Source organism: Moschus berezovskii, chromosome 27 (assembly GCF_049115385.1).
Source record: "Moschus berezovskii isolate FMDL1 chromosome 27, NW_MosBer_1.0, whole genome shotgun sequence".
Taxonomy (NCBI): Eukaryota; Metazoa; Chordata; class Mammalia; order Artiodactyla; family Moschidae; genus Moschus; species Moschus berezovskii.
In genome coordinates this window covers 32,021,133-32,082,080 of record NC_142486.1, presented here as the reverse complement: position 1 = coordinate 32,082,080, position 60,948 = coordinate 32,021,133, and the positions used below count along the sequence as shown (strand labels likewise).

The 60,948-nt window shown below is 47.5% G+C and overlaps 1 protein-coding gene and 1 long non-coding RNA gene across 5 annotated transcripts in view; one reads left to right on the top strand and one right to left on the bottom strand.

Moving 5' to 3' along the window:
• Nucleotides 1–16,005: 16,005 nt before the first annotated feature.
• LITAF (lipopolysaccharide induced TNF factor) lies at nt 16,006–52,388 on the bottom strand. Of its 4 annotated transcripts, none has more exons than XM_055409504.2 (4): nt 52,238–52,388; nt 24,630–24,854; nt 21,363–21,519; nt 16,006–17,600 (listed from the first exon to the last, which is right to left on the bottom strand). In XM_055409504.2, exons 2-4 carry the CDS (start codon nt 24,847–24,849, stop codon nt 17,492–17,494), a joined length of 486 nt encoding a protein of 161 aa, XP_055265479.1. In that variant the 5' UTR covers nt 24,850–24,854; nt 52,238–52,388; the 3' UTR covers nt 16,006–17,491. The 4 variants fall into 4 exon arrangements, with proteins under 4 accessions (XP_055265479.1, XP_055265480.1, XP_055265481.1 ...); XM_055409505.2 differs by having other exon boundaries at nt 52,229–52,333; XM_055409506.2 differs by lacking the exon at nt 52,238–52,388 and adding an exon at nt 37,784–37,970.
• Nucleotides 52,389–58,232: 5,844 nt separating this feature from the next.
• The window catches only part of LOC148773687 (uncharacterized), a 3,151-nt gene continuing 435 nt past the window's right edge, over nt 58,233–60,948 (top strand). The window contains exons 1-2 of the long non-coding RNA XR_016036606.1: nt 58,233–58,361; nt 58,556–58,669. This is a non-coding gene — a long non-coding RNA (uncharacterized LOC148773687). The remainder of the gene's footprint in view (nt 58,362–58,555; nt 58,670–60,948) is intronic.

Genomic DNA, 60,948 nt, shown 5'->3' with positions numbered 1-60,948 from the left:
GGAAGATCCCACTTGCCTCGGAGCAACTGAGACCATGCACCACGGCTACTGAGGCCTATGTGCCCTAGAGGGTGGGCTCCACAACAAGAGAAGCCACCCCCATGAGAAGCCCTCATGCTGCACCCAGAGAACAGCCTGAGCAGCAACGAACACCCCAGCACAGCCAAAAATAAATTAAAAAGAAAAAAGAAAGAAACACTTAACCCCAGTCAGGTAAATGCACCTGGTTTACTTTAACCTTTCAGATGTGCAATAATTTGTACAATGGTTTATTCCCAGGTATGCCTTAAGCAGAACAATTTTTTTTCCTATATAGTTCTTTGTCTGAAAACAAATATGTAAGTTAAATTTAAGCAAACTTCTATTTTGTATATTAGTAAACTACAAAGTAAAAAAATGAACATTTTGTGGTGTTTGTATTTTGCATACTCAAGGTGAGAACTGTTTTAAATAAACCTATAGTATTTTATCTGAAAAAAGTAAACAAATAAAAATAACCAAAACTAAATAAATATAAACACAAATAAATAAAAATAACCACTTACAGTTATTTAACCACCTAGCGCCTGGGAACAGTGAGTGGCCTCTGCCCCAGCCACAGGCCAGGAATCATACAGGAGCTCACCATCTATCTCCTGCTCGCTGTGACCTGGGGTAGAGGACTGTCCTTCCCCCGGGAGAAATGGAATATTTCCTGCCATATCAGTAAACAGTGGATGTCACAGTCGTCAGTGATTGCAGCCACCACCAACGGTGACCCCTGAGAAGACAGGGAAAGAATGCCCACCATCTAACAGCCATCAGACTGCAGCCAGTCGCTACCGTGAGTCCTAAGGAAACCCAGGATGTGAAAACAGGATACTGGCCCCAGATCCGAGATGTATACCAAAGGGATGATTTCAGTGAGCCCAGACTCCTGCATAGAAAAACTCTTAAGTTCCTTAAAACACCTGGTTTTCCTTTAACTAGCAATAATCTTTTGACATTCAGATTACCTGCCTTTTGTTGCAAAACTTCTTTTTTTTACTTCCCTGGGTTGTTTTTTTTTCAATTTATTTTTTAATTGAATGTTGCAAATCTTCTCTATAACCTGGCTCCCCTGCCACTTTGTCTCTCGGAGCACTTCTCTCAGGGTTACTTGAGATGCGGCCTTCCAGGCTTGGAGACCTAAAAATTCCTGCCAAATAAAACATAACTCTCAACTTTTAGCTCATGAATATTTTTTAAGTTGACACCCAGCTGATTGCAAAGCAGCCTGCCTCCAGTGTTTCTGCAAATAATACATTTGTGACTTTACTTCATTTGTGCAAATGTATGGAAACTGTACCTTTAATCAAAACAACCCTGGGTTTTCTCCCCAGAGTGGGAGCTTGGGCCTATTTCAGACAGTCATAATCTGCATATTCTAAATTTAATACACCAGCTCCACCCCTCCCCACCCCCAGACACCATTTCACAATCAAAGATCCAATCCCCCTTCCAGCTGATGTCAGGAGCCCAGCTTCAGCTGGGAGCGAGCGAGCTAGGCTGCCTGGTCAAGCAACCAGCCAGCCCCAAATGAAAGGAGTTAAAGTGCATCGCTTCCTACAGCCAGTAAAGCACTAACTTGCCCCCTGGGAAGCAGCACCCCGGGAGAGATCAGCCCAGATGTGAGGCTTTTCTCACTTACTGAGGGAGCCCCCAAAAAAAGTCTATGGCAGTTTATGGACCCTGAGCTGGAGGGGGTTGGGGGGAGTGGAGGCTCTGAGTCCAGTGGGGTCACAGCAGGGGCACCCAAGGCAGACCCCTGCCCTTGACCCCAGATAAAGAGGAGGAATGCAGGCTTGCCGAGCAGCCTGGGGGCCTAGGCCCTGGTCTGCAGTGCCCCTCAGAGACTGCAATTCATTGGCTGTCACCAAACACGCCAGGGAACACAGTTTCTCTCCGTTCTCCCCCAGGGATGGGGTTGGGGTGCTGTCAGGTAGGGACTTTGTCTTTACTTGACCAGGCCTGAAAAAATTTACACTTGGGCTTCTCGAGGACCCAGAGTCCTCAGCCCAGGGTCAGCTGAAGAACAGCGCTCAGCATTCTCACTTGGCCCCGGAACAAAAGCATCACCCCTTCGGTTTGCCCAGCACAGCCCCGCTTCACAACCGTTGCCTGGTATAATCATAAACAACAGCCCCTTTCACCCTCCAAAGTTCCAACCTCGGCTTGCCACCATAATAAATAAAAGACTTTTCACTGACAAATGGCGCCCAGCTAATTCTTTCTTGAACAGCCACTACAATGAGAACAAACAAGTTCTTAGTCATTTTAGATCCATGAATTCCTTAGAAAATGGAAGGAATCACAGAAGAACGGATAAACGAGACGTGGTATATCCACACAACGGAAGATTATCTGACCATCCAAGGGAACGCAGTACCAGCACGTGCCACAAGGATAAACCTCAGAAATGTGCTAAGAGAAAAGCCAGATGCAAAAACCCACATACTATACAATTCTACCGACTCAATGGACATGAGTTTGAGCAAACTCCGGGAGATAGTGAAGCACAGGGAAGCCTGGCATGCTGCAGTCCATGGGGTCGCAAAGAGTCGGACACAACTGAGCAAGTACAAGTATACATGTGCACAATTCCAAGCATAAGAAAAGTCCAGAATGGGCCAGTCTGTAGAGACAACATAGCTTAGTGGTTGGTTAGGTCTAGGAGTGGGTGACTGTCTTTTGGGGGTAAAAGAATGTTAAGACAGATTGTGGTGATATTTGCAAAAGTCTGTGAATATACTAAAAAAAACAAAACAAAACTGAATTGTACACTTTAAGAGGGTGGATAACATGATATGTAAATTACATCTCAATAAAGCTGTTACCAAAAGCAAACAAACAAGTTCTTACCCAGGAGCCCCTCATCAGTGGCTGTTTGCAGAGAACACTCTACAATGGTGTCTGAGTACATCTCTGTATTTGGCAGACTGGTCCTCCCAGAACCTTCTCCCCCACCACCTGCTACTCAGAGACCCATCAGCCACTGCGCCAGCGTCTCAGCTTTCTATTAACCTGGTCCCAACCTCCATCTCCTCCAAACAGACACACCTGCCCGGTATTCCATTCACAACAGCTGCGAGCTAATAAGGGAGCTCACGTGAGGACCATCACCCATGCCCAAGCATTTATTTGTTTCTACTTTCAGGGGATGGGTTCCATTAATCATGACCCAAGGAAGACATGGTTTGCCTCGGGTCAGTGAACGTAAAAGAGTCACTGTAAAGGTGGCATTCATGGGTCAGGCAGGGAGGGAGGCGACCCCCATTGCCCACCTGTGAAAGGAATGTGACTGCAGAGGTGGCTCCATCCTCATGTAAGCCGAGTGGGCTGACACAGACCATGCCTGGCAGCAGATGGCTGGGAGCCACTTCTTGTGGTTTAGTCCAGCAGTCCCCAACCTCCAGGATCTAATACCCGAGGCTCTGAGGTGGCACTGATATAATAATACTAGAAATAAAGTGCACAATGGCTTCCTTGGTGGCTCAGATGGTAAAGAATCTGACTGCAATGCAGGAGACTCAGATTCAATATCTGGGTCAGGAAGATCCCCTGGAGAAGGGAATGACAACCCACTCCAGTCTTCTTCCTGGAGAATTCCATGGACAGAGGAGGCTGGCAGGCTACAGTCCTTGGGGTGGCAAAGAATCTAATACACCTGAGCAACACACACGAAATGCACAATAAAGGTGATGCTCTTGAATCATCCTGAAACCACCCTCCCCACTCCCCGGTCAGTGGGAAACTGTCTTCCACAAAACTTGTCCCTAGTACCAAAAAGTTTGGGACTGTTGGTTTAGCCTACCTGCTCGGTTATTCTGACCCTGTTTATCAAAGCTGGAAACTGCCTGGTCCTGAGACTTCTGTGCTAGGGGAAACACAGGCTGAAACCACTCATTCTGGCCAGGCACCATAGTATTATAACTATTTGCATGAGTCACTTTACGACAGGAGAGCCTAGTAAGGAACAAGGAACTAATGAGCCACCACCAACCGGAAGAGACCCGGAAAGGACAAAAGGAGACACCACGTGTTTTACCACCTCCTTCTCGCTGGCATCCATCTTGGTTGAGCAATGCGCACCCTACCAGGAAGGACCCTGAGTCAGAGTGATTGACCAAAGACAACCGGAGAACTAATTCCATTACCATAAAATCCAAGACTGCAAGCCACATGGCAGAGCAGTTCTCCTGGGTTCCCACACCCCCTCCTGATCTCTGCCTGGGCGCCTCTTCCCAATAAAGTCTCTTGCTTTATCAGCACGTGTGTCTCCTCAGACAACTTATGTCAGAATATTAGACAAGAGCCCACTCTTAGGCCCTGGAAGGGGTCCCCCTTCCTGCAACACTTGAACGCCAAACCTGTGTCCTGAAGGATTTCCTAGCTCACCCTGGAGCTTGCCTCTGATACCCTAAGAGAGTCAGCCTGTAGAAGGTTCCAGCATGTTCTGGAATGTTCCAGAGCCTTCCCTTGAATCTGTGCATTTCCCAGCACAGACTTTTAGAGCTGGAAGGATCAGCCTGCCTCTTTTTAAAGAAGAGAGGAACTCAGCCCAGGAAGTTGAAATGACAACCTCAGCCATACAGCAGGGTGCACGTGGCTCAGTCACAGTTCTTGATGGAGCTGCTTTCAGTTCTTCTGCTTCTCAAATTCAACAGGCTCATATGGCATACTTACTGTAACCCAGCACTGTACCAGTTCCAAAGACAGCAGTTCTGAGGTTCAGCCCTCAAATTCTATCCTTGCTTTTAAAATATTACTTAATTACATGTTATGTTTCTTATTACACTGAATGGTCATGACCTCATTTACAGATCCAGTTTATGCTGCATTCACGATTCAGTCCAGTCCTTTCCTACCAACTATCACTTTATACAAATTGGCACTTTAAAAAAAAAAACTGAGATGAAACCCTTCTAACATAAAATTACCTATTGTAAGCCAGTGGGAGTTTGCTGTATGACTCAGGGAACCCAAAATGGGTGCTCTGTGAAAAACAAGAGGGACGGGAGGCAGGGACAAGAGGGAGGGGGCATGTGTATACACATGGCCAATTCATGTTGATGTATGGCTAACACTGTAACTATCCCACAATTAAAAATAAAATATAAATTAAAAAAATTAGCTGTTGTAAAGTGAACGAGTCAGTGGCATTTAGTACATTTCATGATGTACAACCACCCCCTCTATCTAGTTCCAGAGTATTTTCATCACTCCCAAAGGAGGCCCCATGCCCATTAAGCACTCTGCCTCCTCACTTGCTTCTCGGCAACCAATCTGTGCTCAGTCTCGACGGACGAAGTTATCTATTCTGGACATTTCATATCAATGGAATCGTATAGGACACGGCCCTTGTGACTGGCTTCTTTCACTGAGTGCCATGTTGTCAAGGTTCATCCACAGGGTAGCAGGAGTCTGTGCTCCACTCCTTTTGATGGAAATGTTTTTTTTTTTAATTTTTTTAATGTGATTATTTATTTGGCTGCACCAAGTCTCAGTTGTGACACGTGAGATCTTTTCTGTTGTGGCAGGAACACTCTTAGTTGTGGCGTGTGGGATCTAGTTCCCGGATGAGGGATCGAACCCCAGCCCCCTGCATTAGGAGTACGGAGTCTTGGAAATGGGCATATTTTATGTTTTAAAGACAGGTGCAACCCACTCCAGTATTCTTGCCTGAAAAATCCCAAGGACAGAGCCTGGTGGGCTACAGCCCAAGAGAGTCAGACACGACTGAGCGACTGAGCGCTCACATGGGCAGCGAAGGACACCCCAACTCCCAGACACAGGAAACGCTGGATTCAGCCCATGCACTTAGCCCAGGGGTGTCTCAATGGGGCGATTCTGTCCCCGTGGGAACACTGAGCAACATCTGGAGAGTCCATGTGCTTCTGGTATCTGGTGAGTAGGGGTCAGGGATGCTCCTCAACCTCCAACAAGGCACAGGACAGCCCCCACCCAAGAAAAGATCTGGACCCAGATGCCAACAGTGCCAAGAGTGGGGCCCCTCCCTTGGGCTGACTGCAGTTCCCTCTTGATCTGGCCCCAGGCCATATGGAGCAGCGTTTCTTAAACTCACCTACCCTTAGGAACCAGTTGGGTGCTTTTATATAACAATATATATTCCCAGGGCCCTTCCCAGGCCTTCTGAATCCAAATCTCCGAGCAAAAGCCCCAGAAATCTGTATTTAATAAGACCAAGGTATATTTTATTAATAGGATCAGAAGTCCTCACTGAGCTGTGGGTCACTCGACCGCTTATTCTGTATCTCTGTTATTATTTTATCTGTAAAATGGTGAAGATGTTTTTTCTTTTCCATCTGGAAGAGTTCGTGTCTTGGCAAAGGCTGTAGAAGTATTCTACACAAGATAACTTTATCATAACATGCAAAACAATCCTAAAATGATGAAAGGAAAGTCAAGTCCTCAATCGTGTCCGACTCTTTGAGACCCCATGTACTGTAGCCCACCAGGCTCCTCTGTCCATGGGATTTTCCAGGCAAGAATACTGAAGTGGGTTGCCATTGCCTTCTCTAGGAAATCTTCTCAACCCAGGGATTGAACCCAGGTCTCCTGCATTGTAGGCAGATGCTTACCGTCTGAGCCTCCAGGGAAGTCCAAATGATGAAGTTCTTACTTAAATTCCCCAAGACCAAGGAGGCTGTCTGCTTGTACATTGTTGCTGTTATTCAGCGGCTAAGTCGTGTTTGACTCTTTTGCAACCCTGAGAACCATAGCCCATCAGGCTCCTCTGTCCATCGGATTTCCCAAGCAAGAATACTGGAGTGGGTTGCCATCTCCTTCTCCAAGGGACCCTTCCCGAACCAAGGATCCAACCCAAGTCTCCTGCATTGGCAGGCTAATTATTTACCAGTGAACCCCCTGGGAAGACCTCCCTGCACATTACACGCTCAGTAAACCTTTACTGAAAGAAGGGAGGCAAGATTGACTCTATCCCATAAACAGTAGACCAGGGCCTTTGACTTGTATCCACGTGTAGACTTCCCGGGGCCCCTCTGTCCTTAAAACTATTCCTATATTGAAAGGTATATTTTAAGGCTGCATTGATAGGAAGAGCAATATAGTCCAGGTTAGAGTCATTATTATATGTTTATTATTACTTTATTCAGGATTTTCCCTCCTATTAAAAAATTTTAGGGCTTCCCTGGTGGCTAAAGAATCTGCATGCCAATTCAGGAGATAACAGGTTTGATTTCTGGTCCAGGAAGATCCCAAACGCTACAGAGCAACTAAACTCATGAACCTGTGCTCTGGATCCCGGAGCTCTGCCCACGCCCAGAAACTACTGAAGTCTGTAAACCCTAGAGCCTGTGCTCCGCGACGAGAGAGGCCACCTCAATGAGTAGCCCCTCCCCGCTCTCTGCAACTAGAGAAAAGCCCACACAGCAAAAAACACCCAGCATGGCCAAAAATAAATAAATACAATTTTTAAAATATTTTAAAAATCATACATTTCCCCAAGCCCCTAAAAATATCAAATGCCCCAGGTGTCCAATAGAGAAGTCGGCCCCACCCTGGGAGGTTCTGATCCAGTTGATCTGGAGTGTGGCCAGACTGCACAAGTTTGTAAAGGCTCCCCCAGCCCAGGCTGAGTGCAATGGGCAGGCCTGGTCCTGCAGTGGAGGGTTCAGTAAGAGCCTTTCTCAAGCGGAGTCACCTGTCTACCATGGGGACTGACTAAGGTCGGGGAGGCCAGGCGTGTCCATGCCCGTGCCATATTTCAAGTAGCTTACGTGTAGGAAGCAGAAAAACCACTGTTCTCACCTTCTCAGTCCCTGAGATCAGCAAGGTGACAGCCATTCCCCTGATGGGTTGGTTGGCCTGAAGTCCTTGGAGGCCTCTCAAGCTTGGGGACTGAAGGGAAACTTGGAGGGAATGCAGCTCTGAGTAACTCTGTCATTTCTCTTTCCCCTGCATGTGCGCGCGCACACACACACACACACAGAACCACTCATGGTGACTACAGAGAAACACACATCACAGACACCTAGAACCCCTCCCCAAGCATCCAACAACACACCCACATACAGACACAAGCCCAGACCCCCACACACCCTCACAGAGACTACACACGCGCGCACACACACACGTGTGCACACACATGCACTCTGATGAAGCCCAGAGCTCATCTACGACTTTAGGACAGAGGGCAGGAAGAAGATGAAATGAGGAAGCAGATACCTAGTTAGAAAAACCACAAAGCAGGAAAAAGTAAACCAATACAACCACAACTTCTGTGTGGAATCTATAAAGTAAACAAAAGAATGTAACAAAAGGGAAACACTCACAGAGAACAAACTAAAGGTTAGCAGTATGGAGAAGGGAGTGGGTAGGGACAAGGTGGGGTAGGGGACTAAGAGGGACCAACTTCTAAGTATAAAACAAACAAGCTACAAGGATACGCTGGACAGCACAGGAATATAACCCATGTTTTATAATAACGTAATTTATTGAATCCCTGTTACACAACTGAAACTATAAATCAACTATATGTGTGTGCATTCAGCCAGTTGTGTCTGACTCTTTGCAACCCCACGGACTGTAGCCCACCAGGCTCTTCTGTCCAGGGCATTTTCCAGGCAAGAATACTGGAGTGGGTTGCCATTTCCTACTCCAGGGGATCTCTTGGACCCAGGGATTGAACGCACGTCTCTTATGTCTCCTGCATTGGCAAGCAGATTCTTTATCACTAGAACCACCTGGGAAGCCCAAATTCACTATACTTCCTTTAAAAAAAAAAAAAAGGCCCTCAGTAAAACTAGAGAAAGTGTCTCTAAATCACATCATTGCAGGCAGCAGTGACCAGATTCCACTGATGAAGCCGATGAGTTCAGAGCCCCCACCCCTATCCCACCCCCAACACCCCTCCCTGACACCCACCCCCAGCTGCTGGGAGCTCCCTGCTGTGTAAGGGTTTCAAGTTCAAGCATGTGCAGAAAGGGAAGACCTCAACCCACCACCCTTCCATCAAGCTTATGATAAGGGTTTTTATTTTCCTCCCACTTTAATTTTAGACATGAACAAGAAATGCAGATTATGGTTTAGAAAACAACCTTAAAGAGTTGTTAGGGTTCTTACCTTTCCGGCTCTCTCTGCTGAGACAGCTCCCACCCCTCCCACGCCCAGAACAAAGCAAAAGAAACATCCCCACTGAAAGCAAAAAAGTAGTGAAAGTGTTAAGTCACTCAGTCACGTCTGACTCTTTGCAACCCTATGGCCTGTAGCCCTCCAGGCTCCTCTGTCCATGGCATTCCACAGGCAAGAATACTGGAGTGGGTAACCATTCCCTTCTCCAAGGGATCTTAATCCAGCAATCAAACCCCAATCTCCTGAAGTGCAGGTGGATTCTTAACCATCTGAGCCACCAGGGGAACCCTAAGAACTGATTGTCAAATGTTTCTCACTTTCCCTTTTCTCCACCAAGCTCTAATTGAGGATACTCGGTTCGAGGGGACTGTGGGCAGGCGCAAGGGAGAACCCTGTGGCCCTCTGGGCCAATGGGATATTTTCTACTGACCACACTTGGCCAGAATCCACCCACTTACTCGAAGCCAGCCTTGCCCTTCCTGGGATCAAGGGGAAATCCGGAGACAGGAGCTAGAGAAAAGGGTTAGGTTTCATTCTTCCAAAGAAAATGGAAGGCATCCAGTGATTCTACCCAGAGAGGGAGACAGAGCAAATGAAATCACGCAAAGACACTGAACAGAAATGAACTTTCCTAACACAGCTCTCACACTCCTCTGGCGTTGAAACATAAAGGCTGCCCCCTGGGCAGAAGAAAACATCAGAATGACTGGATAATTTGAGAGGATGAGGTGCCCTTCCACCACAAGTAAGATCACTACAATCGGAGATTTTCCTCCACTTTTCCCTCCTGGTTTGTAGCAGGTTGGAAATGTTAGGTTTCCTTATATGATGTCTCTCTCTCCCCCTCTATCATCAATCCCACGAGGCAGAGGACCCAGCTCCCACCCACGCCCTTTACTGTTTCCCGTGCTGGGCGCACAGGTAAACAAAGGACCAACAGCTGACCCTTTTAGAGAGGCCACATAGAGAAGCTGAGGTGCACCGTCCACCCCTCCTCATTTTCTAGACTCAGTGGGAGCAAGGCAGGTGGTAGATGGATCCCCCCAGGGTAAAACAATGGAGATTCATCCCCTGTGTTCCAAAACTCCAAGATGAGACTAGATGGACAATTACGGGAGAAGGCTAGGCCCTGTCCAGATCACACAAGTCTCTTTCCTGACGTCAGGAGACCTCCCCAACCACACATACACAGAAAGGCTCCTTGGAGACCAAAGGGGAGTTATGTCAAGGGACATTCCACCCAGAGGCCTTTTTGGTAGGATCCATCTTGGCTAAGGGAGAAGGCACTGGCACCCCACTCCAATACTCTTGCCTGGAAAATCCCATGGGCGGAGGAGCCTGATAGGCTGCAGTACATGGGGTCGGTAAGAGTCAGACACGACTGAGCGACTTCACTTTCACTTTCATGCATTGGAGAAGGAAATGGCAACCCACTCCAGTGTTCTTGCCTGGAGAATCCCAGGGACGGGGGAGCCTGGTGGGCTGCCATCTATGGGGTCGCACAGAGTCGGACACGACTGAAGCGACTTAGCAGCAGCAGCATCTTGGCTAAGAGATGTGTGTGCACACATGGGAGGATCCTGAGATATACAAAATATGGAGAGTGAACCAGGGAAATTAAAATGATTGACTAAAGGAAACCCGGAAGAAATGCCCCATAAAAGTGATCCAAGCTGCCACAAGGGCACGACTCTCTCTCCGCAAGTCCGCTCGTGTTCCATCTACATGAACTGCACTTGTTTTTCCCCTCTTAATAAATACTTTGCTTTGTTCAATACTTCCCGTCTTTTCTGCAGGAGCCAAAGGGCCAGGGCCCTTATCACTGACCACCAACCAGGTGCTTTCACCACAGCAACCTGGCCTCAACCTCTGGCTGGGAAGCCAAGCCTCGCTGCAAGCCGAGGCCACCCTAGATGAGTAGTGCCAGAGGACTGAGTGGGGTTCAGATCAGCTGAGGATCCGGGGAAGACCAGCCCAGGGCACAGGTCTTCTTGCTCCAAGTCCAGCTCTGTTGCCACCAGGCTGCTTCAAACAGTTCACGCTGCAGGACAGAGCAGAGTTCTCCACGCCAAAGCAGTTCCAAGTGGTAGTCTAAGCCAGAAGCGGCTTTATGAAGCCATTGGTGGAATTCCCCAGTGGGCCAATGGCTAAGACTTTGTGCTCCCAATGCAGGAGACCTGGGTTCGATCCCTGGTCAGGGAACTAGATCCCATATGCTGCAACTAAGAGTTCACACGCCACAAGCAAAGATCCTGAGTGCTGCAACTAAGACTCTGATGCAGCCAAATAAGTAAATATTAAAAAAAAAAAACTTAAAAAAGAAGAAGCTATCAGGCAGTTGCTCAAAAAGTTAAACTGAACTACCATGTGACCCAGCAATTCCAACTCAAAGAGAACTGAAAGCATACACCCACATAGAAAACGGTCAATAAATGTGCACAGCAGACTTATTCACAATCACCAAAATGTGGAAATGACTCACATGGGCCCCCATGGATAAAGAGACAAACAAAACGCAGCATACCCCTGCAGTGGAGTATTATTCAGCCACTGAAAGGAATGAAGCCCTGAGTGGATGTGGATCCACCATGTGGATGAACTTTGAAAACATGATGTTCTGTTAAAGAAAGCAGATGCGAATGGTCATGGAGGATGATTATGTCTATATGAAGTATCCAGAAGAGGTAATTCCAGAGAAACAGAAGCAAATGGGTGGTTGCCAAGTGCTGGGGCAGAAGGAATGACAAGTCACTGCTTAATGGACACAGAGTTTTATGTTGGGCGATAGAAATGCTTTGGAACTCGATACAAAGGTGGTGGGCTGCCCAACACTGCACGCACCAGGTGTCACTTTAATGTTACATGACTGAGGTTTCGATTAACATATACACACTACTATACATAAAATAGATCGTCAGCAAACCCACTGTATAGTATAGGGAGCTCTACTCAACACTCTGTAAGAGCCTGTGGGAAAAGGCTCTAATTCTTTTTCAGATCAGATATATGCATATGTATAGCTGAATCACTTTGCTGTATGCTGGAAACTGACACAACTATTGTTGTAACACAACAATATACACAACTATACTGTGTTTGTACACAACTATTGTAACACAACTAACTGTAAAGCAACTATTCTCCAGTGTAAAGTTTTAAAAACATGTTACATGAATTTTAGCTTAAAGGAAACAATAAAGAACCTATTTGCAGGGCAGGAATAGAGACACAGACACAGAGAAGAGATGTGTGGACACAGCGTGGGCGGGGCGGGGGAAGGAGCAGGTGAGACGAATTGAGAGTCACATGGACATGTGTACACCACCACGGGTAAAACAGAGAGCTATCAGGAAGCGACTGCATAGCTCAGGGATCTCAGCTCGGTGCTCTGAGATGTCCCAGAGGGGTGGGATGCAGGCTGGGAGAGAGGCTCAAGAGGGAGGGGATACGTGGATACTTAGCGCTGGTTCAAGCTACTGCCCACAGCAACCAGCACAACACTGTAAAGCAATATCCTCCCATGAAACATAAATTTAAAACAACAGCAACAAAAAGCCACGGAAGTGCTGGCAGGCAGGGCAGTGCTGGGTCAATGCTCACACTTTCCAGGCAGGGCTATCTGGCATCAAAGCTGTACAATACCCTGGATACAGCAGAAGTCAACCGGTGACACATGTATATGTACGGCTGAGTCACTTTGCTGTTCACCTGAAACTGTCACAACTTTGTTAACTGGCTCTACCACCAATACAAAACAGTTTTTTAAAAAATGATACATGAAAACCACAGGTGTGCTAGACTAGAGGTTCCCAGATGTTGCCCTTGGCACTCAATTTGCACTGTGACTCCTCCCCTGTAACAGAGCATCTTCCCAGGACAGACCGCTCCACGTCCTCTGCCTGCCTCTTGTCTGTAGAGAAACTTTAGCCAAAGAATAAATTTAATCAGAGAAGTGAGAAAATGCACACACGAAGGAAGAGTCGAGCAAGACAAAATAGCAATAGTGAAGCCATTAAAGTCAAGGGCCTTTAGTTTCTCAAGGGCTATCAGTAATATTCAGAGCCATACCCTTTGAGCTGTTTTGCAGACCCTAAAACCCCCATCGGGTGAAAGAAGCTAACTGCAGGATGACGAGACAGCAGCAATGACATAAGCTGCTCCAGATTACAAAATTCTGAGAACTGGCCTCAAGCAAACGCTAGCAAACTGATCCTGGAATTTTGTACCGAAAGCAGTCAAGACGATGTTTTTCAGGCCACGGCACCACTAGTTTGAAGGTGGTTGTGGGAGTGGACCACTGTTCTGCATATAGCTCCACCCCCTACCTGTGCGTCCCTGAAACTCCCCTTTCAAACTTCTTCCCCGATCAACAGCAGGGAGTTGGGTTCTTCTTGAGCAACAAGCAGCTAAACCTAAACCTAGTAACACTCTCACACAGGCACAGCTATATAGACACAGGTTTTACAACCCTGTGCTCTCTGAAGACACCCATACAGCACACACGAGCCACACTGAGTTTGCCCACTTGAGAGCCCAGGTACGAGGGGATCACCAAGACAGGGGAGTAAGAATAGTGTTAAGTGCCGGGACTTCCTCGGGTAAATGACCCAGTGGTTAAGGTTCCATGCTTCCATTGCTAGGAGCCAGGGTTCCATCCCTGATCGGGGAAGTAGGACCCTACAGGCTGAGAGGCACGGCCCCAAAATCCAACCAAACAAACAGCAACAACAACAAATCAAGGGATATTATCTGAATAATAAAGAAATGAGCTGCCAAGCTTTGGAAAGACATAGAGAACCTGAAAGGCATATTCTTCAGTGAAAAAAGCCACTCTGAGAAGGCTGATTCCCGTGTGTTTCCAGCTCTAAGACAGTCTGGGAGAGGCAAAGCTATAGAGCCAGTAAGAATAGTGGCTAGGGGCTCGGGGAGGCAGGCAGGAACAGGAAACAGCTACAAAATCACTCTGTATGACACTGAGATGGTGGATGCATGTCATCCTACATTTGTCCAAACACACAGGGCGTACAACAGCAAGAGTGAACCCTGATGCCTGCTACGGACACCAGATGACGACCACGTTATCAGTGTAGGTTCATCAATTGTAATAAACGTGGGGGATGCTGAGAATGGGGGAGGCTATGCATGGGGCAGGGAGTAGCTGAGAAATCTCTTTATCTTCAGCTCAATTTTGCTACGAACCTAAAAGTGCTCTAAAAAATAACCTGAAAGGGTAAAAAAAAAGGTATTTAAATGTGTGAACACTTCTCCTCAAACTGCAGAGAACAGTCACAAAACAGTTAAATGCACTCAACCGTACACTTGGCCATGAACTTTTTTCTTTTTTTTTTCCAGTCTTTCCAAGCCTCAGATTCTTGTTTCTTTAACATTCTTAAGACTTAAAAAAAAAAAAAAGAAACCTACGGGTTTCTCTCTTTCATCGCCCTTGCTGGATCTACTTTCAATTCACTCGTGAGCCCATGAAAAACAGACGACTCATTGTAAACATCTGAGTCATAAATACAGGAGGTAACTTTAATAGGATCCAAAATGCAAATCAGAATTTTCTAAGTAAAATTCCAACGTCTACTCTTACTCCTACACAGAGATCTTGGAGTCCAGAAAGTCAAAGCAGGATTTTAATATCCCAAACATGAAAGGCTGTCGCTGGGGAGAAAACCGAAGCCAAGTTTGTGTGTGAGTGTATGAAGCCACATTTTATAAATAGTTCAGGGCCCCATAGAAGTGTTCTCGGTAGCAACTGCGGAGCCAGTTGTCCCAGAGAAAACATTTTCATGGGTAATGCTGTGGTCAGCCAGGAATGAGTCACGTGCTCTAAGCTGGCTAAAACAGATGCAATAACTGATTTCTTTTTGTTAACAGGACACAAACCCAAACTTGCATGTACAAGGCCTAGATGGACTCACAGTATACAAACAAGATATACAGCCATTCGGGGTTTGAAATTCATACAAATTCTTCTTTGAGGTCCAGGTAGATATAAAATAAAGCTCTTGCAATAATAGAATGTGATGCAGTGTTTCCAACATACTCCCAAGTCCCCAACAAACAGGGCAGAACAAAATAGTCTTTTAATTCGTAAACAATATACGGATAAGCCTGTATGTGAAAAATAAAATGGAATGTCTACTGAACACTCCAAGCGCCAGGCATCCGATGTTATTTTTCAAGTTCTGAAGACTATGTATGTTACGGTCCTTGAAATAGGGCTCTTGTTTTGAAGATTTTGAAGACTCTGCATATGTAATGGATAACAGTTTGAGACAATTTATATGCCACCATCTGAGCAAAACTGCTAAATATGCATGGCCTTCGATTTTGTCAAGAGAAAGAAAAATACACGCTTGTGATTGGGGTGAGTGGCAATTTTTCAAAACCAGAAGTTAGGGTTTAAATTGACAAAGTCGCACAGCGATGACATGATTTACCGTCACCTTCCAAAACGAAGTTTTATCACCAGGTAGGAAAAGAGGGGATGACATTCATAGTCCTGGCGAGTTACAATGCCCTCCTTCTAGCATCTCACATCTACCCCGATCAATTAACAAAGCATGTTTTGTTCGGAGCATGAATGAGAACAGCTTCCTTCTGTGCATCTTATTAAAACTTGAAAGCTACGGCTTGCTGCCACTGATGACGTTTACTGGGTTCCAACAGCCTCATGTTCAAATCTGACTCACTAGCCATCCACCCAACTCGCCATCGGTCATGTTGACATCGCAGGATATTCAGCCAGTCTGAAGTTTTCTATCATGAAGGACTTTCTACTGTTACGGAACAAATAAAGGCTCTTTGTAACAACAGCTGGAAACACAACATAAGACCTTTCTTCACATGGCAAGAATTGATAAATAGTTCACGGAGTGAACCAAAGACTTTATTTTTGAAAAGCAGAGAACAAAGTACTATGAGTATATCTATAGTCACTGCAAAAATAATTACTGGAAGTTTCAAAACATTAAATGAACAAGCTGAATCGATGGGTTATGACTATAATTTTCACCCAATATACAGATTTTTGATCAACGTCTAGGCTTTGATTTCTACACAGTATTATTCACACGCATTCCTTGTGCCTATTCATTATCAAAATGAGGACTCTTGAAAGTCGAGCCCGGCTTTGTCTTGATTTCAAAGATGACACAGCACCGGACTGAGAACTCTAGCTTGCTGCTTCAGTCCTAGGAATCATGTCTTCTGATGTTATACAAACAAACTGTATTTCTGAAAAATAAAATCCAGACTTCGGATGCCTTTGAAACAGTCGGGTCCCCATGCTTTTCAGCACCATGGTACCCAGACGTGCTCAAACGTGCTTTGTCTTTCCAAACATCCACTAGGAACCCCAAAAGGGCCCCACTTTAATGAGTTCCATTATAGAGGTTTCTAGGAACCACACTAAACCCAAGAAAAGGCAGTGGATGAAATTATCCATTACTTTTCCTGTTAAGGCAAAAAAAAAAAGTGAGTGTGCACTGGCAGATAGGAAAATGATACCCCTCATATGGTTATGGAAAATGGTTCTACAAATCCCTTCTTTCAAAATTATGCTCAAAGGCATTTAAGACCAAAAGAAGGTCACAAAAAGTGTTAATATAAAAAACAATTGCTCTACCAGAAAAAAGCCCTTCGTGGAAAGTGGCTGAGGATCTGGTCCCAAGAAGGCAGGTCAGTGATAAGATCCAGCCTTCTATTTCTAGCCTGCATTTATGACCTCATGGCTATGTGGGTGTGAATAACCCCTGTTTGTACTTAGAGACAAATAAAGAAATTAAAGTGAATTCGTGTGCTATTTAAAAGCCTGCAGCTACAGAAACTGAGAGCCAAGCCCTTAGTCTATAAGGTTTTTGTCATCAGAAGTGGAAACAGATGGCTATGGTGGTAGGCACTAAAGGTTGGCTCAGCCATACTGGGGCCAGAACAATTCCAAAAATAAGGCAGTCTGGGGCTTCTGATTTGGAGACCACTGAAAGAAAGGCCCACTGAGGCAAGAAAAGAAGCCAGCCAGTGGCAAATCACCAGAAGATACTCAGACGGGACAACGATCACAGTAAGATGGAATGACCTGGGGTCACAGTCAGGGGGAGGAGGGAGACAGAAAACCCTGGACCCAGCACTCAAGGAGAACGTCTTTGCATGTCTGTGCACGACTCCAAGCAGCCATTTCTGGGGTTTGGAGGGTGTGTGATTTTTGCGGTATGTCCCCCCCAAAAGAAGACACGAAGGTGGAGCCCCTGGAGACACGAGACCACCAAGGTAGAGCCTTCACCAGGAGCAGGGGCTGGGTGAAGTCGGAGAGGCCTTCCTGTAGCACACGGCTCCCTTCAGGTCTGGCCGAGTCCTACAAACGCTTGTAGGTGCCCAGGAGGGCTTTGCAGTTGGGACAGTGGTGGTCCACGTCCTGCAGGGCGTCCACACAGAACGGGATGAAGCAGCAGCCTGCGATGCACCTGGAACAAAACAGGCCACACACACGGCGTGTTACTGTGATCATCTGGACGGCAGCCATCAAAAAGATACATGCATGCGTGCTCAAGCTGTGTCCGACTCTGCGACCCCATAGACTGTAGCCCACCAGGCTTCTCTGGCCATGGGATTCTCCAGGTAAGAATATTGGAGCGAGTTGCCATGCCCTCCTCCAGGGGATCTTGCCGATTCAGGGATCAAACCCACATCTCCTGGGTCCCTTGCATTGACAGGGGGATTCCTTCCCACTGAACCCCCTGGGAAGATATGTCAGAGTCCTAACCCCTGGAACATATGAATGTGATCTTATTTGGAAAATGGGTCTTTGCAGACGTAATTAAGGATCTCAAGATAGGATCTTCCTCAGTTATGTGGGGTGGGCTCCTTAAACTCAAAGACTGGGGTCCTGATAAGAGAAGAGGACACACAGAAATACAGAGAGGTGAGACTTCCCTGGTGGTGCAGTGGATAAGCATCTGCCTGCCAACGCAGGGGACACGGGTTCCATCCCTGGTCAGTCCATATGCCGTGGGGCGACTAAGCCCAAGCGCCCAGAGCCAGTGCTCCGCAAAGAGAAGCCTGAGAGTCACAACCAAGTAGCATCCCCCGCTCACCGCAACTAGGGAAAGCCTGGGTGCAGCAACAAAGACCCAGTGAAGCCAAAAATAAAATTAATTAATAAGAAAACTCTATCATACTAAATATTCAAAAGAAGAAAGAAACACAGAGAGACGAAGCCCATGGAAAGACAGAGGCAGAGACGAGAGAGATACAGCCACAGCCAACAACACCTGGACTTCCAGAAGCTGGAAGAGGCAAGGACAGATTCTGCCCTTAGAGCCTTCCGAAGGAGCATGGAGTCTTGATTTTGGACTTCTGGCTTCCAGAACACTAAGTCCCTTCAGTCGGGTCTGACTGTATGAGACCCTAAGGACTGTAGCCTACCAGGCTCCTCTGTCCGTGGAATTCTCCAGGCAAGAATACTGGAGTGGGTTGCCATGCCCTCCTCTAGGGGATCTTCCCAATCCAGGGGTCAAGCCCATGTCTCTTACATCTCTGGCATTGGCGGATGGGTTCTTTACCACTAGCGCTACCTGGGAACCTTCCAGAATGGTGAGAGAAAACAATTCCTTTCATTTGAAGCCATCAAGTTTATGGTAATTTGTTATGGCAGCTCCCTCTCGCCAAGGCTGTCACCACTGACAGACTGTCCTGGGCGTATTATCAACTCTTCGGTCATTAGGGCATCTTTCAAAGTCTTAGATTGCAATCGGCGAACTTCTCTTATAAAGGGCCAGGGAGTACATGTTTCAGGCTACACGGGTCTTATTCTGTTGCTGGAGCGTGAAAGTGGCCACAGATAATCTGTTCATAAAGGGCATGACATGTTCCAATAAAACTTACAAGGGGTTGGATTTGGCCCCTGGGCTGTAGTTTGGCGACTCCTGTCTTGGACTGATCGCTTTTCCATACGGAGAAGTTTCTTCTCACAGCAGCAACCAAATAAAGTCCCACAAATTATGTCCTTTAACCTACATAAGCCATCAAGGGCACACACAGGAAGGACCTCTCGGCAGGCAGGACCTCCCTACAGCCTGAGGTGTAAGAAGAGATATTCTGTCTTTGTCTCTGGTTCCTGGCACAGAGCTCCAAGACTCTTGGAATTTCCTGAGTGACAGAGCTGCATCTCCATATTCACAAGGGATCGCTTTCCATCACAACTGAGTGTATGCTAGGAGGGCGTCTGGGGTGGGTCCCTAGACAGGCTCGGGATGGGCTGGTCACCAGAAAGACCAAGTCACTAGAGGCTTAAAACTCTCAGCCCCAACCACAGACCTCTGGGGTGGAATGGGGGGATGAGGGGTGAGGGGCTGAGGACTGGGTTATAAAAGCTCTTGAACAACTGTGTTTGGAGAGCTTCTGGGTCGGTGGACACATTTATGTCCCCAGAAGGTGGCTGCATCCCAGCTCCACAAGGACAGAGCCCTCAGGACCCATCTGGACCTCGCCCTGTTACCCCCTCATCTGGATGTCCGTTTGTCTCCTGTATAATAAACCAGTAAATGCAGGTAAAGTGCCATTCTGAGTTCTGTGAGCCATTCTAGCGTATTATCAAATATGCTAGCAACTAGCAGGACCCCTGATTGGTCCGAAGGACTGGGGATCCAGGACTTCTGACGCATCTGAAGTGGGGGGACAGCTGTGGGACTGAGCCTTTAAGATGTGGGGGTCTGTACTGACTCCAGGTCATTAGTGTCTGAACTGAATGGAATCACTGGACACCCAACCTGGTGCTGGAGCATTGGATGGTGTCAGAAGACACCCCACAGCCTTATAACCAAAGCTGGCCAAAAACACAGTTAAAAAAAAAAAATCAGCATTTTACAGGAAGGCACTGATTTACATTAAGCAGGATCCGGAAATAACCCGATGAGGAAACAATCTCATGAATGGAATTTCCTATTGCCTAAACTTACCTAGGTTCATATAAGGGCAGCGTTTAGAGATGAGCCTAACCTCTGGCTCCAAGGGGCAATGCACACACATTCACCAACTTTATCCTCAACAAATCCCGCCATCCCCAAGGGAGGCATTAGCACTCCCAGTTTACAGATGAGGAAACCGGAACACATGAAGTCACCTGCCCACAGCCACACAGCAGTGAGAAGCAGGATCTGAGAACACGCTACTGCATGGAAGGAAGAAAAAGCAGGAAGGGACAGGAAAAGCTGCCTCCATTCGAAAGCCAGGGGCCAATATGTGATAAACTTTTCCATTTTGTCCGTCACTGATTTCAAAGATAAAGTTAGTTTCAACAGGAATGTCCAAAAGATGACGAACTTCTATGCCACATTTTCAGTATCCTTTCTTCCCCACTCTATGCAAGTCCTCAAGGAAGCCAGTTAAGCTCTTAGGGGCTTTGAGCCTCTCTTTGAAATTAAGAAGAGAACTATCACTTCTTCTCTTTTTAGGTCACAAGAAGAAAATGAGGAAACAGCCAAGCAAGGCTTCTGAAAAGAAACACGCAAACCCCACTTCCTTCAAGGAAGAAAACGGAGTGCCTGAGGTTTTCCGAGTGACTCACACAACCAGGAATACGGAGGCTGCCTGCCTTTGTGTGAGGGGGAAAAAAAAAAAAATTAAGTGGTGCTTCCTCAAATTTCTCCCAGGACAGAATGTATTATCTCTTTCAAAATAATACTCTCGGTTCAGACATAAATATTTACTCACACCCCTTGTGGAGACAACAGAAAACTATTGGGGGTCATAAAAGGATAAGAAGTTTTGAAGAGACGACTATAAATTATTTTAATGTACAGATTGTTTAAAGCTTCTCTTCGAATCAAACAAACATTATTACTTAGGTCATGAAATTCTAGAAGAAAAAGAAATCCCCAAGGGTATCATCCTATACAGATGCACCCGGCTGCCTCACTTGTCCCGACACGCAGGGAGTGGTCTGAGAACAAATGACGGCTGAGCAGCCTCCAGGCGCTGATGTGATCGAGGGCAGGGGTCCTCAACTGGGCACAATTTCTGGGTTGTAACAATGGGGGCACAGGAGCTACTGGCATCCAGCGGGGAGAGACCAGAAATGCGAGCTCAACATTCTACAGGGCACACCCCGCAACAGAGAAGCATGTAAAAAAAAAAAAAAAAAAACAGAGAAGCATGTGCTGTGGCTGAGAAATCCTGGAGGAGAGGAATTCGGGAGAGCTCGGGGTCTGAGCGGACCCCAGACTTACCCCAGCAGGCACAGGCTCCCACAGGAGAGCCAGGTGAGGGCGCCTGCATTATATGACAGCTGCGTCACAATCATCTTGTTGCAGGAAGGACAACACATCTGGACCGGGCGGTCGTAAAAGGAGATGGGCTGCTGCACGTAGACTGTCTGCACGGCAACTGATGGGAGGGACAGAACAAACCGGCCAATCAGGAAACGAGGGAGACGTTCGTTAAGTGCAGACCAAGAGGGGCAGGGTCCCGACAGATATCTGCACATCCCTGTTCAGGGCAGCACTGTTCACAAGAACCAAGCAAGAGGTAGCAGTGGCCCAAATGCCCATCCGTGAATGACTGGATGAACAAAATGTGGTCCATTCATTCAGTGAAATATTACTCAGCCTTAAAAAAGGAAGGATACTCTGACACATTTCACAATGTGGATGGTCTTTTAGGGCATCAGGCTAAGTGAAATAAGCCAGTCACAAAAAGACCAATACGGTATGAGTCCACATATAGGAGCCAACTAGAGTAGCCGAATTCACAGAGATGAAAGGAATGGGGACTTCCCTGGTGGTCCAGTGGTTAAGACTTCGCCTTCCAATGCAGGGGGTACAGGTTCAATCCCTGGTCGAGGAGCTAAGATCTCACATGCCTTGAGGCCAAACAATCAAATCATAAAACAGAAGCAATATTGGAACGAATTCAATAAAGGTTTTTTAAATGGTCCACATTAAAAAAAAAAAAAAGCGTAATGGTGGGTGCCAGGGCTGGGGGATAAGAGGGATTAGTGCAACCATTTAATGGGTATAGAGTTTGTTTTGTAAAATGTAAAGAGTTCCAGAGATGCAAGGTGGTAGGGGTTGCACAAAAATATGAACATACTTAATAATGCCACTGAACCATGCACTACAATGCTTCAGGCAATCAATTTTATGTGTATTTTACCAAAATAAATTGGGGGCCGGGTTAGGAGGAGAAAGATGACAAAAAGGGAAAAAGAGAAAACAGTGGCAGACTTCCAGAATTTTCATTTGAGGGGCTCTTGAAACCTCCACACACAAGATGTGGGGGAGGACTCTGTTTCTGGGGAGACTTGACCCAGCTCCACCAGGCTTCAAATTCGACCGTCTCTGGACTCAAGTGGGGAGCTAACTGAGAATGCAGATTCCTGGGCCCACCCCTCAAGACAGTCTGATTCAGCAGGTCTGAGGCAGGGTCCCCAAACCAATTTTTAAGCTTTTGAGTGGTTCTATGAAGGTGGTCTGCACATGGTAATTTCAGAAACAGTGATGTGATGGGTTTTTGGCCTCAATTTTCTCCATCCATAGATTAGTGGTTGCCAGGGGTTAGGAGGAGGGGGGTTGAGAGGGTGACTGCTAACGGGAATGGGGTTTCTTTCTGGGGTGATGGAAACGTTCTGGAATGAGGGCTGATGGTTGCACAGCTCTGTGAATATGCTAAAACCACTGAACTGTATACTTTAAAAGAGTGAACTTTATGATATGGGAATTCAATCTCAATAAAGCTGTTATTGAAAAAATGCAATAAGAGCCGTCACGAGGATTAAATGGGACAAAGATGGTAAAGAACCTCATCCATGCTGGTACACAGTGTATCCACACACAAGCCTTCGTTTCACACGGGCTCCTTAACTAGCTCCCAGGTCCAGAGATAAGGCTGGCATTTACCAAGCCAGGGACTACTGACTCAGTTCTTTAAAGTCAGAGGACCATGCTGATACACGCAATGGGTATGTGACGTCATGCTCAAAGGAGAAAACGTGTGGACAACGTCCACAAGCATCAGAAGAGCCCTGAGGGTGACGGAAATCACCAAGCCCTCAGGCTTAGTGTGCTCTTTTTGATTTTTGGCCAAGTTGTTGAAGCTCATGGTTTTGTCAAAGTAACTTCCTTCTGTTCTCTTTAATGTTGTTGAAATGCCATTTCTGTGATCTTTGTATTAGGGGACATTACCACCCAGAGCTAACCAGACTTACTATTCCTAGAAAGACCCATTAATAGAAAACTCCAAAACACACACCATCCCCTGTAGAAGAGCAGTATCTAACATAAATTTTAATCAGTTTTTTGGGCCTGCAAGAATGAGTTACTTATTGATCAGAGTGGGATCTATAAAATAGTCCAAAGCCTTGTCATCTTCCATTTGGAGCAGTCAAAGTCACTTCAGCACGATTTTTTTTATCTTTTGGCAGCACAACATGTGAGATCTTAGTTCCCTGACCAGGAGTCAAACCTGAATCCCCTGTACTGGGAGCACAGAGTCTTAACCAGTGGACCACCAGGGAAGGCCCCCAATGACAGTTCATGTTTATCCCAGGAATTACTCATAGAACTTTATTTAACCTTAACAGTCCCTGGTTGCAGGTACTTGATGAGCCCCATTTTACAGATGGGGAAAACTGAGGTACAAGGAGGAGGCTGATGAATCCAGGCAGTCTGATGCCTGGGCCCACTCTCCGAGCTGCTTACGACACTGAGTCAGCAACATACCTGAGTGCGTCTGAGCAGCAGGAAGTACCAAAGGGAAAGATCATGAAGAAAGTGCTCGAAGGCAGGGGAGTGGCCTGCACTCATGATGAGCTGGGGGTGGGTTGCAGGCTACCCATTCCTCATCACCACTGCATTCTCCCCCTCTCCTACTCCAGCCCCAGCCTCAGGGCAGGGCTTCTCCAGAGAAACCTCAGCAGCAAGGGCGGGAGGCTCCCAAATCAAGCTCCCATTCCCACATTTTTCTGGGATAGTCGGTCATCCCCCTGTGATGAACACCAGAGGACTGGCTGATGTCCAACTTGGGAAAGCTCATGAACCATGCCTTATATTATGGAAAAGCCAAGAGCCTCCCTGACATGGAACCCAAGACTAGATGTGAAATTTCAGAACAGAGAGAGTTGGACTGACTGCCTAGACTCTGGGGCAGTCACTTTGGTGTCTCTTCTTAAAAAAAAAAAAAAATCACTTTTATCAATTTGAAAGTGAAAAGTGGTAGTCGCTCATGTCTGACTATGACCCCATGGATGGTAGCCCACTAGCTCCTCTGTCCATGAAATTCTCCAGGCAAGAATACTGGAGTGGGTCGCCGTTCCCTTCTCCAGGGGATCTTCCCAACCCAAGGATCAAACCTAGGTTTCTTGCATTGCAGGTGGATTCCTATTAATTTATTTTTTGGCTGCACCAAGTGGCATGTGGGATCTTAGTTCCCCGATCAGAGATCAAACCTGTGCCCTCTGCAGTGGAAGGGAAGGGGGCCGGGAAGTTGTATGTACGTACTTGCATTGGCATTGGGGACAGGCACTGGCTGGGTGTAGTAGGCAGGTGGGTTCATCCCCTTCCCATCCGGGCCCGTCATGAGCCCCGTGTTCGGCCCAGGCGTGGGTGCTGGAGGCGTGGGGTAGTAACTGTTGACGGCCACCGTCTCTTCATAGGATGGGGGCGCGGTTGGCACCGCAGAGGGCCCAGCGGCCGCCTGGTAGGATCCTGGAACAGACATTTTACCTAAAGCAGAACCAGAAGACACCAGATCAGCAACTCCATGGACGTCCCTGCCCCCGTCCAGTCTCTTGGTTTCCACCCTCAGTCTCTCATTTTCTTCCCGATAAACAGATGATCAGGAAGTGACCAGTATCCAGCCTTGTTCAAAAGCCACAAAGGGAATGACCCTCAGCCCTTCCAGGCCCAGGAAGGACTACCTTAACAAGAGATTCCCTACGTGAAGCTAAAAGGTTGCGCACTTCCCTGGTGGTCCAGGGGTTAAGACTCTGCACTTCTCCTGAAGGGGGCAGGTGTTCGATCCCTGGTCAGGGAACTAAGATCCCACATGCTGACCAAAAAGAAAAAAAAAAATTGCCTTGGGAATTGCACATCCTTTGCATTTTCATTTAAATAAATAAATAAAAGGTAGATAATGACAAGAGAAAAATCACCTAATCGTAGACATTTCCCAGGGGCTTCCCTGGTGGCTCAGTGGCAAAGAACCTGCCTGAAACAGGAAGATCCCACATGCCTCGGAGCAACAAAGCCCATGCACCACAGCTATTGAGCCTGTGCTCTAGACCCTGTGTGCTGCAACTACTGAGCCCACGTGCTGTAACTCCTGAAGCCCGCAGGCCCCAGAGCCTGCGCTCTGCAATGAGAGAAGCCACCGCAATGAGAAGCCCATGTACCGCGACTAGAGAGGAGCCCCCTCCCCATCGCCACAACTAGAGAAAACCCCGAGCAGCAACCAAGACAAAAATAAATAAAATTATGGAAAAAAAAGAGAGAAAAAAAAATCCCCAAGGCAAACATCAGCCAAATGTGAGCAGAAGCTTTTTCACACTTGAAACCATCACCTAACCACAACCTGTCTTTCACATCTAATGTTTTTCCTTTTGTTTCTTTCTTTTAATTAACCACTGCAACTTTTACTCCGTGTTTCAGGGGATGGAAAAAACAAAGGCCCTCAAAACCCAACTACAAACTATGACAAAAGGAATACTGAGCAAAACGAGCCTGATGCCAAGAAATGCATCCCATATAATGCTAGATACCTGAAGTCCCGAAAGGAACCTTGGGGCTAGAAGTCAAGAAAGTGATTAATTTGGGAAGGGGAAGTGGAGTCTAGAAGCAGGAGAAGGGGGTTAGTCATGTTCTCTTTCTTCATCTGGGGTGGTTACATAGGAATGTCCACTTTGTGAAAACTAGAGTTTATAATTATGTACCCTTTTTTGTATATATGTTAGAGGTTTTTATTTTACTTATCATGCATTCATTAATTTATTCTGGGGAGTATTTGTAGCTTTTAATATATCTGATTACAATTGATAACCTAAGTAATGGGAAAAATATTCTTTAATATGGTATGTTGTTGCTGTTGTTTTAGTCACTATGTCCGACTCTTTTGTGACCCCATGGACTGTAGCCTGCCAGGCTCCTCGGTCCACAGGATTTCCCAAGCAAGAATACTGGAGTGGGCTGCCCTTTCCTTCTCCAATATGTTATAATTTTTTTAAAAAGTAAACACACAGGCACACACACCCCAAGCAGTTCACATTTTGACAAACGAGAATCAGAGCACATATTTCCTTTTGTGAGGGCAAAGAAAAGTCTTTTTCCCCGCAGAGCTGATGCCTGCCTAGAATTACATGGCCTGGACCCGGGGCGTGTTCCTGTCTGCGGTCCCATGCTCGGCCGCCCCCGGGGCCGCTGGAGAAGGACACAGAGCCGTCCTTTGTCTGGTTCTGCTTTCCAGTGGGGCAGGGCTAAGCCTGCGTTAGAAGATCCATTCAAACCTGTCTCAGGAGAAACGAGGCCCCGAGCTCTGAGGGCGGTGAGCCACGGGCCGGGGGATTGACTGGCCCGTCACTGCTTCCCACGCACCCTGCCTCTTCTTCTAGAACCCGTGGGAAGCAGAGGCAACCATTCATTCTGCCGCAGGGAAAGGGGGAGACTCCTTCAAGGACACTCTGCTTTTCAGCCCAGTCCGACAGAGATTTCTCTGGGGGAAGAGATGAAAGGGCTTTCAAAGTGGAAAGAGAGGCATGGGAAAATGAACGTGCAGAAAAATCAATCAATAAAGCCAGACAGGTCGGGCCTGGGTTCCAGAAAATTTTGAAAGCTCTATGGAGATGTTTGAACCTTATTCTATAAGACTGGACTGTCCAAGGGAACTTTCTGGAATGGGGGAAATGGTCTCTATCTGGGCTGTCCATTACGGCCGCCAGCAACCACACAAGGCTGGCTGAACACTTGAAATGTGACTGAGGAACAGAATGGCTAAATTATATTTAAGTGATTTAAATTTAAAATAGAATATGGGGGGCGGGGTAGGTGGTGGTGGTGTTGCCTGGTGGCTCGGTGGTAAAGAATCAGCCTGCCAACGCAGGAGAAACAGGTTTGATTCCTGATCTGGAGGATCCCACATGCCTCGGAGCAAGTAGGCCTGTGGGCCTCAACTGTTAAGCCTGTGCTCTAGTCTGGGAGCCGCAATTACTGAAGCCCTCGGACCTACAGCCTGTGCTCCACAACGAGAGAAGCCAGTGCAATGAGAAGCCCGCGCACGCCATGAAGAGCAGCCCTTGCGCGCCACAGCTCGAGAAAGCCTGCACACAGCAACGAAGAGCCAGCACACCCAAAACATAAATAAATAAACCTTAAAAAAAGAAAATCGAAATAGGATACAGGGAACTCCCTGGCGGTCCGGTAGTTAAGACTCTCTACACCTTCACTGCTGACGGCCCAGGCTCAATCCCTAGTTGGGGAACTAAGATTCCCACAAGCTGTGCAGTGAGGTTAGAACAACGACAACAACAGGATACACGATTCACTCATCAGAACACTTTTATGTAAGTCTGGGATGCCCTGGGTATGTGAATCTACTGTTTCAACAGCAAACCGAAGGAACTCTGAATCAAGATCAAATGTTTCTGATAATATTTTAGCATCCAATTTGGGATGTGATGTAAATGTAAAATACACCCTGGATGTCAAAACATTTAAAAAATGTTAATGTGAAATATCTCATTCATAATTTTCTTTTATATGTCTCCACATCAAAATGATATTTTTAGACAGCCAGAATTAACAAGTTGGTAAAGTTTATTTTGGGCTCCCCAGGTGGTAAAGAATCCACCTGCCAATGCAGGACACGCAAGAGACTCGGGTTCGATCACAGATCGGGAAGATCCCCTGAAGTAGGAAACGGCAGCCCACTCCAGTATTCTTGCCTGGAAAATCCCATGAACAGAGGACCCTGGTGGGCTACAGTCCATGGGGTCACAGTCATACACGACTTAGCGGGCATGCTTTTTTAAAGTTCATTTCACCTGTTTCTTTTTACTTTTCAAAATGCAATTGTGTTCATCGCTGTCAGTCATGTCCAACTCTTTGCCACCCAATGGATCGTAGCCCGCCAGGCTCCTCTGTCCATGGAATTCTCCAGGCAAGAATACCAGAGTGAGTTGCCATTTCCTTCTCCAGGGGACCTTCCCAGCCCAGGGACTGAACCCAGATCTCCCACATTGCAGGTGGATTCTTAAATGTGGCTACTCAACAATTTTGAATTGCCTATGTGGCTCTCTTTCTGGTTCTATGGGACAGCGATGGGAGCCATGGAAGGTTCCAGAAGAAAGGTTCACCCTAGACAGGGCAGAGGAAGCAGAAGGTCTGTAAGAGAAACAAGGTACACAGTTCAGAAGGCCCCTATGTGTGGGTGGGGCTGGGGGTCTACAGTACAGGAGTTAACCAGAAGGACCACAGAACATCTCTGCGAAAACAGGTTTAGGGTTTAAAACTGAGACAGACTGTGAAAAGCGGTTAAAGTTCATAACTGTGTCAATTTCCTCTGCTACCCAGAAGCAGAAGCGGGCAGGGAAGATGGCCACAGGTCTCAGCTCAAGGACACGTCTATACCAGGTTCACCTCCGAAGTCAGCTGTTGTCCCCTCCAGGCTGTCCCCCGCTAGCCGCACCCTGCAGCCCCTATCTGTGGCCTGGGCTGGAGGAGACCCAGCCCGGAGAACCCAGTCGCCTGGGGCTTCCAGGTAATTTACATCCGTGCTGACCGTCAAGGACTCCCTGTCCCTTCCTGTCTCAGGAAAGGCAGCCCCGGAGCTGCCCGCGCCACTTATTATGAAAAAATGAGTCATATTTAAACACCACAAGAGCAGAAAGTATCTCAGCAGTGGGGGTGGGGGGTCCAGAAAGTCTAAAACAGCACAGTCGGCCATGGTTGCAAGCAGAGTGCTTTGCGAAAAGGGGCTTCCCTGATGGCTCAAACGATAAAGAATCTGCCTGCGATGCAGGAGACCTGGGTTCAATCCCTGGGTCAGGAAGATCCCCTGGAGAAGGAAATGGCAACCCACTCCAGTATTCTTGCCTGGAAAATTCCATGGACAGTGAAGCCCAGTGGGTTACAGTCTATGGGGTAGCAAAGAGTTGGACACGACTGAGCGATTGCCTCTCTCCTCCGAAAAAGAAGAAACTCGGCCGGGAATTGTGAACTGTGCTGTTGAGGGAGAACACGCAAGAGTGGGAAAGCTGGGGGGAGGCAGGATTCTTTCCAAGACCTCTCAAGGAAGGAAGGCCCTGGGTTTCTATCCTGGAAATGAACACCCACCGACCCTTGCGTCTTTTATTAGGCGTCATCAGCTTCCTTGTAGTCACGTCCTATTTTCTGGAACTTTAGGACACTGTCTCTCGGGAACATGGCTTTTGGATCAAACAGCCACATAAACACACTCATAATTCTGAAAAGAACAACAGCCAACAGCCTAGAATGGGTTGTGTGTGTGTGTGTGTTTTTAAGAAAAAACATAACCAGCTGCTTCAAAAGCTTTCTAAATAAATTCCAAAGCATGCTTTCTTCCCCAAGGCCCCAGGCCAGGAAATGCCACTTCAGTGAGTCCCCATTTTTCTTGCCCCTCTCTCGCCATCCCCCATTTCTTTTTAATTCGATTTCCCCCAAGATCAGGAGGCCCACCAAGCCACCCACTTAACCACCCTTCCAGAATGGGTGGTTGTTGTTCAACTGACCTCCATCCGCTCCTCCTCTCCCCCACCATGTGAAACGCTTAAGGGCAGACGGACATACGGACACAGACATACACATGGGGACACAGGCAGACACCCTCCACCGCCACCAGAGAACACTTTATCGCTCCAGAGCACAATTCCATCGAAGACATGTGGGACAAAGTGGAAACCACAGGAAAGCATCTCTGAGTTTAACAAAACAGCAAAGCCACAGTTCTGCCACAAAAAAAGCACAGCCTTGAGAATCCTTTGGTTGCCCCCTGGGTGGCTAGGGTACAGGCCTCTGCAGAACTCAGGTTGCCATGGTTACAGGGAGCTTTGTGGGGGGAATAAAGGAACAAACAAGGGGGTCTCCCTCCTCCCTCCCCAGTTGTTTAACTTTGTTATTAAGCCCCTGAGAGTGGCTTTTCTCGACTGTCCATTTAAAAGGACACATTGAAGGGGGCTCTCCACCCACCTTCCACCTGCCCCCACAGAAATCAGGGAAATGTTAAGGGCTGGAGATTTCTCTTCACACCATCTCAGAATGACTCTTTTATTTAGTTCCTTCCAAATCCAGAGAGAGGCATTTCAAACTCATTTTTTAAACATGGAAAATGTGACAGGGGCTGGCCTCCCGGGCACGCGACCCATGTAGTCCCACGGGACCCTATGGGCACAAGGGCCTGCCAAGCTCAGTTGAACACAGCCACCATCCTGAAATTCCAAACACTTCTCGAACCAGGGGCCCTGCCTTTCCACACTGCATTGCGGCCGAATGTTATGTAGCTGAATGTGACCACTGGTTATAAAAAGGAGGCATTTCTGAGGCACGAAGAGATGCATTCCTGGAGCAAGAAGAACCAGGCTTGACCTTGGAAATTGGCCCATGACCAGCTGCACCAACCTGGACCCCATTTTCTCATCCACAAATATACCTATTGGAAGTCTGGGGTCCCTAACTGAAAACATCCCTTGTTCCAAGTCTCAGTGATTTGCTCGGTGGGTGAAAGTTACTCTTAAAGGGTCAGGGAGGGTTAGACCGCTATTTACTCCTGGGCCTACAGAAGTGAGTCTGGGAGTAGCTCATTCATCGAACCCAGTTCAGAGCAGGACTTCCCAATCTTGCTTTCATTATAGCTGCCTCCCCTCTTTTCCTCTCCCCCGTCCCCAAGGGGAAAAAAATAAATTATATTCAAATTTAATTAATGAATTTGAATATAATTTAATTCCCACCTAACAAGAGAAATTAAGTACTAAGAAATAAGACTTGGTTGGGCAGGGTTGAGTTTTGGAGGGCCACACACCACTGTGATATCTAAGATTTTTTTTGCCCCCTTTCCCCTCCCCTAAGAACTGATTTTTCCCCACGGGTCCTCACCGAGAACCCACTATTTGGAAAGAGGTATTAATATTTGAGTATCCCCAGTCACCCACATTTATTCATTGACTCCTTCTGATATGTGAGCCCTCTTTTCTTGGTATCATAAATGCAACTGTCCAAACTCATTCCTTTTACTAACCAAGTCCTAGGATCCTTGATGTTGGTGTGTTCTTTTCCAGGCAGGCCCAGCCCTCTTGCAACTTCAATCTCATGAGCCATGGGGAAGGGAGGTAGATGGAGTGAGGGGGGATCAGCCTGGGGGACACTCCCTTCTGCTGTATGGGGGCCGAGCAGGGCTGGGCTGGCTGGCGTCCGCTTCCTCCTACACTGGTCACTCCTCTGGGTCTTGAATCTGCTGGGTCCTCCCCCCAGGAAGAAGGTAAAGGGTGCTCAGGGGTTGCAGATAAGCAGACTTATTTTGGCATCTTTGAATACAGAGGTCCTACCTGGCTGAGCAGTATCTACTACTCATACCCCAACCACCCCAGATTCACAACTGCATTGAGATGATCCATGACGGGCTCTTACTTTACTGCAAGCGGCCCTGTAATTCACACCCTTAGCTGCCATCATCCCATCCCCACAACACTGAGTCAGGAATGAAAAATTACAATACCACCAACCTGTTTTACAAATGAAAAAACCAGGTAACCCACAAGGGAACTCCCATCAAGTTATCAAAGGATTTCTCAATGGAAACTCTACAAACCAGAAGCAAATGGCACGAAATATTTAAAGTGATGAAAGAAAATTAATTACAACCAAGAATAAATAGTCTACTCAGCAACTCTCGTTCAGAGTTGATGGAAAAATCAAAAGCTTTACAGACAAGCAAAAGTTAAGAGAGTTTAGCACCAACAAACTAGCTTTACAACAAATACTAAAGGAACTTCTCTAGGCAAGCAACACAAGAGAAGGAAAAAACCTACCAAAAAAAAAACAAACCCAGAACACTTAAGAAAATGGTAATAGGATCATACATATCGATCATCACCTTAAATGTAAATGGATTAAATGCACCAACCAAAAGAGACTGGTGGGATGGATACAAAAACAAGACCCATATATACGCTGTCTAAAAGAGACCCACCACAGACCTAGGGACACTTACAGACAAAAAGAGGATGGGAGAAGGTATTCCATGCAAATGGAAATCAAAAGAAAGCTGAACTAGCAATACTCATTATCAGACAAAATAGACTTTAATACAAATGAACAAACTGGGCACCCAGAGAGGTTGCATCTCTTGTCCAAAGTCACACAGACGAAACGGCAGGGTTGGGGTTAGAACCCATGCCCCTCGGACTCTGGAGCTCTTTAGAACTCACCAAAATACCTCCCAGGCTGGGAGATCAGACAGAATCAGCAACTCATTTCACACAATTTACCCCTCAAAGAAATGTGAAAGGGAAATCAATTGAACCCGAGGTGACAGGTCACCTCTTTTTTTCTCTGAAAGATTTATTTCCAGACTTTCACACCACATACCCAAGACAAGATTCTAAAATACACCTGCCCATTTATGGACTCTGGGGCTTCCCAGGTGGCGCAGTTGGTAAAGAATCCACTTGTCAATGCAGGAGACACTGGAGACATGGGTCTGATCTCTGAGTGGAGAAGATCTCCTGGAGGAGGAAATGGCAACCCACTCCAGTATTCTTGCCTGGAAAAGCCCCTGGACAGAACAGCCTGGTGGGCTACAGTACATAGTGTTGCAAAGAGTCAGACATGACTTAAGTGACTGAACAACAGCAACAACAAATAAAGGATTCCCAACTAATTTTGTCACTGAGGACTTTCAATTCAAAATTATCTGCTTCTTTAATGATGATCAGGGGTCCAGGAGTCACTGATCAACCTACGGTAGATATCCACAGAGCAATTCCTGTTCTTTTTGGAGGAGACAAGCAATGGGGATTCCCTGGTAGCTCAGCCAGTAAAGAATCTGACCGCAATGGAGGAGACCTGGGTTCGATCCCTAGGTTGGGAAGATCCCTGGAGAAGGGAAAGGCTACCCACTCCAGTGTTCTGGCCTGGAGAATTCCATGGACTGTAGTCACAAACAGTCAGACATGACTCAGCAACTTTCACTTTCAGGCTTCCCTGGTGGCTCAGCAGTTAAGAATCCGCCTGCAATGCAGAAGAAACAGGTTCGATCCCTGGGTCAGGAATATCCCGTGGAGGAGGGAATGGAAAGCCACTCCACTATTTTTGCCCGGAGAATCCCATGAACAGAGAAGCCTGGCGGGCTATGTATGACCCATAGGGTTGCAAAGAGTCAGACATGACTGAAGAGACTTAGAACAGCAGCAACGAAGAGGTGATCTCTGAATTCTGAGATGCCATATCTGTTTAATTTTTATTTTTTGGCCGTCCCATGCAGCATGTGGGATCTTAGCTCCCCGGCCAGGGATCAAACCCACACCACCTGCAGTGAGGCCACGGAGTCTTAACCACTGGGCCACCAGGGAAGTCCTGTGAGATTCCACATCTGTTTAAAAAAACCATGTGGAGCTGAGATATCTCTACCACCTGCTGCAGCTCCCAGGGAAGAAAAAGCAAATGCCACGCCATCTGAGTCTCAGACTGGGCTTTTTAATATCCCTCTGTTGAAAGACAGGAGGAAAAAGCCCTCAAAATCTTGGAGAGAAGCCATGCTGACGGGCACAGCCATCTTCTCTCCTTGAACTGCGATTAATGAATTGATCCTGAAACCTCAAGACGCAAGAAAAAACTCCAAGTCACTTTCAGCGCCAGATTTTTTCCTAAAAAGACTTGGCCTAAACAGTCTTAGAATTCCCCGAAACACCCCAGTGGGGCTCACGCAAGCACTGAGAGTCAACTTACTCTGTCTGTGACTGTACAGATGCTCAGTGAAGGGCATAAGGGCCCAGCCTGGCAGCGTTTGCCTGGAATCCTAAATTCGGAAGCAGGGGCTTTACTTCTAGGAAGCCTGGAGATGGTCGGCTGACCAGCTCGGTCACTGATATGGCAGTTCCAAAACATTGCTGGGATGAACCTCGAAAACAAGACTTCGAGAGAAGTCAGACTGGAAATCATTGTATGATTCCATCCATTTATACAAAATGTCCAGGATAGGTAAATCCAGACAGAAAGCCAACTAGGAGTGCAGGGGTTGGGGGAGTGGGGTCAGGGTGCTGGGAGGGAACCAGGACACGGTTTCTTTTTAGGGTGATGAAAATGTTCTGGAACTGGGATGGTTGCACAATGCTGCGGATGGACTGCATGCCGCTCAACTGTGCACTTTCAGATGGTGAATGTTAATGTTTGGTGAACGAGAGGGACAAGAACAACTTTTAAAACACGGAAGAAAAGGCAGTGCTAGCAGAGTCTCCTGGTGGCCCACGTTAGAACGTGGTGCTTCCAATGCAGGGAGCATGGGTTCCATCCCTGATCAGAGAACTAAGATCCCACAAGCCATGAAGCAAAAACTAAAAAAAATAAAAAAGAAAGAAAAAAGGCAGTGCTAGAAATCTCTACAGTCTCCATATTACAAGAAAGGCCTGTAATTTAAGCTCCAATGCACTGGCCTTAGTTCAGCCATCCAGTGGCTCATTTACTTAAAAGAGACCACTGGGGTCTTTCAGATGGCTGCCAATGTGCCTCCCAGTTAAGGTGACCAAAGGTCCTGGGTCGCTCAGGGACATGCTGAACTGCTACTTGGCACCCTGCCCCTCTCACTTCACCTCCCACCGCAGATGCAAATCTTTGACGTGTCTGCAGCCTTGCTTGGATGGCCCCAAAGGAGCCCAGAGCATGCTCTTTCCTCTTTGTCCCCTCCCACCCCACCACCGGTTTCCTTCCTTCCCCACGGGTCTGCAAATTCCTCTCACCCATCATATCCTTGCTCGGCTGTCACCTCCTCCAAGAGACGATCTCTGGCCTTCCCAGGGAAGAACTAATTCCTCCCAAACCTCTCTACACGGTGCAGAAATCAGTGGTGCATGGTCTGAAGCCAGATGGCCTGTGGTCAGTCGCCTTTGAGTTCCCCGGAGCATGACTTTGGTGCCTCAGTTTTCCCATCTGTGAAATGGCACACTCGCAGTTTCTTCCTTACAAGGCTCTTGGGAGGATTAAATGAATCCACTGTGACAAAGACCCAGGGCAACAAGAGACACGCATACCCTTAGCAAGTGCTAGCTGTCTTTACACATATTTCTCTGCTCTACTTGTCACAGGGATTGAACCTTATTAACATCTGCATCCTCAGCACTCAGAACTAAGCTCAAAACATGATGAGTGCTTCACAGGGTGACCCACTGTCCCAGTTCACCCAGGATGGAGCAGTTTCCCCAGATACAGGAGTTTGGGTACTTAAACTGGGAAAGTCCCAGGCAAACCAGAACAAGTGGATCGCCCCAATATTCCCACATTTGTTTGGAGATGATACCTATGCTTAAGAAGGACACCAAAATCCATCTTGGATGGCATCAGATTTGGAAGTAAACATAAATGGGAGGAACTTAAACCTTAAGAGCTTCAACTTAGAATCTAATCAAAATAAAGCTTTTTAAAGAGAAAGATGGTAAAAGACTCTGATGCTGGGACAGAGTAAAGGCACAAGAAGGGAGTGGCAGAGGATGAGATGTTTAGATAGCATCACTGACTCAATGGACATGAATCTACAAACTCTCAGAGACAGTGAAGGACAGGCGAGTCTGGTGGGCTGCAGTCCATGGAGTTGCAAAGAGTTTGACACGACTTAGCAACTGAACAACAAAAGATAGGAAGACGTTACTAACAACAGACCTCAGTAACAGATGGCCCTCGCAGTTCAGTTCAAGGTAGCGTGAGGATCTGGCCAAAGCATCAGCAAATATGCTCCAGAACTGGAATCGCCTAATTGGTCTGGAATCCTTTGCTTCCTCCAGAGGTCTTTGGAGAGAGTGATATTTCTTCTCAACAGGGCACCGTGGGATGTCAAGGCACAAGATCAAGATGTGGGCAGAAAGAACTTGAAAAGGGAAGTGTGCAAACACCACCGAGATAAAAACAGAAAGAAAAAAAAAAAGCCATACCCTCCAAACTTCAAGATTAGTTGCTTTGTTTCTCTTCAATATAAGTTTCATCTCAGGGCTCTGGTGCAGGGGTGCACATGGATTCTGCCAACAACCACTCCCAGTTCTGGTTGGGATTTCAGAAGAGAGTGAGGAGGGGGTGCTTCCCTCGGCTCCACCATCCATCCAAGATCTGGACTCCGAGCAGGCGCCTCGCTGCCACCAACCCAAACTCAGTAATACCTGTCACTCCACAGTCATCACCTGGTCCTTGGTGTGGCTCCGAAGCCACTTCATCTAACCCAGATGGTGCATTATGCATTCTCCAGAAATGACAGTCTTTTTTCATGGGTGTCAAGAAAATTCAGAGACTCTAACGACCTTCTACCCTGAGACACCATGGATGTCAGCAACTGCTGCTGACGTGTGGACAGGAAGAGGGGGAGAGAGTTCACACTGCTGCAGGCACCTCCACCCTCAGTGCTTTATGGGAGGGGGAAGCTTGGCAGAAACTAGGGGCTTTAAGGAGCCTTGGGCGATTTTTTTCCATCCCAACTCCAATCCTTTCTGGTGAAATGACCGACAGGCAAGCAGGGTCCAAAAACAAAGAAGGAGAACAGAGAGGTAACTCCTGATGCTGAGTAAATCCTCCCTGGGCAGTTGCAGAAGACACACGGGCTAGACCGCCGACTCCGATCAGGAGCTGACCTGGTGGAGAAGTGTGGCCACTGAGCTCAGAGATGTTAGAGGTGGGATGTCTCTGCCTGGTACCTGATACCGTCGCCTGTGGGGTTTTCAGAAACACCTGCATGGGTCCTGTTATTTACAAGCGTGGCCGGGCAGCACCCATCTCTAAGAGGTCAGAGGGAATGACGTGGACCACAACCTGCATACCCACCAATGATGTGGGGAAAAGAGAAGACACGGAAGAATGTGAGCGGGTGCGACACACAGAGGGGAACAGAAAGGGCCCAAAGAAAGTTAAGACCATAGGATTTTTAAGACAAGTCGAATATTTAAGAGCAAACACCTGGAGGGCTTCTTTGGTGGCTCAGTGGTAAAGAATTCGCCTACCAAATTCAGGAGACACGGGTTAATCCCTGGTCCGGGAAGATCCCTCATGTGGAACAACCAAACCCGGGAGCCGCAACTACTGAGCCTGTGTCTAGAGCCCAGGAGCCACAACTACTGAGCCCATGCCCTCGAGCCCGTGCTCTGCAACAGGAGAGGCCACCGCAGTGAGAAGCCTGCACATCACAACTAAAGTAGCCCCTGCTCCCCACAACTAGAGAAAAGCCCGAGTAGCAAACGAAGACCCAGCACAGCCAGAAAGAAAGAAAGAAGAGTACACCCTCGGTTCAAAATCCAGCTCTTGTCACTTCTAGGCTGCGTGAACGTGTTTCATTTCTCCATGCCTTGGTCTCTTCATCAGGAAAATGGAATTATAATCGGACCCCCATCTTCATAGGGCTGCATGTGCTCAGAACACAGTGAACTTGGGTCACTACAAAAGCATTACATTTAACTACTTACAGGGAGGCGGAATCAAGTCCAGGGAGGAAGAGGTCGCTTGCTTGCAGTGACACAGACGGGCAGAAGGCAGAACACAGATCCCTTCACATCACACTCGCCCCTTCTCAGGTCACTGCCTTCACGCCTTTACTTGTTTGTCCAAACCACCTACAGTTTGTTCCTCCCACCCTCACCCACAATGGGGAGACAGAGTATCGCCCTCTGAAGTTGTCCACATCCTCATCACAGAAGGCTCATTCGTGGCAGCTCAGACGACAAAGTATCCGCCTGCAATGCAGGAGACCTGGGTTCAGTCCCTGGGTCGGGAAGATCCCCTGGAGAAGGGAATGGCAACCCACTCCGGTATTCTTGCCTGGAAAATTCCATGGGCAGAGGAGCCTGGCGGGCTACAGTCCATGGGGTCCCAGAGTTGGACACGACTGAGCAACTCACACTTTCACTTTCAATTCCCAGAACATGTGGTTCTTTTTATACTTATTTTTATCTTTTAAATATTTGTTTTAAATGTGGACTTTTTTTTTAAAGTTCTTATTTACTTTGATACAATATGTTGTTCAGTCACTTAAATCGTGTCCGACTCTTTGCAACCCCATGGACTGCAGCACGCCAGGTTTCCCTGACCTTCACCATCTCCCACAGCTTGCTGAAACACACGTCCATTGAGTCAGGGATGCCATCCAATATAGTTTCTGTTTCATGTTTTGGCCTGGAGGTACATGGGATCTTAGCTCCCCATCCAGGGATCAAACCTGCACCCCCTGAATTGAAAGACGAAGTCTTAACCACAGGACCATCAGGGAAATTCCAGAACACGTTGCCTTAAATGGCAAAAGGGACTTTGCAGCTGTGATGAGGTTAAGGCCCTTGAGAGGAGGAGATGATTCAGGTGGCCCCAAGACAACCACAGTGGTCCTTAGAAGAGGGGAGGCAGGAGGGCCTCAAAGAGAGAAGAGGCCCTATTGGCTTTGAAATTGGCTCAGGGAGCCATGGACCAAGATACATAGGTGGCTGCTAGTTGGTTTTTCCAGTAGTCACATACGGATGAGATAGTTGGACCATAAAGAAGGCTGAGAACAGAAGAACTGATGCTTTTGAACTGCAGCGCTAGAGGAAACTCTTGAGAGTCCCTTGGACAGAAGATCAAACCAGTCAGTCCTAAAGGAAATCAACCCTGAATATTCATTGGAAGGACTGATGCTGAAGCTGAAGCTCCAACACATTGGCCACACGATGCAAAGGGCCGGCTCACTGGAAAAGACCCTGATGCGGGGAAAGATTGAAGGTGGGAGGAGAAGCGGGCAGAGGATGAGATGGTTGGATGGCATCACCAACTCAATGGACATGAATTTGAGAAAATTCCAGGTGATATGAAGGACAAGTGAGCCTGGTGTGCTGTAGTCCACGGGTCCCAAAGAGGCAGACACAACTGAGCGACCGAACAACAAAACAAAGAAGCTAGAAAGGGCCAGGAGACAGATTCTCTTTCACCGAGAGCCTCCTGGATGGAGAGCAGCGCCTGGAGTTTCACCCAGTGACACCCACTGTGGACTCCTGAACTCCAGACTGTATGATGATAAACATGTTATTTCAGCTACTAGGCTTGTAATCTCTTACAGTAGGCAGAGCAAACAAATCTGCCCACTCCTAGCTGGGTTACCTAATTCCCACCAGCCCTGCAGACTCCCAAGGGGTCTCTCCCACTCCCACAGCAGTGCCCCCCAGCAGAGACCTGAGCCCCTCAACCTCCCAGCCTAGCCCCCAGGCATCTGTCCACCCACCCTCAGCTCAGCAGGAACCCTTCTCCGGGCTCAACCTCCACTCAAAGCCCATGAGAGTGGCCACCCACCACGCCCTGCCACATCCCAGGGACGCTGCTCTAGCAATGACCCCGTCTGCCAGCCATGCCCTCTCAGCTGACTCCTCTCCTGATCTCAGGCTTGCTTGAGCTTGTGCTCAGTCGTGTCTGATTTTTTTGCGACCCCATGGACTGTAGCCTGCCAGGCTCCTCTGTGTATGGGATTCTCCAGGCAAGAATACTGGAATGGGTTGCCATGCCCTCCTCCAGGGGATCTTCACGACCCAGGGATCGAACCCGTGTCTCTGGCGTCTCCTGTATTGGCAGGCAGGTTATTTAACACAAGGACCACCTGGGAAACCCCTCCTAATCCCTGCTGCTGCTGCTGCTAAGTCACTTCAGTCGTGTCCGACTCTGTGTGCCCCCATAGACGGAAGCCCACCAGGCTCCCCCATCCCTGGGATTCTCCAGGCAAGAACAATGGAGTGGGTTGCCATTTCCTTCTCCAATGTGTGAAAGTGAAGTCGCTCAGTCGTGTCCGACCCTTAGTGACCCCACGGACTGCAGCCTACCAGGCTCCTCCATCCATGGGATTTTCTAGGCAAGAGTACTGGAGTGGCTTGCCATTGCCTTCTCCGCTCCTAATCCCTAAGCTTGTTCAAATTGTTCCTCATTAAAAAGTAAACACAGGGCTTCCCTGGCAGCTTGGTGGTAAAGAATCCACCTGCCAATGCAGGAGACACAGGTTCCGTCCCTGAACCAGGGAGATCCCATATGCCATGGAGCAAACAAGCCCATGCACCCAACTACTGACCCTGTGCTCTAGAGCCCGGGAGCCACAACTGATGAAGCCCGTGCACCCTGGATAGAGCCTGGGCTCCTCAACAAGAGAAGCCACTGCAATGAGAAGCCCACGCACCCCAACTAGAGAGTAGCCCCCGCTCTCCAAAACCAGACAAAGCCCGAGCAGCAACAAAGACCCGGCACAGCCATAAATAAATAAATATTTTAAATAAGAAAGGTAAAAATAAAAGCCGCCTCTACCCCAGCCTGCATCCTCAGCCCCTCTGGCTACGAGCTTCTCTTCCATGTCCTCGGATTCACCCCGGACCACCAATCTCCTTCCTCCCCCGGCCATGACCCCTCCAAGCCCACTTCCCGTTTCCTGTCCTGCTCTCCCAAGGCTGCTTGCACCTTCTCTGGAAGGACTTCCTCACTAGCCTGGCCTTGCACCTCCATCTTCTTCCAGGTCAGCCCTTCCATGGAAGGACCCCAGGGACTTGGGGGTCTGCACACAAACCCGAGAGTCCCCTCAACTCCTCAACCCCGCATTTGCCGTCTTCACCTTTAGCAAAGAGCAAACTGTTTGAACACAGAGCTGGCCTCTCACCCAGGCCTGGTGGGGAGGTAAACTGAGTCTCACACCATGGAAGCACCTACCAAAGTTTAACACACAGGAGTCCTGTAACCCAGCGATTCCCCCTCTAGCTATGTGCATCGGAGCTGACGTCATGTGTCGAGGCAGTGACAAACGCTGAGCACACAGGGGTAACCACTGCCTTGTTGCTAGAAACCACCTAATTGTCCGTCAGCGGAGAACTGGGTAGACCAGTTACGCTCCATCCACACAGGGAAATGGCATGCGGCCATCAAGTCGAATGAGGAACTTCATGTGTGGAAACACAGATATCCCTGCAATATTAACAGATAACTGCGTGAAAAAAGCCCAAATGGTGTTTATCGTCTCAGGCCATCACTGGTGTACAAGGAAGAAGGATACACACATTTCCTTATAAAATACCCATGAAATGTCTCCAAATGGATACACAAGGAAGTGATACAGTAACCGGAAATTCTCTGGCAGTGCAGAGGTTAGGACTCAGCGCTTTCACCGAACCACCCAACCTAAAGGGGGGTGGGGGGGGACAGATAACCGTGGCTGCCTGTAAGGGAGGAGGGAGCACATTGGGGAATGTAGCTGGATGAGTGCTTTTCTCCCTTAGACTCGGTCTTTCGTATACTGAGCAATACTACAAAGTCAAAAAATTAAGAAATTATTGAAGTTAAATATAATTATAACATAATTAATTTGTAGCAATATGTGAACCGTGAACTCCCAGATGTTCAAGCAGGTTTTAGAAAAGGCAGAGGCACCAGAGATCAAATTGCCAACATCCGCTGGATCATGGAGAAAGCAAGAGAGTGCCAGAAAAACATCTATTTCTGCTTCATTGACTATGCCAAAGCCTTTGACTGTGTGAATCACAATAAACTGTGGAAAATTCTGAAAGAGATGGGAATACCAGACCACCTGACCTGTCTCTTGAGAAACCTGTATGCAGGTCAGGAAGCAACAGTCAGAACTGTACATGGAACAACAGACTGGTTCCAAATAGGAAAAGGAGTACGTCAAGGCTGTATATTGTCACCTTGCTTATTTAACTTATATGCAGAGGACATCATGAGGAACACTGGGCTGGAAGAAGCACAAGCTGGAATCAAGATTGCTGGGAGAAATATCAATAACCTCAGATATGCAGATGACACCACCCTTATGGCAGAAAGTGAAGAGGAACTCAAAAGCCTCTTGATGAAAGTGAAAGAGGAGAGTGAAAAGGTTGGCTTGAAGCTCAACATTCAGAAAACAAAGATCATGGCATCAGGTCCCATCACTTCATGGGAAATAGATGTAAAAACAGTGGAAACAGTGTCAGACTTTAATTTTTTGGGCTCCAAAATCACTGCAGACGCTGATTGCAGCCACGAAATTAAAAGACGCTTACTCCTTGGAAGGAAAGTTATGACTAACCTTGATAGTATATTAAAAAGCAGAGACATTACTTTGCCAACCAAGGTCCGTCTAGTCAAGGCTATGGTTTTTCTAGTGGTCATGTATGGATGTGAGAGTTGGACTGTGAAGAAAGCTGATTGCCGAAGAATTGATGCTTTTGAACTGTGGTGTTGGAGAAGACTCTTGAGAGCCCCTTGGACTGCAAGGAGATCCAACCAGTCCATTCTAAAGGAGATCAATCCTGGGTGTTCATTGGAAGGACTGATGCTAAAGCTGAAACTGCAATACTTTGGCCACCTCATGCGACGAGTTGACTCACTGGAAAAGACTCTGATGCTGGGAAAGGTTGGGGGCGGGAGGAGAAGGGGACGACAGAGAATGAGATGGCTGGATGGCATCACCGACTCTGTGGACATGAGTTTGAGTGAACTCCGGGAGTTGGTGATGGACAGGGAGGCCTGGCGTGCTGTGATTCATGGGGTCGCGGAGAGTCGGACACGACTGAGCGACTGAACTGATGATCTACTCTTTATAATTTGTATTAATTATAACATACTTATAATTAAATGCTTTAAAATTATATTAAATTTAAAATAAACTTTTTTTTTTTTAATAGGGACAAAGAGCCTCTTCTGCAAACCCCATATCTGCCCTTCCCAGGTTAGTCTCTCACATCCTCCCACTTCAGGGTGAAATGACATCATCAGTCCGTGGTCCCATGACTGGTGTTTCATGCCCATCACTGGCCTTTGGCCCCTCCCTAAGGGTTTGCAGACAGATTTTCAAGTTACTGATTACTTCTCTTTGGTGAGAGGACATGCACACCACCGCTTCCTCTATCTCAGTCCCAAATCTGTACTAACAACATCCTATCGGCCACAGTAAAACTCTTCTCTTTGCATTTTGCACTGTGGTCTATTTTTCATGAGGGAAGTTCTAAAAGCTGAGGATGGATGTGGGATTGTGGGCTAGGTGGCATGGGCCCTCCCTCACTGGCCTTAAGGAACCCATTTGAGGAGGGGACGTGAACCAGCCTGGGAAGACATGGAAGCAAACACAAAGGGGAAACTGAGCCCAGCTTCTAAGGCAAGCAGAAGGTCTGAGACAAGAGAAGGATGCAGGCAAGGGAAACAGGAGGGGGATGCAGAGGCAGGCACACCTGTGTTCCATGGGGAAGTGACAGAGGTTGGCCAGGAGGGTGGGGCCAGGTTACAGGAGCCTTTGTGCCATTGAGAGCCCGGCCCTAGGACTTCCTGGCAGTCCAATGGTTAAGACTCCATGATTTCACTGCAGGGGATGTGGGTTCAATCCCTGGTCAGGGAACTAAGATCCCTGCATACTGCACAACCAAAATAAAACAAAAAATAAGCCTGGTCCGGGAGAGATGGGGACAGGACCGGATCTTTTAGGTAGGGACCCCATCCCCCAAGCAGGTTCTGTTTCATTAACCAGCAGCCCAAAAGCGACTTGAAAAACCCCCTCCAAGTTTTCAACTCCTGCCAAGGATAATTCAGATTCTAAACATAAGCCTCAAAACCTAGAATACCAGGAGAAAGTAGCCACAGCAAAAGCCACCCAACAAGTCCCCGTCAGTATAAACACAAACCAAAGGCCCAACGGCCCAAAGCCAAGGGCTTCTCTCCTCAGATCACAGAATCAACAGGACAAAAACCGCAGGCTCATAACTCCTGGTGTTGCTATCATCTGACCAAGGCCCTTTTTCAATATCCCTCCCCCGAAAGTCTCTTAATCATTTTCTAAAATGATCCCCTATTTCTCTCTGCCTCCTTGCTGCTGCTGCTAAGTCACTTCAGTCGTGTCCAACTCTGTGTGATCCCATAGACGGAAGCCCACCATGCTCCCCCATCCCTGGGATTCTCCAGGCAAGAACACTGGAGTGGGTTGCCATTTCCTTCTCCAATGTGTGAAAGTGAAAAGTGAAAGTGAAGTCGCTCAGTCGTGTCCGACCCTTAGCGACCCCACGGACTGCAGCCTACCAGGCTCCTCTGTCCATGGGATTTTCTAGGCAAGAGTACTGGAGTGGCTTGCCATTGCCTTCTCCGTCTGTCTCCTTAAGAGTCTGCAAAAAAAACAGATAAGAAAATGATCACCTCGGAGTCTTGTGATTCTGTGACACACCAGGCTGTGGACAGCCCCTATCCCGTCCCCCCATTTGCTCTTTCAAGGCTTCTGAGGGCTCCCCATGGGTAAGAACTCGGTGTAAAGTAAGAGCTACTAGCTTCCCTGGGAGCCTCCCATAAGGAAAGTCAACAAGCTGGGCATTTGTCTTGACGATAACTATCTGCGTTACTTGGGAGGCTCCCATTTGCTTATTTCCTCAATTCTGGCCATATTTCAGATGACTGTGGGTTTTATAACTGTCATGTCTTTGAGAATTATAAAACAGTGTTTCCTTCAGCAAGACTTCAGGTGAGGACAGGGTGGTAAACATTAACCTCCTACAGTCTTTTCAGCCTTCCCCTGGTCTATCTGTAACAATCCCAGCCCTGGATGATGTACGCCTTCCTCATACGTCCTAATTGCTTCCTGTCTGCAAATTAGATTCTGTTTCCCTAACTGGCCTGCATCACACCCCTCTGAGGAAGGGCTGAGATCCTCGTTTCTCTGGATTCTCCCTTCACAGAGCTTTGGGGAAAGCAACACACAGACTACCTCCTAGCCAGAGATTTCATGCACATAGATGGCATATATAGCCCATATATGATGGGGCAATCTGTAGCGTAAGCTCGCAGAGTGTATTGGCAGGGCATAGTTTTTCCAGTTTGACATACAGCACTGTATAAGTTTTGGGGGCTTCCCAGTGGCTAAAGTGGTAAAGAATCCACCTGCCAACACAGGAGACGTGGGTTCGATCCCAGAGTTGGGAAGATCTCTAGAGAAGGAAATGGCCACCCACCCTAGTACTCTTGCCTGGGAAATCCCATAGACAGAGGAGCCTGGCAGGCTACAGTCCCTGGGGTCACAAAGAGTCGGACACCAACTTAGCAACTGAACAACAACAACAATTATGTAAGTTTTAGGTGTACAACATGATTTCCCTACACATCATGAAATGATTACAAGTAGTTTAGTGAACAGCCATCCTCTCGTAGTCTCAACACTAAAGAAACAGAAAAAAATTATTTGCATGAGAACTCTGATTTACTCTTTAAAAGTTTCATGAATAATGTATAGTATGTTCAATATCTTTATTATGAATTGACATTCTGATTACTTAGAAGTAGAGAACTAGAGAGGTATGTATTTTTTTTTTTTACTTTTAATAAGTTTAAAAAAACTTATTATTTTACATTGGAGTATAGCTGATTAACAATATTGTGATAGTTTCAGATGGACAGCAAAGGAATTCAGCCATACAGATGTATGTATCTATTCTTCCCCAAACTCCTCTGCCATCCAGGCTGCCACGTAACATTGAGCAGAGGAGTGTGTATTCTTTAAATACAGAAGAAAAGATAAATTTCCTTAAAGAATTCCAAATGACATGTGTAGAAGCACCGTCCCTCTAAGTGAAAGTGAAAGTAAAGTATCTTCTGTCAAGTCCAACTCTTTGTGACCCCTTGGGCTGTAGCCTACCAGGCTTCTCTGTCCATGGGATTTTCCAGGCAAGAGTACTGGAATGGGTTGCCATTTCCAGGCAAGAGTACTGGAGTGGGTTGCCATTTCCTTCTCCAGGGAATCTTCCTGACTCAGGGATCAAACCCAGGTCTCCCAAATTGTAGACAGATGCTTTAACATCTGAGCCACCAGGGAAACCCAAAACCAGTAATGTCTCTGCTTTTTAATATGCTCTGCAAGGCATATTGGATCTTAGCTCCCTGTGTGTTAGTTGCTCAGTTGTGTCCGACGTTTTGCAACCCCACGGACTGTAGCCCACCAGGCTCCTATGTCTATGGAATTTTCCAGGCAAGAATACTGGAGTGGATTGCCATTCCCTTCTCCAGAGGATCTTCCCGACCCAGGGATTGAATCCTGGTCTCCTGCATTGCAGGCAGATTCTTTACCGTTTGAGCTACAGGGAAGTCTCTTCTCCCTCTAAGAGGTCGAGCTTAATCTTGACCCTTCCTCTCCTGGGTAAGGCCTTCTCTGATAGCTCAGTTGGTAAAGAATCTGCCCCCAATGCTGGAGACCTCGGTTCGATTTCTGGGTCGGGAAGAACTGCTGGAGAAGGGATAGTCTACCTACTCCAGTATTCTCGGGCTTCCCTAGTGGCTCAGCTGGTAAAGAATCTGCCCGCAATGCGGGAGGCCTGGGTTCGATTCCTTGGTTTGGGAAGATCCCCTGGCGGAGGGAAAGGCTAACGGTCTATGAAAAGAGGAAAAAGAGGATCTCTGCTACGGGGAAAGCTGGCAGCAGCGATGCCATCTGGGTATCACGTTGTACCCCCTTGTGAAGTGAAGAGCCCTTCATCTCTGTGGCCTTCTCCCCCCAAACCGGTAACCCCAGTAGAATCATGAGACAAACAGCAGACCAACCAAATGTGAGGGAAATTCTACAAAATCTTTGCCCCATTACTGCTTAGAAACAGCCATGAAAAACAAGGAAAGACTGAGGAGACCGGAGGAGACTTGGTGGTGGTGCAACCAAATGCTGTGCGGTACCCTGGCTGGGGTCCGGGAACAGAAAAAGGGACACTAGCAGAGACTTCAAGCGTTGTCTGGGGTGTGAGCGCCAGGGAGGTGCCAGAGCTGGCTTCCTGGTTTCACGCGCGTCCTGCGGTGATGACGTCAGACGCCCACAGACTAGGCAAGACGTTCAGAGCCGGGAAACTAGGTGCGGGGTGGACGGAAAGCTCCTCGCACTAACCGCTGCTTTCCGGCAAATCTAAAATTAAACTATCATTCGGAGGTTTCCCTGGCACTTCACCGGCTGACTCCCGATGCAGACGGCTCAAGGTCAGGGAACTAGATCCCGCATGCAATAACTAAGATCCCACACAGCCAAATAAACATTAAAAAAAAAAAACAACTTTAAGATGAACTGGAGCAGGGCAGGCCTTACCCAAAAGCATATAAGTTCAGTTTTTAAAGACAAAACAGGGCTTCCGTGGTAATCCAGTGGTTAAGAGTCTGAATGCCAATGCAGGGGACACAAGTTCAATACTTGGTCCGGGTAGATCCCACGTTCCTCAGCACAACTAAGTTCTTGCACCACAACTGCAGAAGCCTGCACGCCTGCCTAGAGCCCGTGCTCCAGAGCAAGAGAAGCTACCGCAATGAGAAGCCCACGGACGCAGCTGAAGAATAGCTCCCGCTCGCTGCAACTAGAGAAAAGTCTGCCCAGCAACGAAGACCCAGCGCAGCCAAAAACAAATAAATAAGTCTTTTTTAATTAAAAAAAAAATCAAGCTGCCATTAAAAAGAAGTTTAAGGTTTAATTTACTTTTTTTGAGAAAAAGAAAGTTTTCTTTTTTTTCCCCGTCAAGTATTTTGGTTAAATGGGAAGGATTAAGTGGAGGCCGGGGTGATGATCAGGGTTTCTAGTATTTCTCTCTGACATAGATGATTACCAATTACCGGATAGATACACAGGTAGACAGGCAGACAGATAGATACATAGATACCCCATTTTAAGTGAATAAGCCTTAAAGTTTAATGAATCTCCTCCCAGCATTTGCACACTGATGCTTGGCCACAAATAGATGATAAACTATATATATATCTCTCTCTCTCACCACAAATAGGTTAGGTGGCCACAGGTAGGTGATAAACTCTTCTAAAAATACATCCTCCTGCTGTGTATAGAACAGTTTTCTGGATTTAGGTATTAGATCAACACACAAAAGGGCAAGGCCTTCAGAGAGAAGATAAGGCAGCTTTTTCACCACCAACTTAATCCTCTAAAATCAGTTCTTTCAGGAAGAGAAAGAGGAAGATTATTCAATTCCATTCCCTGCCCCCACAGTCCAGGCCCCAGAAAAGAATCTTGCTCGGAGAGAATACAGGCATTAGAGAAATGACCCCAGGGAAAAAGACATTCCTGTGCGAAAAAGAAGGACCCACACACAGGCAAAATTGTCGGGCCTCCTGAGAAAATAGCCGAGTTTGTACACAAGGTGGAAGACCAGTTGAGGAGGTCAGAGAGAGCTGGGCTTTCACGGTCTCTGCAGAGAACTATTCTTTACAATCTATCAGGAGGAAGAATTTAGACAAAAAGGGAAACTGGGATCTCCAGCTCTCTTCGGAAGAGGAAGTGAGAAATTACACTCAGGTTCTTAGGCCAATGAACCCCAAATAAATTCAGTCTACCTCCGTTAAAAATACAGAAGCTCACAGGGAAAGATTTCAGAGACATGTTTTCACATTCCATCTTCCGAATTCAGTTCCTTTCGCCAGGCAAAGATAAAGTGACCACAATCTGAGAGTCAGGTTCAAATACGGCTTAAGTACAAATTACAGTGATTTGTGCAATGGAAAATGCTTCCACTGGGGAGCTGGGCTGCGCCCCCAGAATCAAAGGGAAACAATTCCCCCCCTGGATTCCTGGTGAAACCACATCCCCAGTTTCCACATGAATGACGGTTTTTGATGAAACAGCACAATGAGAACATTAATAGGACTGCATCAGGAGACAAAATTATACGCACCCTGATTACAACTTCATAAAGAAACGGGCACCATGACAAGAAGCCACCAAATAAGGAAAACTGATGCTAGCTGTTTCATTCACGGGCTGAGATTATACCAGATACTCTTCGTTATCTTTCATGTTTTCTGTAATATTGTTATTTTTTACATAACTTTAAAAAATACCAATGCAGCCTTTATGAGTAATCTCCCTGGACTCAAGGATAGGGTGAGTCAATGCTAAGCTCTTACATATATCCCAGGAACACTGTCAATTCTAAAACTCCATGAGAGGAAATTCCCTGGCAATCTAGTAGTCAGGATTTCCTCCTTACTTTCACTGTAGGGGGCATGGGTTAGATCTCCCAAAATAAATAAATTTTTTAAAACAGAAAAGAAAAAACCCCCATGAGCTAAGTAGCTTAAATTCTTCACCATTATTTTCCCTGACGTTAACACCCACGAAGAAGAAAGTGTTTCTGACTTTTCGGATCTTGGTGAATTAACTTCCTACCTACAAGGTAAACAGGGAATTGCCACTGAGACACCCGTGATATTTACTTTCTTCTGTCCAGGCCCTAAGTCTTATGAAAGTACACACGGTTCTTCTACAGAAATAATCTGCAGTCAAAAGACAACTTCATTGGCTACAAAAGTGTTATCCTGACTGCCCGGAGCTCCAGCGCAGGTGCAAACAATAAGATGAAATTGTGAGGACCCAGGAAAGTACCACTTAGCGCTCAAACCCCGGTAAGCAAACACCAGTTCAGAACTGGCCATGGTTGGGAGGCAAGGGGAACAGGCACCAAAGACAGGGACGTAGGTACTGAAGTACAGCAGAGTTAAGGAAGGCTATTTGCTTGGTGAGACGGACCACCTTGCCCAATGAGCTATTTTCATTGCAGTAAAAGCACAAATAGAAGACAGGTCACAGTGTCAAGACTCTAGGACTTCGAGTCATGGAACTCATTTTTTTCCACCATCACTGTAGCTGGGGTTGATTCATTTTCAGTGGGAGAATTTTAAGTCCTTGATGGGCATTCTCCCATTCTCAGAGTGGCGCCATAGCACTGCCAGTCATGGGTAAAAGCAAGGAAGCATGCCCTGTCCATCTCCTTGAAAATGAACTTGGGCTGGAAATGCCTTTGCTCTCAGTGGCTTCCCTTTCACTGTCCTCAACTATGGGCTAGCCTGAACCTCCCCCAAAGCTTTGCTGAGCCTCTTCTGCTCATTTGGAATACATGTACCTTCTGTGACGTGTATACTCAGGTCTCTGGTTTTCTATGAAATTTTCCGTGACTCACAGCTCACTCCTTTCCATTTCTTTCAATCCTTCCAGAGTCAAGGGCATTGCTGAGCACTGACTATCCACCTGTGTTTTTTTCCCATTTTCCACCTGTAGCATAAACCCCTCAGAACCTAGAGCCATTTCTTCTGTGTCCTTTACAAGGCTAGAGTAGCATTTATTTCCCCACAACCATCCGGTAAAAGCGACTAAAGGAACAAAGGAAAGTTTACTCACCAGAGACAGTGAAAAGACTTCAATCTAGTATTTAGAGACTTAAGAAATTGATCCTCCATCTCAGATCAATCAGTGACTCACTTAATCCACAAAAACATTACAATGAGGATACTTTCACAAATGTGAATAAAAGCATCTATTATTCATGCCTTCAGTAACAGGAAAGAGGGAAGATGGGCCCCTCCCATCATAGATCTACAATAGATGTTTCTTAGAGAGTCTGGGGCACCTTTAAACCCCAGTGCAAGGACTGGTTGAGAGGTAAGCCAGGAGCAACATGGGTATTATTCCACGCCAGGTAGAGCAAGTCACCTGCTTGCAGGCCTCCGAGTCAACTTCGATAAAACCAAACACGCTGGTAGAGTCCCAGATACCAGCTCATGCTGGACACAGCATCCAGGTGAGTCTCATTGTAAGAGTCAGAGATGGTTTGCGGGGTGGGGGGTAGAAGATAAGGGAGGAAGTCAAGCACACACTAATACAAACCACATCTTTCCTTAAAAGGGCCCCAGGGGAACTGCAGGGCCAACCTGCGTTCCAGACAGCCCTTGAACCAGCACCAGCTCACCCTCAGCCAAGGGTTTATTCCCCTTGGGAAGACGGGTGGGTGAGTCTCACCCTGATGCACTAAGATGGGAAGGCCCTGTGCCTTCCAGAAACTGGATTTCCCAGCCACCAAAGCTCATGCAATGACATCAGCCCCACTTATCGGAAGCACAAAAGCCACCAGAAAACTAATCAAAGACCAGCTGGCCTGATCCCTGGAATGCACAGCCGGTCCAGAATACCCCATTTCCCCATCACCTCCTCTCCTGACCTTGATGAACGGTTTCTGGCACAACAATGATCCCACTTCCCAGATCACAGTGACCTGGAAACCAAAAAGAAAGAGGCCACCTGCCAAGCTGGGCGTGGAGGGCCAATGTCCACCTCGCCGGCCTGTGCCACTGGCATGTGGCATGACGGGGGCCCACCCCTGCGCTCACAGGGTGCCTGCCTTACCCGCGCCCCCACACGCACCCCCGCTCCGCGAGGAGTCTAGCCAGGGCCCTGGCTCCGTTTGCTCTGTGTCCCGAATTTTCATCTCTCGAGGGCTCCCCAGGCCCGCCGGTGTCCGCTGCGGTCCTGAATACTATGGGGAACCCCCTGGAGCGGGGGGTGGCGGGGAAAAGCAGATATCGTGGACCCCAGAAGTCGAATTTCTGGGACCGGTGTCGGAAATCTGTTGGGCTTTATTTGTTTGGTTGGTTGGTTTTGTTTCTGAATCACCGGGCGATGAGTCTGGAAACTTCAAGAGAGCAGCCACCAGAGTGAGACGAGACTTTCTTGAAAAGCCTCGGGGTGTTCTCTCCCGGGGAGGAGGCCCCGGCGAGCAACACGGGGCGCGCTTTCAGGTGGGGCGGGACGACCCCACCGCGCGCGATCCGCGGGCGATCGGCTCAATTCGCGGAGCAGGAACGGGACCCAGCTTGGACCGCGGCGGGAACAATCGCCAAGTGACTGGAAGCCCGGCCCCGCGCGGAAGATCGCGGCAGGACTCCGGCGCCCTCCAGCCACCGCGAACCCGGGGACCCGCCAGGGTTCCGGGACACCGCCACCACTCCCGCGGAGTCCGGGGCGGGTGCTCGCGCCGCACGGACCCCGCTCTCCACCCACCCCCAGCTCGAAGCTCCATGGATCAGCGCCCCGGTCGCTGCCTCCCCACCGGCGGCGACCCCAGCCCGCGCCCCCGCCGCCAGCCGACGCGCACCTCACTCACCGCCGCGCGCGCCGCCAGTCGAGCCGGGAGGTCTGAGCGGACGGAGCTGGCGGGCGGACGAGCTGGAAGGCGGCGGGGAGGCGCGCCCGAAGGCCGGGGGCGGGGCTGGACCGGCCGGGGCGGGGCGCTGCTGCTCCCGCTTCCGGCTTGTCCCCGCCTCTGCGCGCAGCCCGGACCCGATCCTCCCCACTCGCGGGGGCCGCCTGCCCCAGGCTAGAAACCGCACCGGGGACCTGGGACCCTCTGGCTTCTGCCCTTCCCCTCCGCCGCTCCGATCTCCCGCTACCCTCGGAACACCCCCTGGTGACACGCCCAGACCCCGCTCACTCCCTGGAACCCCCCAGTTTCAGCCCAGACCCCACTCTCCCCATCCTGGTGGGGAGAGTGTCTCCCCTTTCGGGTTCTGCTCCTGCTCGTGGATTCCCACCACGTGCCCGCACAACCTTGAACTGCCCTTCTGATTTCCATTCCCTCTGCTCTCCCCTGCGCCCCTGGGTCCCCATCTTCGGCATTTGTTCTTCCAGGTTCTCAGAAAATGCTGATCACCTCCAGATACCTCGCCAAGGCATCCAGCGCTCCCTGCCCTCCGGAAGTCTGCCCTTTTCTCCCCATACTTCAATTCTGTGCATTCAGATGCACCCAGGCAACCCAAGAAAACCCGTGTGCCTTTGGGCATGTCCCCACTTTCTCTGCCCTCAGTCTCCTGTCTGTAATATGGGCATAAAAGCACCTGTCTCATAAGATCTATGGAGATTTAGCTGAACGCTGGAAGCAAAGCGTTTTAGCACAGATTGTACTAAATTAAACCTATGCTCAGTTCAGTCCAGTCGCTCAGTCGTGTCCGACTCTTTCCGACCCCATGAATCACAGCACGCCAGGCCTCCCTGTCCATCACCAACTCCCGGAGTTCACTCAAACTCATGTCCATCGAGTCGGTGATGCCATCCAGCCATCTCATTCTCTGTCGTCCCCTTCTCCTCTCTCCCCCAATCCCTCCTAGCATCAGAGTCTTTTCCAGTGAGTCAGCTCGTCGCATGAGGTGGCCAAAGTATTGGAGTTTCAGCTTTAGCATCAGTCCCTCCAATGAACACCCAGGACTGATCTCCTTTAGAATGGACTGGTTGGATCTCCTTGCAGTCCAAGGGACTCTCAAGAGTCTTCTCCAGCACCACAGTTCAAAAGCATCCATTTTTCGGCTATCAGCTTTCTTCACAGTCCAACTCACATCCATACATGACCACGGGAAAAGCCATAGCCTTGACTGGACGGACCTTGGTTGGCAAAGTAATGTCTCTGCTTTTTAATACGCTATCTAGGTTGGTCAATAACTTTCCTTCCAAGGAGCAAGCGTCTTTTAAATTCATGACATTATGTCTTTTAAAAAGTACATATCTTAATGTTCAAAATACTTTATTGCTAAAAATTTCTAACCATCATCTTAGTCTTCGGAGAGTCTTAGTAGTAATATCAAAGATCACAGATCACCGTAACAAATATAATAGTAATGAAAAAGTTTGAAAGATTTAAGGAATTACCAAGATGTGACAGAGAGATAGACACAAAGTAAGCAAATGCTGTTGAGAAAATGACTTCAATAGACTTGCTTAGCAAAGTTGCCACAAACCTTAAATTTCTAAAAAAAAAAAAAACTTGCCGTATCTGCAAAGCAATAAAGTATTTGTACTTTATTTATAAAGCAAAACAGCATAAAACAAAGTATGCCTATATCAAGAGAGTGAAAAGACAATCCACACAATGAGAGAAAATATTTCCAAATCATTTAATCAGGATCTAGGATCCAGATTTTGTAAAGCTTCCTTACAAATCAACAACAAAAAGACATCAACTCAGTTTTTTAATTAGGCATTGGGATGGTGGAAAAGTCCCAGAGAAACGCAAACTATGAATATGCAGAGCGCCGAGAAATTTTAGGGCAGTGAAAATACTCTATATGACATCATGATGGATGCGTGCATGTGTGCTCAGTCACTCAGTTGTGTCTGACTTTCTGTGGATATATGTCATTATATTTGAGGATAGCTGTGGATACATGTTATTATATTTGTGGATATTTGTGGATATATGTCATTATATTTGTCCAAACCGTTAGAATGTACCCCCTGGAGGAGGAAATGGCAACCCACTCCAGTATCCTTGCCTGGAAAATTCCATGGACGGAGGAGCCTGGCAGGCTACAGTCCATGGGGTCGCAAAGTCGGACATGACTGAGTGACTTCACTTAGAATGTACAACAGCAATAGGGGACACTGGGGGTCCCTGGTGACTCAGTGGTTAAGGATCCACCTGCGAGTGCAGGAAACGCAGGTTCGATCCCCGATCTGGGAAGACCCCACATGCCGCAGAACCACTGTGTACCACAACTGCTGAGTCTGGGCTCTGGAGCCCAGGAACCATGCCGCAACTACTGAAACCCACGTGCCCAGAGCCCGTGCTCCACAACAAGAGAACCACCCCAATGAGAAGCCCTGCACACTGCAAGAAATAGTAGCCCCGGCTCATCACAACTAGAGAAAAGCCTGAGCAGCAAAGAAGTCCCAGCACAGCCAAAAATGAATAAGACAAAATTATATATATATATATGGGCTTTCCTGGTGACTCAGATGGCAGAATCCACCTGCAATGTGGGAGACCTGGGTTAGATTCCCTGGGTTGGGAAGATCCCCTGGAGGAGGGCATGGCAACCCATTCCAGCATTTTGGCCTGGCGAAATCCCCATGGACAGAGGAGCCTGGCGGCCAACAGGGGTTGCCAGTCCAGTGGGGTTGCAAAGAGTCTGACATGACTGAGCAACTAAGCGCACACATACACACACGTATATTTATGTGTATATTTGCTATGTTGTGTTTAGTCATGGCTGACTCTGTGCAACCCCATGGACTGGAGCCGGTCAGGCTCCTCTGTCCATGAGGATTCTCCAGGTCAGAATACTGGAGTGGGTTCCCGTGCCCTCCTCTAGGATGTGTGTGTGTGTATATACATATATATTCCCACATGCCTCAGAGCAACAAAGCTTGTGCGCCACAGCTACTGAACCCTCGAGCTACAACAAAAGATCCCTGTGTACCTCAACTAAGACCTGACACAGTCAGATACTAAATAAATAAGGACATTAGGGACTTCCCTGGTGGTCCAGTGGTTGAAAATCTGCCTGCCAATGCAGGGGACCCAGGTTCCAACCCTGGACCTGGAAGACTCCACATGCCACGGGGCAACTAAGCCCATGCAGCACAACTACATGCACGCCCCTGCTGTAGAGCCCACAAGCTCCGAGCCTGTGCGCCACAACTGCTGAAGCCCATATGCTGCGGAGCTGGTGCTCTGCAACAAGAGATGCCACCACAATGAGAACCTGTGCACCGCAACTAGAGAGTAACCCTGGCTTGCCGCAACTAGAGAATGCCCACGCTCAGCAGCAAAGACCTCACAGCCAACAATAAAACAGATAAATAAAATTTAAAAAATAATAATAATATATATATACATATATATTTTAAAGTGAACCCTAATATGAACTATAAATTTGGGTGACAATGAGATGTCAGTGTAAGTTCATCAATGTAACAAATGCACTGTTCTCAACCAGGGTCCTTGGACTTCCCTAGTCAATAGAAATTGATTAAGAGGCCAGATGAGAACTTCGGGAAAGGCTTTACCGGGGCATCTGCTACAGCAGGAGGGATGGAAAATAAGCAACAGGTTCCCTTGCCCCTCCCCAAGGGGAGCTGGTTCCTGAAATGGAGTGAGGGTAGGGGTGGGTCCAGAGGTCGGGCTGGAGGGCGCTTTAGATGGTTTGCACACCCCTTAGGTGGTGTCGTATACCAGGCGTATGCACAATACCCTGTTTTTAATCCCAACTCTTCAGAACGCTGGTGGCTCAGATGGGGAAGAATCTGCCTGCAATGCAGGAGACCTAGGTTTGATCCCTGGGTTGGGAAGATCCCCTGGAGAAGGGAATGGCTACCCACTCCAGTATTCTTGCCTGGAGAATGCCATGGACAGAGGAGCCTGGCAGGCTGTACAGTCCATGGGGTTGCAAAGAGTCAGATGCAACTGAGTGACTTTCACTTTCAAAAGTGGTAGTTGGGTGTTTTTTATCTTTTTTTATCTTGTCCAAAATTGCCCCAAGTGTACAGGCATTCAGCTATTTTTAGTCTCATATCGTTTCTTTGTATTTTGTTGCTCAAGGAGAGTTTGTCCAGGTGCCAGCACTGCAGCAAAGGGTCCCAGGTCCCAGGTCCCAGCCCTGTCTCAGTACCACTCTAGTGGGGAATGTTGATAATAGGGGAGGCTATGTATTTGTGGAGGCAGGGAGTATACAGGAACTTCCCATAACTTCCTGCTGCTGCTGCTGCTAAGTCACTTCAGTTGTGTCCGACTCTGTGTGACCCCATAGACGGAAGCCCACCAGGCTCCCCTGTCCCTGAGATTCTCCAGGCAAGAACACTGGAGTGGGTTGCCATTTCCTTCTCCATAACTTCCTAAGTTTATACAAATCTAAAACTGCTGTTTTTGGTCTTCATTACTGGGCAGGTTTTTCTCTAGCTGTGGCTATTCTTCATTGCTCTGCAGGGGCTTCTTACTGCAGTGGCTTCTCGCAGGGTAGCACAGGCTCTGGGGATTGCCGGGTTCAGTAGTTGCTCAACTGCTGAGCAACACGCGGGCTCAGTAGTTGTGATTCCTGGGCTCTAGAGCACAAGTTCAATAGTTGTGGTGCATGGGCTTAGTTGCTCCATAGTATGTAGGATCTTCCCAGATCAGGGATCAAACTTGTGTCTCCTGCGTTGGCAGGCAGGTTCCGTACCACTGAGCCACCTTCAGTTCAGTTCAGTTCAGGTCAGTCGCTCAGTCGTGTCCGACTCTCCGCGACCCCATGAATCACAGCACACCAGGCCTCCCCGTCCATAACCAACTCCCAGAGTTCACTCAAACCCATGTCCATCGAGTCGGTGATGTCATCCAGCCATCTCATTCTCTGTCGTCCCCTTCTCCTCCCGCCCCCAATCCCTCCCAGCATCAGAATCTTTTCCAGTGAATCAACTCGTCGCATGAGGTGGCCAAAGTATTGGAGTTTGAGCCACCTTGGAAGACTCTAAAACTGCTTTTTAAAAATAGCATTTTTTTTTTTTAAGTTCTGGAGATGGAGAGTGATGACAGCTGCACAATATTGTGAATGTACTTAATGCCACTGAACTGTACACTCGAAAATGGTTGAAATGATAAATTTTACATTATGTATATTTTACCGCACACAAATTTAAGTTAAAACACTGGCAGAGGATTTGAATAGCCACTTCTACAAAGAAGAAATACAAACTCCAACAAGCACATGAAAAGATACTCAACATCATTAGTCATCGTGGAAATGCAAATCAAAACCGCAACAAGAAACCACTTCATACCCACTATGGTGGTCATAAAAAAAAAAATGTTTTTTAATGGAAAATAAACAAGTGTTGGGGAGCGTGTGAAGAAATGGAAACCTTCACACATTGCTGGTAGGACTATAAAATGGTGCAACCACTGTTCTACCCCTAGGTATATACACGAAAGGATCGAAAACAGGTTTCCAAACAAAAATTTGTGCAGGAATGTTCATAGCATTATTCCAAGTAATCAAAAGATGGAAATAACCTGAATGTCCATTAACTGATGCACAGATAAACAAAATGTGGTATATCCTTATGACGGAATATTATTTGATCATAAAAAGGAGTGAAATGCTAACATTTGCTATAGTTTGAACAGACCCTGAAAACCTGATGCTAAGCTAAAGAAGCCAGACAGGAAAGGTCACATGGTATATGATTCCATTCATATCAAATTTCAAGAACAGGAAGTCTCTATAGATACAGAAAAGTGATTAGTGGTTGCCAGGGGCAGGAAGGAGCAGGGAGGTAGGTATGCAATTTCTTCTGGGAGGGGCTAGAAATGTTCCGGAAGCTAATCATGGTGAAGGTGCACAACGTGTTGAATTGTGAAGTTTACTGAATTGCAGAGTTTGTGGAAGTGTTAGTCACTCAGTCACGTCCGGCTCTTTGTGACCCCAGGACTGTAGCCTGCCAGGCTCCTCTGTCCACGGAATTCTCTGGGCAAAAATACTGGAGTGAGTAGCCATTCCCTTCTCCAGTGGGATCTTCCTGAAGTGTAGAGTTTAAAATGGCAAAAATGTTAAATGTTATGTGAATTTATAGCAATTTTTAAAAGTAAACCAGGCATCTCTTGTATGCTCTGTCAGGACACAGCAGAGGCAGGGTTCGCGTTTATACACACTTTTGTGACTTTCTCTTTCCACTGAAGACCTTGCAGTTGCTGTTCTAACCGAACGGGCCCAGAGCAAGATCTGGGAAGTAGACACATACAAGCCAACACCCCTGGCATCACATGAACCGGACAGAGATGAGGAGACTTCCTGTGAGTGTTTTCTGAAATTTCAACAGCCGGGGAGAAAAATGGGTTGCCTAAAAGAATGTGGGATATAATCCTATATTGTGTTTAAAAGAAAAAAATAAAATACACACACATACACCTGGGAAAAAATTCTTCACACTTTTCCAAGGATAAAAAAAAAAACCCTGTGACATGGCAGGAATGGCATGTAACTAACATGAATGCATTGGAAATCTAAAGTTAAAAATGCCAGGGACTGTAGAGCAAGATGTCCTTTGTTCATGGTTTTTGGTTATTGATTTAATTTTGTCTTCTGTTTTCGTATCCAAGAATGAGATTATCTGGATGGGAGACGGGATAAACCTAGATCCTATTATTAAATTGTCTGGGATTTTAACCAAATAACCATACATCCCTGCATGATAAATAATTTCTGATTAATTTTATCACTAACTAATAAATGCACAAACACACAAAACATTGTGCTAAGGACTTCCCTGGCAGTCCAGTGGTTAAGACTCTGCACTTTCAGTGCAGGAGGCGTGGGTTCAATCCCTGTTCAGGGAACTAAGATCCTGCCACACAGGGAAAATAAGAAAAAAAAGAACAAGATAAATTCAGTTCAGTTCAGTTGCTCAGTCGTGTCCAACTCTTTGCAACCCCATGAACTGCAGCACGCCAGGCCTCCCTATCCATCACCAACTCCCAGAGTTTACCCAAACTCATGTCCACTGAGTCGATGATGCCATCCAACCATCTCATCCTCTGTCATCCCCTTCTCCTCCTGCCCTCAGTCTTTCCCAGCTTCAGGGTCTTTTCAAATGAGTCAGCTCTTCGCATCCAGTGGCCAAAGTATTGGAGTTTCAGCCTCAACATCAGTCCTTCCAAGGAACACCCAGGACTGATCTCCTTTAGGATGGAATGGTTGGATCTCTCTCTAAATGAGGAGAATAATTAGGGATTTTTCTTCTCCTTTTCCTACTTTCCATTTCCTAACATTTTTAAGAATAAACAGCAATTGCTGGTTTCAAAAAACGAATTTTTAAAAAGAGAACCCAGTTGCCAGAAGCCGCCTCCACTGGCTGACCTGTGTTATTCATAACAATGAATTCTGGTAGCTAATGTTTCCATAACACCTTTTTCACTTTCAAAACATGTTTCCCACACACACACATCACACAATTCACCCTTGCAAAAGGCCCAAGCAGCCAAGATTCTTCCTGCTGAGTTACAAAGATGGGGAAACCGAGGCCGGGGACACAAGAGGCCTTCCTTGTGCCCAGATCCTGGCTCTCTGCCCTTGGCCAGTCTCTGGCCCTGGATAAACCCTTTGCTTCTGCTGTTGCCAAGATGGAGCTGGAATGGGGTGAATTCAGGGGCAGAGGGAGGCCTTGGTGGAGTTGCCAGCTGTAGCAAATAAAAACACAAGACACCCAGTTAAATTTGAATTCCAGATAAACAGCAAGTAATATCCCGAATGTGGCAGACTTGTGATATATTATCAGCCTTGCCCAAGACATACTTAAGCTTAAAAAAAAAAAATTACTCATTGTTTGTCTGAAATTCACATTTAACTGGGCGTTCTCTATTCTGTCTGCCTGGTCAGTAGGCTTTTGGCCAAAGCAATGGCACCTACAGACAGTGGCCAATGTGGAGGCTGGGCTGAGTTAACCCAACCCCATAATTACGTGGGTCAGCCTTTGCCCTCGAGGTGTGGGAACTAGCCCTGAACTAGCCAGGCCTCTGTCTCCACCAGACCCCAGAGAAGCAGCAGGTGGGGCCTTTCCTGGTCTGTCCAGAGTGAGACCTTGGTGACCTCCTTGGTGGGGGTCCCTATTAACTGCAGGGGAAAGAGGGTCCTCAGGAGGAGAGGCCTGATCCCCCAATAACATCACCTGAATGACATGCTGTATGCCTGAGGTTCTATTTAACAAGACACCCCCTCATTGCATGGGCTTCCCAGGTGGCTCAGTGCTAAAGAGTCTGCCTGCCAACGCAAGGGACAGCGGTTCGATCCCTGGGTGGGAAAGATCCCCTGGAGGAGGAAAGGACAACCCACTCCAGTATTCTTGCCTGGAGAATTCCATGGACAGAGGAGCCTGGAGGGCTACAGTCCATGGGGTCGCAAACAGTCAGACAGGACTTAGCGACTAAACAGCAACACCTGGACCACAGCAAAGGCTCGAGGATGTGGAATGAACCCCAGTGCATAGGGAGGAGGAGGATAGATACTAACTCTACCCCCACGGGGTCCTGGACCCTGTTACATCCATTATCTCCTTTTCTCTCTCTTTTTAAAAAAA

Excerpts from the sequence above, each read along its gene's own strand:
- LITAF (XM_055409504.2), bottom strand. The coding sequence starts at position 24,849 with ATGTCTGTTCCAGGATCCTACCAGGCGGCCGCTGGGCCCTCTGCGGTG. Across the intron at positions 21,520-24,629 it reads TGTCCCCAATGCCAATGCAA|TTGCCGTGCAGACAGTCTAC; the intron begins GTACGTACATAC and ends CCCTCCCATCAG. Across the intron at positions 17,601-21,362 it reads GGGAGCCTGTGCCTGCTGGG|GTGCATCGCAGGCTGCTGCT; the intron begins GTAAGTCTGGGG and ends GTTTTGTTCCAG.